This window comes from Pleurodeles waltl, chromosome 12, assembly GCF_031143425.1.
Source record: "Pleurodeles waltl isolate 20211129_DDA chromosome 12, aPleWal1.hap1.20221129, whole genome shotgun sequence".
Taxonomy (NCBI): Eukaryota; Metazoa; Chordata; class Amphibia; order Caudata; family Salamandridae; genus Pleurodeles; species Pleurodeles waltl.
The window spans coordinates 7,641,662-7,702,609 of NC_090451.1; the positions used below are offsets into that span (position 1 = coordinate 7,641,662).

Here is a 60,948-nt window from a genome sequence, read left to right on the forward strand (position 1 = left end):
GTTTACAAGGCCAGCTGCTTTTGAGATATTATAATTATAGTGGTTATTCGGCGTTGGAGGTAAGAGAGTTTTTTTTAGGTCTGGCCGTTCCTTCTGCTTCAAATTACTTGAGCTCATGTCAACAAAGTAACAACAAAACATAGCCAACGGTTCGTTGCTCAAGCCTTCCCTACTGCGCCTTCCCATGTCTCTCCTGCCGACCACAGTGCAGGAAATCTGAGTTTGCATTTGCGCGAAGAGACGTACAACACAAGAAGGCGCGCTTTTGTGCGCCAGGCACCACCCGGCCTATGCATTCCTCACTGTCGTGAGATCAGTTTACTCAGCAGAGCATGACGCTGCAATTGGTTAGTAGAGCAGGCCTGACCAGAATAGTATATTTGGGGTCATGTATTTGATTGCATTTTTAAAACAGTAACAGAACTTAACTGCAATGTTTAAATAGGTCTAGACATATTTAAACAGTGTCAATTTAATAGAAGAATTGTGGACAATTCAGAGGGGAGGCACCAATGTTTTTTTTTCCCATTGGGTGGATGCGGCATTAAAGAGTTTGAAGACCACTGGTCTAAGTGGACACTAATACACCTGGATGCTCCTGAATTCCTCGCAACAGATGCCAGCAAACCTGGCTGGAGAGCTACTGTGTTGGACTGATCCTGTCGATTCAAGTGGTCTTTCCTAGAGAGACGGTGGTCATGGAAATAGATGGAGTTGATGGTAATCTTCAGGGCGTTGAAGTTTTCCCATCATCATCTGTCTCAAAAAAATGTGCTAGTAAAGACAGAGAATAAGGTAGCTGTCTTTTACATTAACCAACAGTGAAGCATGCATTCAAAATCCCTCAATGCAATAGCAGAACAATTGGGTTATTGGGCAGAGATCAACCTGTTGCAGACGTCGGCAGTACACATCAAGGGCACCGACAATGTGATGGCAGACAGCTGGAGGTTTCCAAATTTGCTGGAGTTGACGTTATCCAGGTCGTTGTTTTGAGAGATATGCCGAGAGTTTGTGAAACCCTTTCTGGATCTCTTTTCAAACAAGGACAATGCTCATCTTTGTTGATTCTGATCCAGGCTTCCGGAACAAGGAGCCTAGGTAGTGGACGTATTGGTGATAAAGTGGCTGAGAAGTCTCCTTTATACATTCCCCCACTTTTTATTGATCCAGATGGTTCTCTTCAAGTCTCAGCAGGGGCGAGGGAACTTTATTCTTGTGGGCCCTTATTGGCCAGAGATGTCATGGTTTCCTCTTCTGAACTCTGGCTCTTCTACCTCATTGGGTACTGCTCAAGTATGTCTCTCTCAGAACGTCGTCCCTGACCTTCTTGCTCCAACTCACTCTATCGCTTTGGAGGTTGAGAAGTCTGGACTGCTAGCAAAGGGTCTTTCCTCTTCCTTAGTGGAGTGAATTGAGCACTCCAGCAGGCCTTCTACTTCGAAGTCTTACTCAAAGAACTGGAAGTCTTTTGAGACGTGATGTTCTGCTCATGATCTTTTGGCACCTACCTGTAGTTTGTCTGCTATTTTGCATTTTCTTCTGAATGGGTTTCACTTGAATCTCTTTCCACTCTGAAAGCTCATTGCTTTGCGATAAAGGTTTTTAGGGACTTTTCTATACCTTCGTCGATGTTACAGTCTTTGGTGTCTAGACTGTTCTGATCTTTTGTCAATGGTAAGACCAGTTGAAAAATCCCTTTCTCCAACTCAGAATCTTCCTACTCTTTTATAGGCTTTGCAATTTTATCTCTTTGAGGATCTGGATACTGTAGACATAAAGATTGTTTCCTATAAAGTTATTTTCCTATTTCCTATCACCTTGCTGAGAACAATTGGGGAGCTGGGAGCCTTTAAATGCTGTCCTCTCTTCATTTGATACTTTGGAAGATGGGGTAACTTTAAGGCCTAGCCTTACCTTTGCTGCAAAGGTTAAGTCTATTTTTGATAGATCTTAGGAAATAATTCTTCCTTCTTTCATTCCCTCTCCTTCCTCTCTGGAGGAACATTTTCTGAATACACTTGATGTTTAAAGAGCTCTTTTCATTTATGTCACCAGGCCTCTGCAGTTCAGGAAAACCGACTCCTTGTTTGTGACTTTTGGACAGCCTGGAAAAGACAAGAAGGTGACTTTTATGACTCTGAGTAGGTGGATTAAGTTGTCAATTTTTCTGGCTTTGCAAGGCTTTTTAGAATATTTTCCAGTTCAGGGATGGTCTACGAGAGGAATGGCCACCTCCTGGGTTGAATTCCAGTGAGTAACAATCTAGGAAATTCCTAGGGTGGCTACTTTGTCCTCAGATCATACATTTGTCAAGCATTATGGCTTAATAATTTTTCTGTTTTGCATTTGAGTACCAATGTTTTGAACTCTGCATTACCCTTAGTCCATCTTGTCTTTGTCACAAACATTACATCCTGCCCACCTTCCCATCAGTCCTTTGGCAAGGGCTTGGCACCCAGGTTGGGTGCATGGGGCTAGCATTTAAGGATCCTCCTGTTATTTCTTCCTGTTGGAAGGTGACATCACCTTACTTTGTAATGACTGTCACAAGGACGCAATGGACTAAGGCTAATGAAGATTACCAATAAGTAACCAACGCATCACCATTCTTTTTGAATGTGCGTGGCTCATTCCGCAGGACTTGTTCTTTGTATGATTCCTGGATTTTCAGAAGCCCTTTGATGGCAGCACCCCCACACTGAAAATTGTTTCAGCACCACTGTACAAGGGTCAGTTGTCATGCTCATCTGCGGCGTAAATTTGCATTGAAGTAGTCTAACTCCCCAGGCCTTGTCTTTTGCTCAATTTGCCTTTGTGAGTTTTCTCTCAATTACTGTCGACTTCCTTTGATCTTTCTTTCTTCTTTTACTTCACCTTCGCCTTCGGTGTATCTTTCGGCCCTCTTAAGAGACACACCCCCTTGTAGCCACTTCTATACTTCTGTCACCTAATTATTTTCCTATCCTTTCCCCTGTAACGTTGCCGATCCTAGCTATAGCATCACTATCCAGAATCTGTTCACCTGAGTTATGTTCCTCTTATCCCCACGCATCTAATAATCAGCTCTTGGTCTCCCTCCACCTCTCACGAGACATAGTCTGAGGCAGTGTCTCCATCTTGGAGAGACAATCCCTTGCACTTGTGTTGTTCTACTGGCGCTGCCGGCTTGAGCTTTGGTCAGCAGTGGCAAAAGAAGGACTAATGGAAAGTGAACGTATACTGGAGCAACAGAGTGTATGGATTTATAAGAGCTTGATTAAATGAGAAAAAAAGAGTTTAGTTGAGAGAAAAAATGCAAACTGGCCCGTACGGGGATCGAACCCACGATCTTGGCGTTATTGGCACCATGCTCTAACCAACTGGGCTAACCCACCATTAGTACTTCAGATATTCTTTTTCCATGAAATGCAGATAGATATAAGAGTCGGTCTCACTATCGCAATTCCTTCATACTTTTCTCCTTCCGCCCCCTGTCTGGATTACAATAACAAGAGCTGTGGAGTGCTGCACGCCAGCCTCAGTGCCTCTTCTTTCACTCAATCTCACTGTGTGCTGTGATATCTTTGTAACATCGCTTGTTGCCGGAAAAAAAGGAAAGGATGGATAGTATTTTTATTCTTTTACAACAAAACCCAAAATGCATCGGCTTGCTTGGTCATTAAGTTTACAAGGCCAGCTGCTTTTGAGATATTATAATTATAGTGGTTATTCGGCGTTGGAGGTAAGAGAGTTTTTTTTAGGTCTGGCCGTTCCTTCTGCTTCAAATTACTTGAGCTCATGTCAACAAAGTAACAACAAAACATAGCCAACGGTTCGTTGCTCAAGCCTTCCCTACTGCGCCTTCCCATGTCTCTCCTGCCGACCACAGTGCAGGAAATCTGAGTTTGCATTTGCGCGAAGAGACGTACAACACAAGAAGGCGCGCTTTCGTGCGCCAGGCACCACCCGGCCTATGCATTCCTCACTGTCGTGAGATCAGTTTACTCAGCAGAGCATGACGCTGCAATTGGTTAGTAGAGCAGGCCTGACCAGAATAGTATATTTGGGGTCATGTATTTGATTGCATTTTTAAAACAGTAACAGAACTTAACTGCAATGTTTAAATAGGTCTAGACATATTTAAACAGTGTCAATTTAATAGAAGAATTGTGGACAATTCAGAGGGGAGGCACCAATGTTTTTTTTTCTCATTGGGTGGATGCGGCATTAAAGAGTTTGAAGACCACTGGTCTAAGTGGACACTAATACACCTGGATGCTCCTGAATTCCTCGCAACAGATGCCAGCAAACCTGGCTGGAGAGCTACTGTGTTGGACTGATCCTGTCGATTCAAGTGGTCTTTCCTAGAGAGACGGTGGTCATGGAAATAGATGGAGTTGATGGTAATCTTCAGGGCGTTGAAGTTTTCCCATCATCATCTGTCTCAAAAAAATGTGCTAGTAAAGACAGAGAATAAGGTAGCTGTCTTTTACATTAACCAACAGTGAAGCATGCATTCAAAATCCCTCAATGCAATAGCAGAACAATTGGGTTATTGGGCAGAGATCAACCTGTTGCACACGTCGGCAGTACACATCAAGGGCACCGACAATGTGATGGCAGACAGCTGGAGGTTTCCAAATTTGCTGGAGTTGACGTTATCCAGGTCGTTGTTTTGAGAGATATGCCGAGAGTTTGTGAAACCCTTTCTGGATCTCTTTTCAAACAAGGACAATGCTCATCTTTGTTGATTCTGATCCAGGCTTCCGGAACAAGGAGCCTAGGTAGTGGACGTATTGGTGATAAAGTGGCTGAGAAGTCTCCTTTATACATTCCCCCACTTTTTATTGATCCAGATGGTTCTCTTCAAGTCTCAGCAGGGGCGAGGGAACTTTATTCTTGTGGGCCCTTATTGGCCAGAGATGTCATGGTTTCCTCTTCTGAACTCTGGCTCTTCTACCTCATTGGGTACTGCTCAAGTATGTCTCTCTCAGAACGTCGTCCCTGACCTTCTTGCTCCAACTCACTCTATCGCTTTGGAGGTTGAGAAGTCTGGACTGCTAGCAAAGGGTCTTTCCTCTTCCTTAGTGGAGTGAATTGAGCACTCCAGCAGGCCTTCTACTTCGAAGTCTTACTCAAAGAACTGGAAGTCTTTTGAGACGTGATGTTCTGCTCATGATCTTTTGGCACCTACCTGTAGTTTGTCTGCTATTTTGCATTTTCTTCTGAATGGGTTTCACTTGAATCTCTTTCCACTCTGAAAGCTCATTGCTTTGCGATAAAGGTTTTTAGGGACTTTTCTATACCTTCGTCGATGTTACAGTCTTTGGTGTCTAGACTGTTCGGATCTTTTGTCAATTGTAAGACCAGTTGAAAAATCCCTTTCTCCAACTCAGAATCTTCCTACTCTTTTATAGGCTTTGCAATTTTATCTCTTTGAGGATCTGGATACTGTAGACATAAAGATTGTTTCCTATAAAGTTATTTTCCTATTTCCTATCACCTTGCTGAGATCAATTGGGGAGCTGGGAGCCTTAAAATGCTGTCCTCTCTTCATTTGATACTTTGGAAGATGGGGTAACTTTAAGGCCTGGCCTTACCTTTGCTGCAAAGGTTAAGTCTATTTTTGATAGATCTTAGGAAATAATTCTTCCTTCTTTCATTCCCTCTCCTTCCTCTCTGGAGGAACATTTTCTGAATACACTTGATGTTTAAAGAGCTCTTTTCATTTATGTCACCAGGCTTCTGCAGTTCAGGAAAACCGACTCCTTGTTTGTGACTTTTGGACAGCCTGGAAAAGACAAGAAGGTGACTTTTATGACTCTGAGTAGGTGGATTAAGTTGTCAATTTTTCTGGCTTTGCAAGGCTTTTTAGAATATTTTCCAGTTCAGGGATGGTCTACGAGAGGAATGGCCACCTCCTGGGTTGAATTCCAGTGAGTAACAATCTAGGAAATTCCTAGGGTGGCTACTTGGTTCTCAGAGCATACATTTGTCAAGCATTATGGCTTAATAATTTTTCTGTTTTGCATTTGAGTACCAATGTTTTGAACTCTGCATTACCCTTAGTCCATCTTGTCTTTGTCACAAACATTACATCCTGCCCACCTTCCCATCAGTACTTTGGCAAGGGCTTGGCACCCAGGTTGGGTGCATGGGGCTAGCATTTAAGGATCCTCCTGTTCTTTCTTCCTGTTGGAAGGTGACATCACCTTACTTTGTAATGACTGTCACAAGGACGCAATGGACTAAGGCTAATGAAGATTACCAATAAGAAACCAACGCATCACCATTCTTTCTGAATGTGCGTGGCTCATTCCGCAGGACTTGTTCTTTGTATGATTCCTGGATTTTCAGAAGCCCTTTGATGGCCACACGCCCACACTGAAAATTGTTTCAGCACCACTGTACAAGGGTCAGTTGTCATGCTCATCTGCGGCGTAAATTTGCATTGAAGTAGTCTAAATCCCCAGGCCTTGTCTTTTGCTCAATTTGCCTTTGTGAGTTTTCTCTCAATCACTGTCGACTTCCTTTGATCTTTCTTTCTTCTTTCACTTCACCTTCGCCTTCAGTGTATCTTTCGGCCCTCTTAAGAGACACACCCCCTTGTAGCCACTTCTATACTTCTGTCACCTAATTATTTTCCTATCCTTTGCCCTGTAACGTTACTGATCCTAGCTATAGCATCACTATCCAGAATCTGTTCACCTGAGTTATGTTCCTCTTATCCCCACGCATCTAATAATCAGCTCTTGGTCTCCCTCCACCTCTCACGAGACATAGTCTGAGGCAGTGTCTCCATCTTGGAGAGACAATCCCTTGCACTTGTGTTGTTCTACTGGCGCTGCCGGCTTGAGCTTTGGTCAGCAGTGGCAAAAGAAGGATTAATGGAAAGTGAACGTATACTGGAGCAACAGAGTGTATGGATTTATAAGAGCTTGATTAAATGAGAAAAAAAGAGTTTAGTTGAGAGAAAAAATGCAACCTGGCCCGTACGGGGATCGAACCCGCAACCTTGGTGTTATTAGCACCACGCTCTAACCAAATGAGCTAACCAGCCATGAGTTTTAAAGATATCCTTTTTCCATGTAATGCAGATAGATAGAAGAGTCGGTCTCACTATCGCAATTCCTTCATACTTTTCTCCTTCCGCCCCCTGTCTGGATTACAATAACAAGAGCTGTGGAGTGCTGCACGCCAGCCTCAGTGCCTCTTCTTTCACTCAATCTAACTGTGTGCTGTGATATCTTTGTAACATCGCTTGTTGCCGGAAAAAAAGGAAAGGATGGATAGTATTTTTATTCTTTTACAACAAAACCCAAAATGCATGGGCTTGCTTGGTCATTAAGTTTACAAGGCCAGCTGCTTTTGAGATATTATAATTATAGTGGTTATTCGGCGTTGGAGGTAAGAGAGTTATTTTTAGGTCTGGCCATTCCTTCTGCTTCAAATTACTTGAGCTCATGTCAACAAAGTAACAACAAAACATAGCCAACGGTTCGTTCCTCAAGCTTTCCCTACTGCGCCTTCCCATGTCTCTCCTGCCGACCACAGTGCAGGAAATCTGAGTTTGCATTTGCGCGAAGAGACGTACAACACAAGAAGGCGCGCTTTTGTGCGCCGGGCACCACCCGGCCTGTGCATTCCTCACTGTCGTGAGATCAGTTTACTCAGCAGAGCATGACGCTGCAATTGGTTAGTAGGGCAGGCCTGACCAGAATAGTATATTTGGGGTCATGTATTTGATTGCATTTTTAAAACAGTAACAGAACTTAACTGCAATGTTTAAATAGGTCTAGACATATTTAAACAGTGTCAATTTAATAGAAGAATTGTGGACAATTCAGAGGGGAGGCACCAATTTTTTTTTTTTTCCCATTGGGTGGATGCGGCATTAAAGAGTTTGAAGACCACTGGTCTAAGTGGACACTAATACACCTGGATGCTCCTGAATTCCTCGCAACAGATGCCACCAAACCTGGCTGGAGAGCTACTGTGTTGGACTGATCCTGTCGATTCAAGTGGTCTTTCCTAGAGAGTCGGAGGTCATGGAAATAGATGGAGTTGATGGTAATCTTCAGGGCTTTGAAGTTTTCCCATCATCATCTGTCTCAAAAAAATGTGCTAGTAAAGACAGAGAATAAGGTAGCTGTCTTTTACATTAACCAACAGTGAAGCATGCATTCAAAATCCCTCAATGCAATAGCAGAACAATTGGGTTATTGGGCAGAGATCAACCTGTTGCACACGTCGGCAGTACACATCAAGGGCACCGACAATGTGATGGCAGACAGCTGGAGGTTTCCAAATTTGCTGGAGTTGACGTTATCCAGGTTGTTGTTTTGAGAGATATGCCGAGAGTTTGTGAAACCCTTTCTGGATCTCTTTTTAAACAAGGACAATGCTCATCTTTGTTGATTCTGATCCAGGCTTCCGGAACAAGGAGCCTAGGTAGTGGACGTATTGGTGATAAAGTGGCTGAGAAGTCTCCTTTATACATTCCCCCACTTTTTATTGATCCAGATGGTTCTCTTCAAGTCTCAGCAGGGGCGAGGGAACTTTATTCTTGTGGGCCCTTATTGGCCAGAGATGTCATGGTTTCCTCTTCTGAACCCTGGCTCTTCTACCTCACTGGGTACTGCTCAAGTGTGTCTCTCTCAGAACGTCGTCCCTGACCTTCTTGCTCCAACTCACTCTATCGCTTTGGAGGTTGAGAAGTCTGGACTGCTAGCAAAGGGTCTTTCCTCTTCCTTAGTGGAGTTAATTCAGCACTCCAGCAGGCCTTCTACTTCGAAGTCTTACTCAAAGAACTGGAAGTCTTTTGAGACGTGATGTTCTGCTCATGATCTTTTGGCACCTACCTGTAGTTTGTCTACTATTTTGCATTTTCTTCTGAATGGGTTTCACTTGAATCTCTTTCCACTCTGAAAGCTCATTGCTTTGCGATAAAGGTTTTTAGGGACTTTTCTATACCTTCGTCGATGTTACAGTCTTTGGTGTCTAGACTGTTCTGATCTTTTGTCAATGGTAAGACCAGTTGAAAAATCCCTTTCTCCAACTCAGAATCTTCCTACTCTTTTATAGGCTTTGCAATTTTATCTCTTTGAGGATCTGGATACTGTAGACATAAAGATTGTTTCCTATAAAGTTATTTTCCTATTTCCTATCACCTTGCTGAGAACAATTGGGGAGCTGGGAGCCTTTAAATGCTGTCCTCTCTTCATTTGATACTTTGGAAGATGGGGTAACTTTAAGGCCTAGCCTTACCTTTGCTGCAAAGGTTAAGTCTATTTTTGATAGATCTTAGGAAATAATTCTTCCTTCTTTCATTCCCTCTCCTTCCTCTCTGGAGGAACATTTTCTGAATACACTTGATGTTTAAAGAGCTCTTTTCATTTATGTCACCAGGCCTCTGCAGTTCAGGAAAACCGACTCCTTGTTTGTGACTTTTGGACAGCCTGGAAAAGACAAGAAGGTGACTTTTATGACTCTGAGTAGGTGGATTAAGTTGTCAATTTTTCTGGCTTTGCAAGGCTTTTTAGAATATTTTCCAGTTCAGGGATGGTCTATGAGAGGAATGGCCACCTCCTGGGTTGAATTCCAGTGAGTAACAATCTAGGAAATTCCTAGGGTGGCTACTTTGTCCTCAGATCATACATTTGTCAAGCATTATGGCTTAATAATTTTTCTGTTTTGCATTTGAGTACCAATGTTTTGAACTCTGCATTACCCTTAGTCCATCTTGTCTTTGTCACAAACATTACATCCTGCCCACCTTCCCATCAGTCCTTTGGCAAGGGCTTGGCACCCAGGTTGGGTGCATGGGGCTAGCATTTAAGGATCCTCCTGTTATTTCTTCCTGTTGGAAGGTGACATCACCTTACTTTGTAATGACTGTCACAAGGACGCAATGGACTAAGGCTAATGAAGATTACCAATAAGTAACCAACGCATCACCATTCTTTTTGAATGTGCGTGGCTCATTCCGCAGGACTTGTTCTTTGTATGATTCCTGGATTTTCAGAAGCCCTTTGATGGCAGCACCCCCACACTGAAAATTGTTTCAGCACCACTGTACAAGGGTCAGTTGTCATGCTCATCTGCGGCGTAAATTTGCATTGAAGTAGTCTAACTCCCCAGGCCTTGTCTTTTGCTCAATTTGCCTTTGTGAGTTTTCTCTCAATTACTGTCGACTTCCTTTGATCTTTCTTTCTTCTTTTACTTCACCTTCGCCTTCGGTGTATCTTTCGGCCCTCTTAAGAGACACACCCCCTTGTAGCCACTTCTATACTTCTGTCACCTAATTATTTTCCTATCCTTTCCCCTGTAACGTTGCCGATCCTAGCTATAGCATCACTATCCAGAATCTGTTCACCTGAGTTATGTTCCTCTTATCCCCACGCATCTAATAATCAGCTCTTGGTCTCCCTCCACCTCTCACGAGACATAGTCTGAGGCAGTGTCTCCATCTTGGAGAGACAATCCCTTGCACTTGTGTTGTTCTACTGGCGCTGCCGGCTTGAGCTTTGGTCAGCAGTGGCAAAAGAAGGACTAATGGAAAGTGAACGTATACTGGAGCAACAGAGTGTATGGATTTATAAGAGCTTGATTAAATGAGAAAAAAAGAGTTTAGTTGAGAGAAAAAATGCAAACTGGCCCGTACGGGGATCGAACCCACGATCTTGGCGTTATTGGCACCATGCTCTAACCAACTGGGCTAACCCACCATGAGTACTTCAGATATTCTTTTTCCATGAAATGCAGATAGATATAAGAGTCGGTCTCACTATCGCAATTCCTTCATACTTTTCTCCTTCCGCCCCCTGTCTGGATTACAATAACAAGAGCTGTGGAGTGCTGCACGCCAGCCTCAGTGCCTCTTCTTTCACTCAATCTCACTGTATGCTGTGATATCTTTGTAACATCGCTTGTTGCCGGAAAAAAAGGAAAGGATGGATAGTATTTTTATTCTTTTACAACAAAACCCAAAATGCATCGGCTTGCTTGGTCATTAAGTTTACAAGGCCAGCTGCTTTTGAGATATTATAATTATAGTGGTTATTCGGCGTTGGAGGTAAGAGAGTTTTTTTTAGGTCTGGCCGTTCCTTCTGCTTCAAATTACTTGAGCTCATGTCAACAAACTAACAACAAAACATAGCCAACGGTTCGTTGCTCAAGCCTTCCCTACTGCGCCTTCCCATGTCTCTCCTGCCGACCACAGTGCAGGAAAGCTGAGTTTGCATTTGCGCGAAGAGACGTACAACACAAGAAGGCGCGCTTTCGTGCGCCAGGCACCACCCGGCCTATGCATTCCTCACTGTCGTGAGATCAGTTTACTCAGCAGAGCATGACGCTGCAATTGGTTAGTAGAGCAGGCCTGACCAGAATAGTATATTTGGGGTCATGTATTTGATTGCATTTTTAAAACAGTAACAGAACTTAACTGCAATGTTTAAATAGGTCTAGACATATTTAAACAGTGTCAATTTAATAGAAGAATTGTGGACAATTCAGAGGGGAGGCACCAATGTTTTTTTTTCCCATTGGGTGGATGCGGCATTAAAGAGTTTGAAGACCACTGGTCTAAGTGGACACTAATACACCTGGATGCTCCTGAATTCCTCGCAACAGATGCCAGCAAACCTGGCTGGAGAGCTACTGTGTTGGACTGATCCTGTCGATTCACGTGGTCTTTCCTAGAGAGACGGTGGTCATGGAAATAGATGGAGTTGATGGTAATCTTCAGGGCGTTGAAGTTTTCCCATCATCATCTGTCTCAAAAAAATGTGCTAGTAAAGACAGAGAATAAGGTAGCTGTCTTTTACATTAACCAACAGTGAAGCATGCATTCAAAATCCCTCAATGCAATAGCAGAACAATTGGGTTATTGGGCAGAGATCAACCTGTTGCACACGTCGGCAGTACACATCAAGGGCACCGACAATGTGATGGCAGACAGCTGGAGGTTTCCAAATTTGCTGGAGTTGACGTTATCCAGGTCGTTGTTTTGAGAGATATGCCGAGAGTTTGTGAAACCCTTTCTGGATCTCTTTTCAAACAAGGACAATGCTCATCTTTGTTGATTCTGATCCAGGCTTCCGGAACAAGGAGCCTAGGTAGTGGACGTATTGGTGATAAAGTGGCTGAGAAGTCTCCTTTATACATTCCCCCACTTTTTATTGATCCAGATGGTTCTCTTCAAGTCTCAGCAGGGGCGAGGGAACTTTATTCTTGTGGGCCCTTATTGGCCAGAGATGTCATGGTTTCCTCTTCTGAACTCTGGCTCTTCTACCTCATTGGGTACTGCTCAAGTATGTCTCTCTCAGAACGTCGTCCCTGACCTTCTTGCTCCAACTCACTCTATCGCTTTGGAGGTTGAGAAGTCTGGACTGCTAGCAAAGGGTCTTTCCTCTTCCTTAGTGGAGTGAATTGAGCACTCCAGCAGGCCTTCTACTTCGAAGTCTTACTCAAAGAACTGGAAGTCTTTTGAGACGTGATGTTCTGCTCATGATCTTTTGGCACCTACCTGTAGTTTGTCTGCTATTTTGCATTTTCTTCTGAATGGGTTTCACTTGAATCTCTTTCCACTCTGAAAGCTCATTGCTTTGCGATAAAGGTTTTTAGGGACTTTTCTATACCTTCGTCGATGTTACAGTCTTTGGTGTCTAGACTGTTCGGATCTTTTGTCAATTGTAAGACCAGTTGAAAAATCCCTTTCTCCAACTCAGAATCTTCCTACTCTTTTATAGGCTTTGCAATTTTATCTCTTTGAGGATCTGGATACTGTAGACATAAAGATTGTTTCCTATAAAGTTATTTTCCTATTTCCTATCACCTTGCTGAGATCAATTGGGGAGCTGGGAGCCTTAAAATGCTGTCCTCTCTTCATTTGATACTTTGGAAGATGGGGTAACTTTAAGGCCTGGCCTTACCTTTGCTGCAAAGGTTAAGTCTATTTTTGATAGATCTTAGGAAATAATTCTTCCTTCTTTCATTCCCTCTCCTTCCTCTCTGGAGGAACATTTTCTGAATACACTTGATGTTTAAAGAGCTCTTTTCATTTATGTCACCAGGTCTCTGCAGTTCAGGAAAACCGACTCCTTGTTTGTGACTTTTGGACAGCCTGGAAAAGACAAGAAGGTGACTTTTATGACTCTGAGTAGGTGGATTAAGTTGTCAATTTTTCTGGCTTTGCAAGGCTTTTTAGAATATTTTCCAGTTCAGGGATGGTCTACGAGAGGAATGGCCACCTCCTGGGTTGAATTCCAGTGAGTAACAATCTAGGAAATTCCTAGGGTGGCTACTTGGTTCTCAGAGCATACATTTGTCAAGCATTATGGCTTAATAATTTTTCTGTTTTGCATTTGAGTACCAATGTTTTGAACTCTGCATTACCCTTAGTCCATCTTGTCTTTGTCACAAACATTACATCCTGCCCACCTTCCCATCAGTACTTTGGCAAGGGCTTGGCACCCAGGTTGGGTGCATGGGGCTAGCATTTAAGGATCCTCCTGTTCTTTCTTCCTGTTGGAAGGTGACATCACCTTACTTTGTAATGACTGTCACAAGGACGCAATGGACTAAGGCTAATGAAGATTACCAATAAGAAACCAACGCATCACCATTCTTTCTGAATGTGCGTGGCTCATTCCGCAGGACTTGTTCTTTGTATGATTCCTGGATTTTCAGAAGCCCTTTGATGGCCACACGCCCACACTGAAAATTGTTTCAGCACCACTGTACAAGGGTCAGTTGTCATGCTCATCTGCGGCGTAAATTTGCATTGAAGTAGTCTAAATCCCCAGGCCTTGTCTTTTGCTCAATTTGCCTTTGTGAGTTTTCTCTCAATCACTGTCGACTTCCTTTGATCTTTCTTTCTTCTTTCACTTCACCTTCGCCTTCAGTGTATCTTTCGGCCCTCTTAAGAGACACACCCCCTTGTAGCCACTTCTATACTTCTGTCACCTAATTATTTTCCTATCCTTTGCCCTGTAACGTTACTGATCCTAGCTATAGCATCACTATCCAGAATCTGTTCACCTGAGTTATGTTCCTCTTATCCCCACGCATCTAATAATCAGCTCTTGGTCTCCCTCCACCTCTCACGAGACATAGTCTGAGGCAGTGTCTCCATCTTGGAGAGACAATCCCTTGCACTTGTGTTGTTCTACTGGCGCTGCCGGCTTGAGCTTTGGTCAGCAGTGGCAAAAGAAGGACTAATGGAAAGTGAACGTATACTGGAGCAACAGAGTGTATGGATTTATAAGAGCTTGATTAAATGAGAAAAAAAGAGTTTAGTTGAGAGAAAAAATGCAACCTGGCCCGTACGGGGATCGAACCCGCAACCTTGGTGTTATTAGCACCACGCTCTAACCAAATGAGCTAACCAGCCATGAGTTTTAAAGATATCCTTTTTCCATGTAATGCAGATAGATAGAAGAGTCGGTCTCACTATCGCAATTCCTTCATACTTTTCTCCTTCCGCCCCCTGTCTGGATTACAATAACAAGAGCTGTGGAGTGCTGCACGCCAGCCTCAGTGCCTCTTCTTTCACTCAATCTAACTGTGTGCTGTGATATCTTTGTAACATCGCTTGTTGCCGGAAAAAAAGGAAAGGATGGATAGTATTTTTATTCTTTTACAACAAAACCCAAAATGCATGGGCTTGCTTGGTCATTAAGTTTACAAGGCCAGCTGCTTTTGAGATATTATAATTATAGTGGTTATTCGGCGTTGGAGGTAAGAGAGTTATTTTTAGGTCTGGCCGTTCCTTCTGCTTCAAATTACTTGAGCTCATGTCAACAAAGTAACAACAAAACATAGCCAACGGTTCGTTCCTCAAGCTTTCCCTACTGCGCCTTCCCATGTCTCTCCTGCCGACCACAGTGCAGGAAATCTGAGTTTGCATTTGCGCGAAGAGACGTACAACACAAGAAGGCGCGCTTTTGTGCGCCGGGCACCACCCGGCCTGTGCATTCCTCACTGTCGTGAGATCAGTTTACTCAGCAGAGCATGACGCTGCAATTGGTTAGTAGGGCAGGCCTGACCAGAATAGTATATTTGGGGTCATGTATTTGATTGCATTTTTAAAACAGTAACAGAACTTAACTGCAATGTTTAAATAGGTCTAGACATATTTAAACAGTGTCAATTTAATAGAAGAATTGTGGACAATTCAGAGGGGAGGCACCAATTTTTTTTTTTTTCCCATTGGGTGGATGCGGCATTAAAGAGTTTGAAGACCACTGGTCTAAGTGGACACTAATACACCTGGATGCTCCTGAATTCCTCGCAACAGATGCCACCAAACCTGGCTGGAGAGCTACTGTGTTGGACTGATCCTGTCGATTCAAGTGGTCTTTCCTAGAGAGTCGGAGGTCATGGAAATAGATGGAGTTGATGGTAATCTTCAGGGCTTTGAAGTTTTCCCATCATCATCTGTCTCAAAAAAATGTGCTAGTAAAGACAGAGAATAAGGTAGCTGTCTTTTACATTAACCAACAGTGAAGCATGCATTCAAAATCCCTCAATGCAATAGCAGAACAATTGGGTTATTGGGCAGAGATCAACCTGTTGCACACGTCGGCAGTACACATCAAGGGCACCGACAATGTGATGGCAGACAGCTGGAGGTTTCCAAATTTGCTGGAGTTGACGTTATCCAGGTTGTTGTTTTGAGAGATATGCCGAGAGTTTGTGAAACCCTTTCTGGATCTCTTTTTAAACAAGGACAATGCTCATCTTTGTTGATTCTGATCCAGGCTTCCGGAACAAGGAGCCTAGGTAGTGGACGTATTGGTGATAAAGTGGCTGAGAAGTCTCCTTTATACATTCCCCCACTTTTTATTGATCCAGATGTTTCTCTTCAAGTCTCAGCAGGGGCGAGGGAACTTTATTCTTGTGGGCCCTTATTGGCCAGAGATGTCATGGTTTCCTCTTCTGAACCCTGGCTCTTCTACCTCATTGGGTACTGCTCAAGTGTGTCTCTCTCAGAACGTCGTCCCTGACCTTCTTGCTCCAACTCACTCTATCGCTTTGGAGGTTGAGAAGTCTGGACTGCTAGCAAAGGGTCTTTCCTCTTCCTTAGTGGAGTTAATTCAGCACTCCAGCAGGCCTTCTAATTCGAAGTCTTACTCAAAGAACTGGAAGTCTTTTGAGACGTGATGTTCTGCTCATGATCTTTTGGCACCTACCTGTAGTTTGTCTGCTATTTTGCATTTTCTTCTGAATGGGTTTCACTTGAATCTCTTTCCACTCTGAAAGCTCATTGCTTTGCGATAAAGGTTTTTAGGGACTTTTCTGTACCTTCGAAGATGTTACAATCTTTGGTGTCTAGACTGTTCTGATCTTTTGTCAATTGTAAGACCAGTTGAAAAATCCCTTTTCTCCAACTCAGAATCTTCCTACTCTTTTATAGGCTTTGCAATTTTATCTCTTTGAGGATCTGGATACTGTAGACATAAAGATTGTTTCCTATAAAGTTATTTTCCTATTTCCTATCACCTTGCTGAGAACAATTGGGGAGCTGGGAGCCTTAAAATGCTGTCCTCTCTTCATTTGATACTTTGGAAGATGGGGTAACTTTAAGGCCTAGCCTTACCTTTGCTGCAAAGGTTAAGTCTATTTTTGATAGATCTTAGGAAATAATTTTATTACAAGCACGGAGGCTCCTATTATGCTATCTTCTCTTGCTTTATTTTGAAATAGCAGCCAAGATAAACTACAAGTCCCAGCAGCCCAGCTGGGAAAAACTACAAAATATGTCATACAGTAAGTAACCAATCAGCATCGTAGGTAAGTATAAACATATTGGCTGAGAGCAACAAGTCCTCTTTTCTTGCTGCTCGCAGTCAAGATAAGTACTATCTTTCTACTCTGTGTTCATATGCTTTTATTGTGCTTGTTTAATACTTTCTTCTTATATACTGTTGATATATATGTTATTGTGTGCCTTTTTTTCCTTATCAGTTTATTTTTCATGTCCTTGGTTCTGAGAAACGCCGTTTTCTTCGTTTGTTAGCTTTTGCCTATCGCGCCCCAATGTTCTAAAGTGAACGCCTGGGGCGCGCGCTGTGCTCGGCAGCGTCTTTCCTTTCAGACGCGAGCCGGCACAGCTTCTGACAGCGAGTCAGAACAGCTGACTCTCCTTTTTCCCTGACTTCGCGGCTTGCTGTCACGCTTTATTTAGCGCGACCGCTCTGAAACAACAACATTCTTCCACCTAATTTATCTTTAGACGGCAGGGCACGCTTCAATTAGCGCAACCATTTTCGGGGTTCTGGAGCCCCTAAAACAGACAGTAAACCGTTTTTTCTCGTTTTTCTCGTTTATTTAGCATTGTAGTTAATTTTTAATTCAATTTAATTTAATTTAATTGACATACAGTCTTTTATATTAGTTAATTCCATTGGAATTACTTAAACCCTTCCTTTATCATGGAACATTATTCTGAAGATGACGACGCTCAACAATTTAAAGAGGATTTGGATTCCTTTATTCAGGACTCAGTCCAGAAAGCGGTTTCCTCCTCTATTTCGGATTTTTCTAAAACATTTGAAGCTTCTATCAAACGTTTAATATCCTCGGCTACCCCTACCAAAAGGAAAAGAAAGGCTGATAAGGCAGATGTTAACCCTGACTCTCCGTCAAAAAACGTCCCTAATTTACCGTCTACCTCCACTATTTCCTTTCCCATACAGGTCACTAATTTGGGAGATACAGATGAGGATATGGGCGATTCTGAATCTGACAACGACACGGATAAGGATGATGCAGACACAATGATCTGGTCAGGGCCTGTGGAGAAGAGGCGTAAAACTTCTCTTAATGAATTGGGAGAGTCTTCTAAAGCTAAACCAAAAAGTTCCTTACTGGATTTTGCAGGTCAACCGATGTTTGACCCGTCCCTTATACGTCATCCCAATTCCACTGAATGGACTCCCTGTGACCATGTTTCTGATTATGTTCTCAAAAATCTTCGTCAACCCTTAGACAAATTGGTACGCAATAGACTCAAATCCGAATGCCCTAGACCTTCCCTTCCCAACAACATTACTAATACTCCTGTCATTGATCCGAATATGATAATGTTCTTCACAAAATTTGGAAAAGACCCCAAGAAAGGTGTTGACAGGGCATGGACCAACTGCCAGGACAGGTTGCTTGACCTCTCGGGCCCGCTCACCAGGATTCTAGATTTGGCAGAAGAAGCCAGAATGGAAGGAAAGAAAGTTGACCCAGTCATCCTTTCTAATTGGGCCCAACGGGCGATTTGTCTTCTCGGCAATACAAATGCCTCAATGGCGCAAGAAAGACGCAAAAGTTTGCTTCTAAAAATCGATCCCAAACTTAATACTCTCGCCGCCAAGGAGACGGGTCCAGAAGCCAACGGTTTGCTCTTTGGAGATTCTTTTATCAAAGAGCTCAGTAAATATGTGCAAACTTTTACCTCTATAGACAAGGCGCAGTCTTCTATGCAAAAGATTTTTCATTCCCGTGTTTTTGGGAGAGCCGAAAAAGGCAGGAGCCGCTTTGCCGGCCGATACACCCAGAGAGGTGCGGTCAACCAGACCAGAGGCTCCACTTCCTACCAACAAGAGTACAAACCACAGTTCTACCCTCAAAGGTATCGTTCCTTTAGACGAGGCTTCAGATCCAGAGGTTCGCAGAATTCAGGTAAGCGCTCCTCTTTGTGGTCCATTGTTGGTGGGAGGCCGGACGGCACTATTCATAACAAACTGGCAGTCTTTAACAGCAGATCCATGGGTCCTTCAGACAGTCACAGGCTATCATATAGAACTCTACTCTCCTCCTTTACAACATCATCCTCCAAAACCTCTACATTTTTCCAAACAACAAGACACTCTTCTTTCTCAAGAATCCATTCTCTAAGTCTCAAGCATGCGATAGAGCCATGTTCCCCTCATCCTTCAGGCTTCACCAGTACCCTTTTTTTGGTCCAAAAAAAGAACAAAAAATTTCGTCCGGTTATAAACCTCAAGTTTTTCAACAAATTTGTGGTTTATCACCATTTCAAGATGGAGACTATTCTCCATCTTCGAGATTCGTTATTAACAAACGATTGGATGGTTCGTTTAGACTTACAAGATGCTTACCTCTCCATTCCAGTTCATCATTCCTTCAGGAAATTTCTACAATTTCAGTGGAAGGACCAATTTTACCGCTTTACGTGTCTTCCTTTTGGCCTCTCTTCTGCTCCTTGGTGCTTCACCAAGGTATTAAAGCCAGTGATAACTCACCTAAGAGCACAAGGGGTTCGGATTATTGTTTACTTAGACGACTTTTTAATTCTTTACCAAGACAGATCTCTACTCACACAACAATTAGATATGTTGGTGTCCCTCCTTCAAAACTTAGGTTTTCTGATAAACAAGGACAAATCCAACCTCATTCCATCCCATCACATGGAATTTTTGGGTTTTCTCATAGACTCTACCAAGGCTACACTTCATCTTCCGGCTCAAAAGATTTCCCACATAAAGAAGGAAATACTTTCGGTTCTCCACAAATCTCAGCTTACAATCAAAGGTCTTGCTCGCATAATCGGCCTTTTAGCATCATCTATTCAAGCCATATTTCCAGGTCCCCTTCACTATCGAGCGCTGCAGCGCCTAAAAATCCGCCATCTCCGCGAAGGTTTCACATACGAGGACCTAATCCGGCTAGATCACGAATCCCGGACCGAACTCCAATGGTGGCTCGACCACCTAGACGCATGGAATGGCCGGGCAATATTCTCTACAGCTCCAGATCTTGTCTTAGAATCCGACGCAAGTCGGACTGGTTGGGGCGCGAGATGTGCTCAGTTCTCGACTGGAGGTTTATGGTCAAAAGAGGAGTCATCTCTGCATATAAACTGTTTAGAGATTCTTGCAGGTTCCTTTGCGATCCAAACCTTTGCCAAAGACAGGGCAAGTTGTTCTATTCTCCTCCGGATGGACAACCTTTCAGCAGTTCGATATATAAACCACCTTGGAGGTACTCGGTCAAAACCCCTCGCCGAACTAGCAAAAAGTCTTTGGGAATTTTGCCTTCAGAACCAGATTTCCCTACGAGCAGAATACCTTCCGGGAAACATGAATACGATCGCAGATTGGTGTTCCAGATACCTTCAGGACTCCAGCGATTGGCGTCTTCACCCTTCCATCTTCAACAAGCTTTCTTCCAGATTCGGTCCCTTCTCCGTCGACCTTTTTGCCTTGCGTTTAAACTCTCAACTCCCTCACTTCTACAGTTGGCTGCCAGATCCTTTGGCTTTGGCCACCAATGCTTTTCAACAGGACTGGTCCAATCAAACCAATTATGAGTTTCCTCCCTTCATAATGATTCCCAGAGTTTTGGCACAAGCCCGTCGTCAAGTCACCAAAGTTCTTTTGGTTACCCCCCTCTGGCAGGGTCAGCCTTGGTTTCCCTCAGCTCTCGAACTACTTGTAGATTTCCCGGTTCTTCTTCCAATTTTTCCCTCTCTTTTGATCAATCCACAGGGACAACCTCACGATTTGATACTCAATCACACTCTTCAGCTAGTCGCATGGATGGTTTCAGGTCTGCCTGGAGAACCCCAGGAATTTCGCAGGAAGCTGCAAGCTTCATACGTCAAGCCTGGGCTCCCGGCACTACCAAAGCTTACAAGTCAGCCTGGTCAATCTGGAATAATTGGTGTCTGGTCAGGGGTGCCGATCCCGTTTCAGCAGATGTAGTCCTGGTTGTTAACTTTTTAGCTTCCCTGGCAGCCCAGGGCAAGGCGTATAGAACAATCAACATGTACAGATCCGCAATTTCCGCGGAACATGACAGAGTCAATAATAAACCGATTGGCGAGCATCCTCTAATTTGTCGACTTTTGAAAGGGATACGCTTTACCAAACCCCCTTTACCGAAATACAATTCCATGTGGGATGTTATTCTTATCTTACAATTCCTTTTATCACTTCCCTCTAATTCCATTTTGTCGCTAAAGTTTCTTTCTGCTAAACTAACTATTCTCCTCTGTCTAGTATCTCTCAAACGTATTTCTGATGTTAGAGCCTTAGATGTAACCTCTGTACAGTATACTCCTCAAGGTGTTTTCTTTCAGGTTAGACGAAGAACAAAAACTAATTTAATGTCTGTTTTTTATCCTTATTTCCCAGATCAGCCTAATTTATGTGTAGGAACATGTTTGAAAGAATATATTTCAAGAACTAGAGATTTGAGAAGGTCCTCCGAAACTCACCTCCTTATCTCATTCAAATCCCCTCATAATCCTGTCACCTCCACTACTTTAGCTCGCTGGGTCAAATGGCTGATGGACCTAGCCGGGATTAACATATCCCTTTTTGGGGCCCATTCCACCAGAGGAGCTATGGCTTCCAAGGCCTATTGGGCAGGATTGAGTTTGGGCGACATTCTCAAATCAGCTGATTGGTCAAATGTCTCAACCTTTAGAACCTTTTATTGTAAGCCTGTTTCCCATGTAGCTAACGCTGTTATTTCTATGCTTTGAACTAGCATAATAGGAGCCTCCGTGCTTGTAATAAAATTGAGATTTTCTTAGCTTTAGTGAAGGAAAGTCTTGATTTTATTAAAACACGGAGGTGAGTATTATCCCACCGCTATTGTTCTTCTGTTTAAACCCTCCCTTTATTCTCAGCAGGTACAGCTACCGCAAATAACCAAACATCCTAAGGCGCTTTCTCCTACCCATCAGCATACCTCGATGGACTTACCTGCCTTGACACATGAGAGAACACTACTTCAAGATCTTCTCATTCCGGATCTGGATCAAAAGACTATTCATATAATATATCGGTTTGAAGCTTTGTTTTCAATTCTATTGGCATGTGCTATTTTATTCCTGATTGTTCCTTTATTCAAAATGGCTTAACTGCTCTCCAAGAAAAGAGGACTTGTTGCTCTCAGCCAATATGTTTATACTTACCTACGATGCTGATTGGTTACTTACTGTATGACATATTTTGTAGTTTTTCCCAGCTGGGCTGCTGGGACTTGTAGTTTATCTTGGCTGCTATTTCAAAATAAAGCAAGAGAAGATAGCATAATAGGAGCCTCCGTGTTTTAATAAAATCAAGACTTTCCTTCACTAAAGCTAAGAAAATCTCCATTCTTCCTTCTTTCATTCCCTCTCCTTCCTCTCTGGAGGAACATTTGCTGAATACACTTGATGTTTAAAGAGCTCTTTTCATTTATGTCACCAGGCCTCTGCAGTTCAGGAAAACCGACTCCTTGTTTGTGACTTTTGGACAGCCTGGAAAAGACAAGAAGGTGACTTTTATGACTCTGAGTAGGTGGATTAAGTTGTCAATTTTTCTGGCTTTGCAAGGCTTTTTAGAATATCTTCCAGTTCAGGGATGGTCTACGAGAGGAATGGCCACCTCCTGGGTTGAATTCCAGTGAGTAACAATCTAGGAAATTCCTAGGGTGGCTACTTGGTCCTCAGAGCATACATTTGTCAAGCATTATGGCTTAATAATTTTTCTGTTTTGCATTTGAGTACCAATGTTTTGAACTCTGCATTACCCTTAGTCCATCTTGTCTTTGTCACAAACATGACATCCTGCCCACCTTCCCATCAGTCCTTTGGCAAGAGCTTGGCACCCAGGTTGGGTGCATGGGGCTAGCATTTAAGGATCCTCCTGTTCTTTCTTCCTGTTGGAAGGTGACATCACCTTACTTTGTAATGACTGTCACAAGGACGCAATGGACTAAGGCTAATGAAGATTACCAATAAGTAACCAACGCATCACCACTCTTTCTGAATGTGCGTGGCTCATTCCGCAGGACTAGTTCTTTGTATAATTCCTGGATTTTCAGAAGCCCTTTCATGGCAGCACCTCCACACTGAAAATTGTTTCAGCACCACTGTACAAGGGTCAGTTGTCATGCTCATCTGCGGCGTAAATTTGCATTGAAGTAGTCTAACTCCCCAGGCCTTGTCTTTTGCTCAATTTGCCTTTGTGAGTTTTCTCTCAATCACTGTCGACTTCCTTTAATCTTTCTTTCTTCTTTCACTTCACCTTCGCCTTCAGTGTATCTTCCGGCCCTCTTAAGAGACACACCCCCTTGTAGCCACTTCTATACTTCTGTCACCTAATTATTTTCCTATCCTTTCCCCTGTAACGTTGCTGATCCTAGCTATAGCATCACTATCCAGAATCTGTTCACCTTAGTTATGTTCCTCTTATCCCCACGCATCTAATAATCAGCTCTTGGTCTCCCTCCACCTCTCACGAGACATAGTCTGAGGCAGTGTCTCCATCTTGGAGAGACGATCCCTTGCACTTGTGTTGTTCTACTGGCGCTGCCAGCTTGAGCTTTGGTCAGCAGTGGCAAAAGAAGGACTAATGGAAAGTGAACGTATAATGGAGCAACAGAGTGTATGGATTTATAAGAGCTTGATTAAATGAGAAAAAAGAGTTTAGTTGAGAGAAAAAATGCAACCTGGCCCGTACGGGGATCGAACCTGCAACCTTGGCGTTATTAGCACCACGCTCTAGCCAACTGAGCTAACCGGCCATGAGCAATAGAGATATCCTTTTTCCATGAATTGCAGATAGATAGCAGAGTTGGTCTTACTATCGCAATTACTTCATACTTTTCTCCTTCCGCCCCCTTTCTGGATTACAATAACAAGAGCTGTGGAGTGCTGCACGCCAGCCTCAGTGCCTCTTCTTTCACTCAATCTCACTGTGTGCTGTGATATCTTTGTAACATCGCTTGTTGCCGGAAAAAAAGGAAAGGATGGATAGTATTTTTATTCTTTTACAACAAAACCCAAAATGCATCGGCTTGCTTGCTCATTAAGTTTACAAGGCCAGCTGCTTTTGAGATATTATAATTATAGTGGTTATTCGGCGTTGGAGGTAAGAGAGTTTTTTTTAGGTCTGGCCGTTCCTTCTGCTTCAAATTACTTGAGCTCATGTCAACAAAGTAACAACAAAACATAGCCAACGGTTCGTTGCTCAAGCCTTCCCTACTGCGCCTTCCCATGTCTTTCCTGCCGACCACAGTGCAGGAAATCTGAGTTTGCATTTGCGCGAAGAGACGTACAACACAAGAAGGCGCGCTTTCGTGCACCGGGCACCACCCGGCCTGTGCATTCCTCACTGTCGTGAGATCAGTTTACTCAGCAGAGCATGACGCTGCAATTGGTTAGTAGGGCAGGCCTGACCAAAATAGTATATTTGGGGTCATGTATTTGATTGCATTTTCAAAACAGTAACAGAACTTAACTGCAATGTTTAAATAGGTCTAGACATATTTAAACAGTGTCAATTTAATAGAAGAATTGTGGACAATTCAGAGGGGAGGCACCAATGTTTTTTTTTCCCATTGGGTGGATGCGGCATTAAAGAGTTTGAAGACCACTGGTCTAAGTGGACACTAATACACCTGGATGCTCCTGAATTCCTCGCAACAGATGCCAGCAAACCTGGCTGGAGAGCTACTGTGTTGGACTGATCCTGTCGATTCAAGTGGTCTTTCCTAGAGAGTCGGAGGTCATGGAAATAGATGGAGTTGATGGTAATCTTCAAGGCTTTGAAGTTTTCCCATCATCATCTGTCTCAAAAAATGTGCTAGTAAAGACAGAGAATAAGGTAGCTGTCTTTTACATTAACCAACAGTGAAGCATGAATTCAAAATCCCTCAATGCAATAGCAGAACAATTGGGTTATTGGGCAGAGATCAACCTGTTGCACACGTCGGCAGTACACATCAAGGGCACCGACAATGTGATGGCAGACAGCTGGAGGTTTCCAAATTTGCTGTAGTTGACGTTATCCAGGTCGTTGTTTTGAGAGATATGCCGAGAGTTTGTGAAACCCTTTCTGGATCTCTTTTTAAACAAGGACAATGCTCATCTTTGTCGATTCTGATCCAGGCTTCCGGAACAAGGAGCCTAGGTAGTGGACGTATTGGTGATAAAGTGGCTGAGAAGTCTCCTTTATACATTCCCCCACTTTTTATTGATCCAGATGGTTCTCTTCAAGTCTCAGCAGGGGGGAGGGAACTTTATTCTTGAGGGCCCTTATTGGCCAGAGATGTCATGGTTTCCTCTTCTGAACCCCTGGCTCTTCTACCTCCTTGGGTACTGCTCAAGTGTGTCTCTCTCAGAACGTCGTCCCTGACCTTCTTGCTCCAACTCACTCTATCGCTTTGGAGGTTGAGAAGTCTGGACTGCTAGCAAAGGGTCTTTCCTCTTCCTTAGTGGAGTTAATTCAGCACTCCAGCAGGCCTTCTACTTAGAAGTCTTACTCAAAGAACTGGAAGTCTTTTGAGACGTGATGTTCTGCTCATGATCTTTTGGCTCCTACCTGTAGTTTGTCTGCTATTTTGCATTTTCTTCTGAATGGGTTTCACTTGAATCTCTTTCCACTCTGAAAGCTCATTGCTTTGCGATAAAGGTTTTTAGGGACTTTTCTGTACCTTCGTCGATGTTACAGTCTTTGGTGTCTAGACTGTTGTGATCTTTTGTCAATTGTAAGACCAGTTGAAAAATCCCTTTCTCCAACTCAGAATCTTCCTACTCTTTTATAGGCTTTGCAATTTTATCTCTTTGAGCATCTGGATACTGTAGACATAAAGATTGTTTCCTATAAAGTTATTTTCCTATTTCCTATCACCTTGCTGAGAACAATTGGGGAGCTGGGAGCCTCAAAATGCTGTCCTCTCTTCATTTGATACTTTGGAAGATGGGGTAACTTTAAGGCCTAGCCTTACCTTTGCTGCAAAGGTTAAGTCTATTTTTGATAGATCTTAGGAAATAATTCTTCCTTCTTTCATTCCCTCTCCTTCCTCTCCGGAGGAACATTTTCTGAATACACTTGATGTTTAAAGAGCTCTTTTCATTTATGTCACCAGGCCTCTGCAGTTCAGGAAAACCGACTCCTTGTTTGTGACTTTTGGACAGCCTGGAAAAGACAAGAAGGTGACTTTTATGACTCTGAGTAGGTGGATTAAGTTGTCAATTTTTCTGGCTTTGCAAGGCTTTTTAGAATATCTTCCAGTTCAGGGATGGTCTACGAGAGGAATGGCCACCTCCTGGGTTGAATTCCAGTGAGTAACAATCTAGGAAATTCCTAGGGTGGCTACTTGGTCCTCAGAGCATACATTTGTCAAGCATTATGGCTTAATAATTTTTCTGTTTTGAATTTGAGTACCAATGTTTTGAACTCTGCATTACCCTTAGTCCATCTTGTCTTTGTCACAAACATTACATCCTGCCCACCTTCTCATCAGTCCTTTGGCAAGGGCTTGGCACCCAGGTTGGGTGCATGGGGCTAGAATTTAAGGATCCTCCTGTTCTTTATTCCTGTTGGAAGGTGACATCACCTTACTTTGTAATGACTGTCACAAGGACGCAATGGACTAAGGCTAATGAAGATTACCAATAAGTAACCAACTCATCACCACTCTTTCTGAATGTGCGTGGCTCATTCCGCAGGACTTGTTCTTTGTATAATTCCTGGATTTTCAGAAGCCCTTTGATGGCAGCACCCCCACACTGAAAATTGTTTCAGCACCACTGTACAAGGGTCAGTTGTCATGCTCATCTGTGGCGTAAATTTGCATTGAAGTAGTCTAACTCCCCAGGCCTTGTCTTTTGCTCAATTTGCCTTTGTGAGTTTTCTCTCAATCACTGTCGACTTCCTTTGATCTTTCTTTCTTTCTTCTTTCACTTCACCTTCGCCTTCAGTGTATCTTTCGGCCCTCTTGAGAGACACACCCCCTTGTAGCCACTTCTATACTTCTGTCACCTAATTATTTTCCTATCCTTTCCCCTGTAACGTTGCTGATCCTAGCTATAGCATCACTATCCAGAATCTGTTCACCTGACTTATGTTCCTCTTATCCCCACGCATCTAATAATCAGCTCTTGGTCTCCCTCCACCTCTCACGAGACATAGTCTGAGGCAGTGTCTCCATCTTGGAGAGACAATCCCTTGCACTTGTGTTGTTCTACTGGCGCTGCCGGCTTGAGCTTTGGTCAGCAGTGGCAAAAGAAGGACTAATGGAAAGTGAACGTATACTGGAGCAACAGAGTGTATGGATTTATAAGAGCTTGATTAAATGAGAAAAAAAGAGTTTAGTTGAGAGAAAAAATGCAACCTGGCCCATACGGGGATCAAACCCGTGACCTTGGCGTTATTAACACCACGCTCTAACCAACTGAGCTAACCAGCCATGAGTACTACAGATATCCTTTTTCCATGAAATGCAGATAGATAGAAGAGTTGGTCTTACTATCGCAATTCCTTCAAACTTTTCTCCTTCCGCCCCCTGTCTGGATTACAATAACAAGAGCTGTGGAGTGCTGCACGCCAGCCTCAGTGCCTCTTCTTTCACTCAATCTCACTGTGTGCTGTGATATCTTTGTAACATCGCTTGTTGCCGGAAAAAAAGGAAAGGATGGATAGTATTTTTATTCTTTTACAACAAAACCCAAAATGCATTGGCTTGCTTGGTCATTAAGTTTACAAGGCCAGCTGCTTTTGAGATATTATAATTATAGTGGTTATTCGGCGTTGGAGGTAAGAGAGTTTTTTTTAGGTCTGGCCGTTCCTTCTGCTTCAAATTACTTGAGCTCTTGTCAACAAAGTAACAACAAAACATAGCCAACGGTTCGTTGCTCAAGCCTTCCCTACTGCGCCTTCCCATGTCTCTCCTGCCGACCACAGTGCAGGAAATCTGAGTTTGCATTTGCGCAAAGAGACGTACAACACAAGAAGACGCGCTTTCGTGCGCCGGGCACCACCCGGCCTCTGCATTCCTCACTGTCGTGAGATCAGTTTACTCAGCAGAGCATGACGCTGCAATTGGTTAGTAGGGCAGGCCTGACCAGAATAGTATATTTGGGGTCATGTATTTGATTGCATTTTTAAAACAGTAACAGAACTTAACTGCAATGTTTAAATAGGTCTAGACATATTTAAACAGTGTCAATTTAATAGAAGAATTGTGGACAATTCAGAGGGGAGGCACCAATGTTTTTTTTTCCCATTGGGTGGATGCGACATTAAAGAGTTTGAAGACCTCTGGTCTAAGTGGACACTAATACACCTGGATGCTCCTGAATTCCTCGCAACAGATGCCAGCAAACCTGGCTGGAGAGCTACTGTGTTGGACTGATCCTGTCGATTCAAGTGGTCTTTCCTAGAGAGTCGGAGGTCATGGAAATAGATGGAGTTGATGGTAATCTTCAGGGCTTTGAAGTTTTCCCATCATCATCTGTCTCAAAAAAATGTGCTAGTAAAGACAGAGAATAAGGTAGCTGTCTTTTACATTAACCAACAGTGAAGCATGCATTCAAAATTCCTCAATGCAATAGCAGAACAATTGGGTTATTGGGCAGAGATCAACCTGTTGCACACGTCGGCAGTACACATCAAGGGCACCGACAATGTGATGGCATACAGCTGGAGGTTTCCAAATTTGCTGGAGTTGACGTTATCCAGGTCTTTGTTTTGAGAGATATGCCGAGAGTTTGTGAAACCCTTTCTGGATCTCTTTTCAAACAAGGACAATGCTCATCTTTGTCGATTCTGATCCAGGCTTCCGGAACAAGGAGCCTAGGTAGTGGACGTATTGGTGATAAAGTGGCTGAGAAGTCTCCTTTATACATTCCCCCACTTTTTATTGATCCAGATGGTTCTCTTCAAGTCTCAGCAGGGGGGAGGGAACTTTATTCTTGTGGGCCCTTATTGGCCAGAGATGTCATGGTTTCCTCTTCTGAACCTCTGGCTCTTCTACCTCCTTGGGTACTGCTCAAGTGTGTTTCTCTCAGAACGTCGTCCCTGACCTTCTTGCTCCAACTCACTCTATTGCTTTGGAGGTTGAGAAGTCTGGACTGCTAGCAAAGGGTCTTTCCTCTTCCTTAGTGGAGTTAATTCAGCACTCCAGCAGGCCTTCTACTTCGAAGTCTTACTCAAAGAACTGGAAGTCTTTTGAGACGTGATGTTCTGCTCATGATCTTTTGGCACCTACCTGTAGTTTGTCTGCTATTGTGCATTTTCTTCTGAATGGGTTTCACTTGAATCTCTTTCCACTCTGAAAGCTCATTGCTTTGCTTTAAAGGTTTTTAGGGACTTTTCTGTACCTTCGAAGATGTTACAATCTTTGGTGTCTAGACTGTTCTGATCGTTTGTCAATTGTAAGACCAGTTGAAAAATCCCATTTCTCCAACTCAGAATCTTCCTACTCTTTTATAGGCTTTGCAATTTTATCTCTTTTAGGATCTGGATACTGTAGACATAAAGATTGTTTCCTATAAAGTTATTTTCCTATTTCCTATCACCTTGCTGAGAACAATTGGGGACCTGGGAGCCTTAAAATGCTGTCCTCTCTTCATTTGATACTTTGGAAGATGGGGTAACTTTAAGGCCTAGCCTTACCTTTGCTGCAAAGGTTAAGTCTATTTTTGATAGATCTTAGGAAATAATTCTTCCTTCTTTCATTCTCTCTCCTTCCTCTCCGGAGGAACATTTTCTGAATACACTTGATGTTTAAAGAGCTCTTTTCATTCATGTCACCAGGCCTCTGCAGTTCAGGAAAACCGACTCCTTGTTTGTGACTTTTGGACAGCCTGGAAAAGACAAGAAGGTGACTTTTATGACTCTGAGTAGGTGGATTAAGTTGTAAATTTTTCTGGCTTTGCAAGGCTTTTTAGAATATCTTCCAGTTCAGGGATGGTCTACGAGAGGAATGGCCACCTCCTGGGTTGAATTCCAGTGAGTAACAATCTAGGAAATTCCTAGGGTGGCTACTTGGTCTTCAGAGCATACATTTGTCAAGCATTATGGCTTAATAATTTTTCTGTTTTGCATTTGAGTACCAATGTTTTGAACTCTGCATTACCCTTAGTCCATCTTGTCTTTGTCACAAACATTACATCCTGCCCACCTTCCCATCAGTCCTTTGGCAAGGGCTTGGCACCCAGGTTGGGTGCATGGGGCTAGCATTTAAGGATCCTCCTGTTCTTTCTTCCTGTTGGAAGGTGACATCACCCTACTTTGTAATGACTGTCACAAGGACGCAATGGACTAAGGCTAATGAAGATTACCAATAAGTAACCAACGCATCACCACTCTTTCTGAATGTGCGTGGCTCATTCCGCAGGACTTGTTCTTTGTATAATTCCTGGATTTTCAGGAGCCCTTTGATGGCAGCACCCCCACACTGAAAATTGTTTCAGCACCACTGTACAAGGGTCAGTTGTCATGCTCATCTGCGGCGTAAATTTGCATTGAAGTAGTCTAACTCCCCAGGCCTTGTCTTTTGCTCAATTTGCCTTTGTGAGTTTTCTCTCCATCACTGTCGACTTCCTTTGATCTTTCTTTCTTCTTTCACTTCACCTTCGCCTTCAGTGTATCTTTCGGCCCTCTTAAGAGACACACCCCCTTGTAGCCACTTCTATACTTCTGTCACCTAATTATTTTCCTATCCTTTCCCCTGTAACGTTGCTAATCCTAGCTATAGCATCACTATCCAGAATCTGTTCACCTGAGTTATGTTCCTCTTATCGCCACGCATCTAATAATCAGCTCTTGGTCTCCCTTCACCTCTCACGAGACATAGTCTGAGGCAGTGTCTCCATCTTGGAGAGACAATCCCTTGCACTTATGTTGTTCTACTGGCGCTGCCGGCTTGAGCTTTGGTCAGCAGTGGCAAAAGAAGGACTAATGGAAAGTGAACGTATACTGGAGCAACAGAGTGTATGGATTTATAAGAGCTTGATTAAATGAGAAAAAAAGAGTTTAGTTGAGAGAAAAAATGCAACCTGGCCGGTACGGGGATCGAAACCCATGACCTTGGTGTTATTAGCACCACGCTCTAACCAACTGAGCTAACCGGCCATGAGTACTAAAGATATCCTTTTTCCATGTTATGAAGATAGATAGAAGAGTTGGTCTCACTATCGCAATTCCTTCATACTTTTCTCCTTCCGCCCCCTGTCTGGATTACAATAACAAGAGCTGTGGAGTGCTGCACGCCAGCCTCAGTGCCTCTTCTTTCACTCAATCTCACTGTGTGCTGTGATATCTTTGTAACATCGCTTGTTGCCGGAAAAAAAGGAAAGGATGGATAGTATTTTTATTCTTTTACAACAAAACCCAAAATGCATCGGCTTGCTTGGTCATTAAGTTTACAAGGCCAGCTGCTTTTGAGATATTATAATTATAGTGGTTATTCGGCGTTGGAGGTAAGAGAGTTTTTTGTAGGTCTGGCCGTTCCTTCTGCTTCAAATTACTTGAGCTCATGTCAACAAAGTAACAACAAAACATAGCCAACGGTTCGTTGCTCAAGCCTTCCCTACTGCGCCTTCCCATGTCTCTCCTGCCGACCACAGTGCAGGAAATCTGAGTTTGCATTTGCGCGAAGAGACGTACAACACAAGAAGGCGCGCTTTTGTGCGCCGGGCACCACCCGGCCTGTGCATTCCTCACTGTCGTGAGATCAGTTTACTCAGCAGAGCATGACGCTGCAATTGGTTAGTAGGGCAGGCCTGACCAGAATAGTATATTTGGGGTCATGTATTTGATTGCATTTTTAAAACAGTAACAGAACTTAACTGCAATGTTTAAATAGGTCTAGACATATTTCAACAGTGTCAATTTAATAGAAGAATTGTGTACAATTCAGAGGGGAGGCACCACTGTTGTTTTTTCCCATTGGGTGGATGCGGCATTAAAGAGTTTGAAGACCACTGGTCTAAGTGGACACTAATACACCTGGATGCTCCTGAATTCCTCGCAACAGATGCAGCAAACCTGGCTGGAGAGCTACTGTGTTGGACTGATCCTGTTGATTCAAGTGGTCTTTCCTAGAGAGTCAGAGGTCATGGAAATAGATGGAGTTGATGGTAATCTTCAGGGCTTTGAAGTTTTCCCATCATCATCTGTCTCAAAAAAATGTGCTAGTAAAGACAGAGAATAAGGTAGCTGTCTTTTACATTAACCAACAGTGAAGCATGCATTCAAAATCCCTCAATGCAATAGCAGAACAATTGGGTTATTGGGCAGAGATCAACCTGTTGCACACGTCGGCAGTACACATCAAGGGCACCGACAATGTGATGGCAGACAGCTGGAGGTTTCCAAATTTGCTGGAGTTGACGTTATCCAGGTCGTTGTTTTGAGAGATATGCCGAGAGTTTGTGAAACCCTTTCTGGATCTCTTTTCAAACAAGGACCATGCTCATCTTTGTCGATTCTGATCCAGGCTTCCGGAACAAGGAGCCTAGGTAGTGGACGTATTGGTGATAAAGTGGCTGAGAAGTCTCCTTTATACATTCCCCCACTTTTTATTGATCCAGATGGTTCTCTTCAAGTCTCAGCAGGGGCGAGGGAACTTTATTCTTGTGGGCCCTTATTGGCCAGAGATGTCATGGTTTCCTCTTCTGAACCCCTGGCTCTTCTACCTCCTTGGGTACTGCTCAAGTGTGTCTCTCTCAGAACGTCGTCCCTGACCTTCTTGCTCCAACTCACTCTATCGCTTTGGAGGTTGAGAAGTCTGGACTGCTAGCAAAGGGTCTTTCCTCTTCCTTAGTGGAGTTAATTCAGCACTCCAGCAGGCCTTCTACTTCGAAGTCTTACTCAAAGAACTGGAAGTCTTTTGAGACCTGATGTTCTGCTCATGATCTTTTGGCACCTACCTGTAGTTTGTCTGCTATTTTGCATTTTCTTCTGAATGGGTTTCACTTGAATCTCTTTCCACACTGAAAGCTCATTGCTTTGCGATAAAGGTTTTTAGGGACTTTTCTGTACCTTCGAAGATGTTACAATCTTTGGTGTCTAGACTGTTCTGATCTTTTGTCAATTGTAAGAACAGTTGAAACATCCCTTTTCTCCAACTCAGAATCTTCCTACTCTTTTATAGGCTTTGCAATTTTATCTCTTTGAGGATCTGGATACTGTAGACATAAAGATTGTTTCCTATAAAGTTATTTTCCTATTTCCTATCACCTTGCTGAGAACAATTGGGGAGCTGGGAGCCTTAAAATGCTGTCCTCTCTTCATTTGATACTTTGGAAGATGGGGTAACTTTAAGGCCTAGCCTTACCTTTGCTGCAAAGGTTAAGTCTATTTTTGATAGATCTTAGGAAATAATTCTTCCTTCTTTCATTCCCTCTCCTTCCTCTCCGGAGGAATATTTTCTGAATACACTTGATGTTTAAAGAGCTCTTTTCATTTATGTCACCAGGCCTCTGCAGTTCAGGAAAACCGACTCCTTGTTTGTGACTTTTGGACAGCCTGGAAAAGACAAGAAGGTGACTTTTATGACTCTGAGTAGGTGGATTAAGTTGTCAATTTTTCTGGCTTTGCAAGGCTTTTAAGAATATCTTCCAGTTCAGGGATGGTCTACGAGAGGAATGGCCACCTCCTGGGTTGAATTCCAGTGAGTAACAATCTAGGAAATTCCTAGGGTGGCTACTTGGTCCTCAGAGCATACATTTGTCAAGCATTATGGCTTAATAATTTTTCGGTTTTGCATTTGAGTACCAATGTTTTGAACTCTGCATTACCCTTAGTCCATCTTGTCTTTGTCACAAACATTACATCCTGCCCACCTTCCCATCAGTCCTTTGGCAAGGGCTTGGCACCCAGGTTGGGTGCATGGGGCTAGCATTTAAGGATCCTCCTCTTCTTTCTTCCTGTTGGAAGGTGACATCACCTTACTTTGTAATGACTGTCACAAGGACGCAATGGACTAAGGCTAATGAAGATTACCAATAAGTAACCAACGCATCACCACTCTTTCTGAATGTGCGTGGCTCATTCCGCAGGACTAGTTCTTTGTATGATTCCTGGATTTTCAGAAGCCCTTTGATGGCAGCACCCCCACACTGAAAATTGTTTCAGCACCACTGTACAAGGGTCAGTTGTCATGCTCATCTGCGGCGTAAATTTGAATTGAAGTAGTCTAACTCCTCAGGCCTTGTCTTTTGCTCAATTTGCCTTTGTGAGTTTTCTCTCAATCACTGTCGACTTCCTTTGATCTTTCTTTCTTCTTTCACTTCACCTTCGCCTTCAGTGTATCTTTCGGCCCTCTTAAGAGACACACCCCCTTGTAGCCACTTCTATACTTCTGTCACCTAATTATTTTCCTATCCTTTCCCCTGTAACGTTGCTTATCCTAGCTATAGCATCACTATCCAGAATCTGTTCACCTGAGTTATGTTCCTCTTATCCCCACGCATCTAATAATCAGCTCTTGGTCTCCCTCCACCTCTCACGAGACATAGTCTGAGGCAGTGTCTCCATCTTGGAGAAACAATCCCTTGCACTTGTGTTGTTCTACTGGCGCTGCCGGCTTGAGCTTTGGTCAGCAGTGGCAAAAGAAGGACTAATGGAAAGTGAACGTATACTGGAGCAACAGAGTGTATGGATTTATAAGAGCTTGATTAAATGAGAAAAAATGAGTTTAGTTGAGAGAAAAAATGCAACCTGGCCCGTACGGGGATCGAACCCACGACCTTGGCGTTATTAGCACCACGCTCTAACCAACTGAGCTAACCAGCCAAGAGTACTAAAGATATCCTTTTTCCATGTAATGCAGATAGATAGAAGAGGTGGTCTCACTATCGCAATTCCTTCATACTTTTCTCCTTCCGACCCTGTCTGGATTACAATAACAAGAGCTATGGAGTGCTGCACGCCAGCCTCAGTGCCTCGTCTTTCACTCAATCTCACTGTGTGCTGTGATATCTTTGTAACATCGCTTGTTGCCGGAAAAAAAGGAAAGGAGGGATAGTATTTTTATTCTTTTGCAACAAAACCCAAAATGCATCGGCTTGCTTGCTCATTAAGTTTACAAGGCCAGCTGCTTTTGAGATATTATAATTATAGTGGTTATTCGGCGTTGGAGGTAAGAGAGTTTTTTTTAGGTCTGGCCGTTCCTTCTGCTTCAAATTACTTGAGCTCATGTCAACAAAGTAACAACAAAACAGCCAACGGTTCGTTGCTCAAGCCTTCCCTACTGCGCCTTCCCATGTCTCTCCTGCCGTCCACAGTGCAGGAAATCTGAGTTTGCATTTGCGCGAAGAGACGTACAACACAAGAAGGCGCGCTTTTGCGCGCTGGGCACCACCCGGCCTGTGCATTCCTCACTGTCGTGAGATCAGTTTACTCAGCAGAGCATGACACTGCAATTGGTTAGTAGGGCAGGCCTGACCAGAATAGTATATTTGGGGTCATGTATTTGATTGCATTTTTAAAACAGTAACAGAACTTAACTGCAATGTTTAAATAGGTCTATGTTGTAATCAGAGTCAGTAGCCCAGATGATTAACGTAGGTTTATTGGTAAACTCCTTGCATTACACCTTCACAGTTCACTGCTTATCACCCTCTCTCAAGCTTCCACCAACTCTCTTCATCCAACATTCTAAGGTGCACTCCAGATTGTACCATTCGTCAACATTCTATAGGAATGGTTGGAATGCACCAATTCACTAGTATAATTACACTGTAGATTACACAGATTTAGTAAATAGGAAATAAGATTATTAGAATAATAATAATAGTGTACCTAACTTAGGAAAATAACTATGTTACATATATTGGGTTAATTGAACAACACATTACAACACTTCCCCTTCCCCACCAAGAAGGATTAGAGTTGTGGCTAAGATACAATTGTTAAAAGTAGAATATCATTCCTTATGAAATATCAATAACATTTCTACAGGGGAAAAGTGAACTTGAACACTTCCAAGATCACTGCTGCTCCTCACCAAACCCTTCTCCAGACTTCCTTGGATCGATCTGGATGGCAGACAAGCGGTCCATACTCCACACACGGCCATCCTCCATAGTTACAACATTCTTATGTACCTTAGATATTCTCAAAGGTCTGGAGAACCGACTACCTTCTCTTCGAGTGGAACCCGGAAGCTTTATCCTGACCCATTGTCCTACCACCCATTGTTTGCTCTTAGTACCAAATTTGTTATTGTACCATTCCTGGTACTTCCTCTGATTCTCTTCCACTTTTGTCATTACTTCCTTGCGATGGACTATGACAGGCTCCCCTCCTTTCAACCAATTCGAGTTTAACTTAGTTCCTGGTTGCCTACCCTTGAGAGACGTGAAAGGGGATACTCCTGTGACCAAATTGGGTGTGGTATGGTAAGACCATAGCTACGTTCAATTGCACCCTCTCCTGACTCACGAGATACGCTGGCTAACTGCAAACATTCTTTGACCATTCTGTTTACCCTTTCAACGAGACCATTTGCCCTTGGGTTATATAATGCTGTTCGGTGATGTTTTATTCCACTGACTGTCAAAAATTCCAACATGGTGCTTGAAGTAAACTGCACCCCATTATCCGTTACTAATGTGCTAGGAATCCCTTCACGGGAAAAGGACTCCCTAAGGAATTGTATTACATCCAGTGTGGTTACATTATGCACAGCTTTGGTCATGACCCAGTGTGTGTGATAATCAACTAATACTAAGATAAACCTAGCTCTTGATCCAGGGCACGTTAGGGGTCCTACTATGTCCAACCCTAGCTTGTCCCAAGGTTTAGTGGGGACCTCAACTGGGGATAGGGGCGCCTTACGTGTACTTCTGGTCTTGTCACTTAGTGAACAATGGGTGCAATCACGTACGATATCCTCTACTAACCTATCCATAGTGGGGAACCAGTAGGAGGCTCGTAGTCTGCTCTTGGTCAAAGTTCTTCCCAAGTGTCCCTCATGTGCTAAATCTATAAGTTTCCTCCAGAGTGCCTCAGGGGGAACTATTCTCTCTCCTCTCATTACAAGTTCCTTAGTTAGATGAAGTTCTGAGCGTACCTCCCAATATCCCCTTACGTCTTCTTTGACCTGTTGGCATTTATCAGGCCAACCCTTCACAATCATGGTTTTCAAGGTTTGCAAGGTCGGGTCCCCTGAAGTAGCTATGACCCATTCTTCTTTAGTGATACCCGACAATTCTACATGGAGCACAGGATCAAAACTCTCAATGGTCTCCTCCTCTCCTCCCTTCCTAGGTAATCTTGAGAGACAGTCGGCTACAATATTTCTTTTTCCTGGAACATATTGCATGTCAAAGTTAAAGCCTTCCAACCCCATAATCCATTTTGCAATCCGGGGGGTAGCTTGGTCCTTACCCTTAACAGTAAATAATGAAATAAGGGGTTTGTGGTCCGTTCTAACTACAAATGGTAACCCCCACAGGAAAAATTTAAAATGATTGATTGCCCAAAAACAGGCTAAAGCCTCCCTCTCTATTGTGGAATAGTTTAGTTCTGCCTCCTTTAGTGACCTGGATGCGAATGCCACTATTCTCTCCTGTCCATTTACCCACTGAGATAGAGTGGACCCTAAACCTTTTCCACTCGCGTCTGTAGTAAGCCAAGTTTTCCTGGTGGTATAAAAATTTCCTAACATAGGGCAATGGATAATGGCTTCTTTAACTTCATCAAATGCAATTTGACAGTCTTTGTTCCAATCAAATGGTATATATTTTTTTAATAATGCCCTCATGGGAGCTGTAACTGTAGCAAAATTATACACAAATTTTGACATAAATTCAGCTAAACCCAGAAACGATCTCAACTCTTCTTTAGTGGTTGGGGCTGGAGCTTCTTTCACCGCCACTACTAGATCACATTTGGGTTCCACGCCCTCCTTGCTTATTTTGTGCCCCAGGTATTCTACTGAATCGACACCCAATTGGCACTTCTCTTTCCGGATGGTCATGCCAGCTTCATCTAGGGCTTGGAATACTTCTTTTAGTGTTAAATTATGTTCACTTTCTGTACTTCCATACACTAGTATGTCCTCCTGGAAGCACATTACTTGTTTGATTCCCTGCAAAACCTTCTGCATGATTCTTTGGAATACCGCTGCCGCTGATGCGAGACCAAATGGCATCCTGCGATATCTAAACGCCCCAAATGGAGTGATAAAAGAAGTGAGAGAATATGAAGATGGGTGCAACTCCACTTGGTGATATGCAGAAGATAAGTCAATTACACTAAAGTGTTTGGCGGAACCCAACATACTTATCATTTCATTTATTTTAGGTAGGGGGAATCTATCTACCCATATATTTGTGTTTAAGTCCCTCAAGTCCACACACAGACGAATGCCTCTGCCGTTGGATTTCTTGGTGACAACTATCGGTGCCAACCATAATGAACTTTCAATCGGTTCTATAACACCCAATTCAACTAATTTGTCCAATTCTTCTTTCAGGGGTTCCCTCATTAGATATGGTACCGTTCTAACTTTATGTACTACTGGTGTAGCCCCCTCCTTAAGTTTAATTTTGTGTTGGAAGTTTTTCAACAATCCCAACCTATTCTCGAACAACTTGGGATATTCCTCACATATGTTTTCACAGAGATTATGCAAATCCACTAGTAACACCTGTTCCTCGCCATTGGGATCCAGTTTGATTCCCAGTTCCCTCTGGTGCCTCCAACCCAGCAAGTTGGATCCCCTCTCCGTGATGTACACCATACCTGTGGTATGTCTGCCCTTGAACATGATATCTAGTTCTAGCATTCCCTTAAGAGGTATGGGATCGTTGTTGTACCCTCCTGGTCTAATATTGGCCGCATGCAGTTCATAACCTTTCTCCTGGAACTTGTCAACAAACGTTTGATAATTCAAGAATGTATACGGTGAACAAGAATCGGCGTAGACCTGTACCTCAATGTCATCCAGACTAACGTCACACACAGGATAGGTGTTATTGAAAGGTTCTTTTACCTGATTACTCTTAACCTGCAGAATGAATTTCGTGCCTGAATCAGTGACCTCTTCTACTCTATTTGTTTTTTTCTTGAAGTTTCTATTGTTTTTGCAGACCCGCGCATAGTGTCCTTTAGTCCCGCACTTCCTACACAAGCACCCACGCGCAGGGCACTCAGGACTATTTGCTAGATGTTTGGGATTCCCACATCTGAAGCATCTGCCTTTTGTTATGTCTTCATCACTATTTCTCCTTGTTTTGGTAGCTAATACTTCTGAAACTTCATCTTTAACCATTACCCCTTCATCCCTTGCCTTGCCGCCTTTTATTTCCTTCACTCCTTCCACTTCAGGTGTATTCTTAATCTCTCTCATGCATTCTACTGTATGTTCAATGCCCCTTGCCATATCCACAGCCTCTTTAAGAGTAGGATTGTAAGTAAGGAGCTTCTCTTGTACCCTTAGGTTGTTTGTGCATCTAACTAACTGATCACGGATCAATGAGTCTTCTAACTCACCAAAATCACATGTTTGAGCCAGCCCTCGCAGGGAAGCTATGTAGGTGCCAACCTTTTCATCTTTGGCTTGTACTCTACTGAATAATCTATGCCGCTCTAGGACAATATTAACTTTGTGCCCAAAATGACTCTCCAACTTGTACAATGTTTGTTGAAACACATCTGAGTTCTCACCATCCTCCTCTCCCTCTCCTTCATTAGCTGAAATGTTCTCATACACTTTTCTTCCTTGTATTCCTAAGTTATGTAGTAGAATATGTTGCTTCCTTAATGATGTGAACTTTTCTCCCCCAATAGCAATTAAATAAGATTCAAATAATTTAGACCATTCCCTCCAGGGTAGCAATGGTTCACCAATTTCGTTTAAGAATGGAGGAGGCTGGGACATCCCTGCTGCAGCCATTATGTATTTGACTACAGTAGAGTATATTATGTTATTGCTTTCAGTTCCTTACAAAAAATACACTCTATATATAAAAGAAAATTATTGCATAAAGATGTGCAGACTTCGCATTAATAACACAAACCTAATACTGCATCACAGAATAATATGCCCATATTAAAACAGTAAATTTCAGGATAATCACCAGCCTATTCAATCTGTACCCAATGCTATACTTCTAAATAATATTTACAGTACACCATTTTGCTCATATTCTGATACAACTTAGCACCGAACAAACTTTTATTTTGAAATCGTCCTTTTTCTGCCCAAGCTATCTTCCTGTTCGAGGATTCAATCTCCTTCCTCGAGCATATGATGAAGTCTTCCGAGTCAAGAGTGTCTCCACATGAAGCAGTGAGCCGTTCGCACCCCGTGTGAAACCACAGGTGACAATACTAGCTGCAACAATGCTGGCAAAAGCCTCCGCTCACTACATTATCCGTGTCGCCCCTGACATAGAAGTTCCACTCAGGTTTCTTAGTCGGCGTCCCGGAGTCCAGCGCACCGCTGAGACGCACTCACTGCGCTCAGCGCCGCGCTCAATGCGAACTTTCCCAAAGCGATCCTTACGTCCGTGTTGTGTCGTTGTGCTCTATTTAGCGCCTCACGGACTGCGCTGACCCAGAAATTCCTCTCAGGTTCCTCAGTCGTTGTCCCGGAATCTAGCGCACCGCTGAGACACAGTCACTGTGCTCAGCGCCGCGCTCAATGCGGACTTCCCAGGCGATCCTTCCGACCGTGTTATGCCGCCGTACTTAGCGCCTCACAGAGCGCGCTGGGACGCTACAGCAACCAAACCATTTTCCGTCCATCCACGAACGCCAGAATAACGGGGCTATATTACTAGAGTTGCCTTAGAAATTTCATTGTTAGCGCTATGTCACCGAAATCTTCACGATTGAACTGGCTAATCCTTACAACCGGTTCTTTTTGGTACTTTAACCTTATGACACTGTGTTTGTCGCACATCCAACCGTGTTGAATAAGGAGGCTACACTCACCGTATTGCCAGTATCCACCTCACAGCACACTCCCTTATGACGTGCTGAAGCGCTATACAGTCATACGCAGCAGAGTAAATATGAAATAGTAGCGTAAACAACCGCTACTTTGCCTGCTTACACACACAGGCGCCAATTACCTCAATGTCATAAAACTCAAGCAGGAAGCAGGTAATCCACTGTGGTGCTGAATCAATCAGGGGCAAGGAGTCTTCACTGCCCCTGCGCAGTATCCCATCCTCGTCGCCAAAAGTTCATCTGTTGTAATCAGAGTCAGTAGCCCAGATGATTAACGTAGGTTTATTGGTAAACTCCTTGCATTACACCTTCACAGTTCACTGCTTATCACCCTCTCTCAAGCTTCCACCAACTCTCTTCATCCAACATTCTAAGGTGCACTCCAGATTGTACCATTCGTCAACATTCTATAGGAATGGTTGGAATGCACCAATTCACTAGTATAATTACACTGTAGATTACACAGATTTAGTAAATAGGAAATAAGATTATTAGAATAATAATAATAGTGTACCTAATTTAGGAAAAGAAGTATGTTAGATATATTGGGTTAATTGAACAACACATTACAACAGTCTAGACATATTTAAACAGTGTCAATTTAATAGAAGAATTGTGGACAATTCAGAGGGGAGGCACCAATGTTTTTTTTCCCATTGGGTGGATGCGGCATTAAAGAGTTTGAAGACCACAGGTCTAAGTGGACACTAATATACCTGGATGCTCCTGAATCCTAGCAACAGATGCCAGCAAACCTGGCTGGAGAGCTACTGTGTTGGACTGATCCTGTCAATTCAAGTGGTCTTTCCTAGAGAGTCGGAGGTCATGGAAATAGATGGAGTTGATGGTAATCTACAGGGCTTTGAAGTTTTCCCATCATCATCTGTCTCAAAAAAATGTGCTAGTAAAGACAGAGAATAAGGTAGCTGTCTTTTACATTAACCAACAGTGAAGCATGCATTCAAAATCCTTCAATGCAATAGCAGAACAATTGGGTTATTGGGCAGAGATCAACCTGTTGCACACGTCGGCAGTACACATCAAGGGCACCGACAATGTGATGGCAGACAGCTGGAGGTTTCCAAATTTGCTGGAGTTGACGTTATCCAGGTCGTTGTTTTGAGAGATATGCCGAGAGTTTGTGAAACCCTTTCTGGATCACTTTTCAAACAAGGACAATGCTCATCTTTGTCGATTCTGATCCAGGCTTCCGGAACAAGGAGCCTAGGTAGTGGACGTATTGGTGATAAAGTGGCTGAGAAGTCTCCTTTATACATTCCCCCACTTTTTATTGATCCAGATGGTTCTCTTCAAGTCTCAGCAGGGGGGAGGGAACTTTATTCTTGTGGGCCCTTATTGGCCAGAGATGTCATGGTTTCCTCTTCTGAACCCCTGGCTCTTCTACCTCCTTGAGTACTGCTCAAGTGTGTCTCTCTCAGAACGTCGTCCCTGACCTTCTTGCTCCAACTCACTCTATCGCTTTGGAGGTTGAGAAGTCTGGACTGCTAGCAAAGGGTCTTTCCTCTTCCTTAGTGGAGTTAATTCAGCACTCCAGCAGGCCTTCTACTTCGAAGTCTTACTCAAAGAACTGGAAGTCTTTTGAGACGTGATGTTCTGCTCATGATCTTTTGGCACCTACCTGTAGTTTGTCTGCTATTTTGCATTTTCTTCTGAATGGGTTTCACTTGAATCTCTTTCCACTCTGAAAGCTCATTGCTTTGCGATAAAGGTTTTTAGGGACTTTTCTGTACCTTCGTCGATGTTACAATCTTTGGTGTCTAGACTGTTCTGATCTTTTGTCAATTGTAAGACCAGTTGAAAAATCCCTTTTCTCCAACTCAGAATCTTCCTACTCTTTTATAGGCTTTGCAATTTTATCTCTTTGAGGATCTGGATACTGTAGACATAAAGATTGTTTCCTATAAAGTTATTTTCCTATTTCCTATCACCTTGCTGAGAACAATTGGGGAGCTGGGAGCCTTAAAATGCTGTCCTCTCTTCATTTGATACTTTGGAAGATGGGGTAACTTTAAGGCCTAGCCTTACCTTTGCTGCAAAGGTTAAGTCTATTTTTGATAGATCTTAGGAAATAATTCTTCCTTCTTTCATTCCCTCTCCTTCCTCTCCGGAGGAACATTTGCTGAATACACTTGATGTTTAAAGAGCTCTTTTCATTCATGTCACCAGGCCTCTGCAGTTCAGGAAAACCGACTCCTTGTTTGTGACTTTTGGACAGCCTGGAAAAGACAAGAAGGTGACTTTTATGACTCTGAGTAGGTGGATTAAGTTGTACATTTTTCTGGCTTTGCAAGGCTTTTTAGAATATCTTCCAGTTCAGGGATGGTCTACGAGAGGAATGGCCACCTCCTGGGTTGAATTCCAGTGAGTAACAATCTAGGAAATTCCTAGGGTGGCTACTTGGTCCTCAGAGCATACATTTGTCAAGCATTATGGCTTAATAATTTTTCGGTTTTGCATTTGAGTACCAATGTTTTGAACTCTGCATTACCCTTAGTCCATCTTGTCTTTGTCACAAACATTACATCCTGCCCACCTTCCCATCAGTCCTTTGGCAAGGGCTTGGCACCCAGGTTGGGTGCATGGGGCTAGCATTTAAGGATCCTCCTGTTCTTTCTTCCTGTTGGAAGGTGACATCACCTTACTTTGTAATGACTGTCACAAGGACGCAATGGACTAAGGCTAATGAAGATTACCAATAAGTAACCAACGCATCACCACTCTTTCTGAATGTGCGTGGCTCATTCCGCAGGACTAGTTCTTTGTATGATTCCTGGATTTTCAGAAGCCCTTTGATGGCAGCACCCCCACACTAAAAAATTGTTTCAGCACCACTGTACAAGGGTCAGTTGTCATGCTCATCTGCGGCGTAAATTTGCATTGAAGTAGTCTAACTCCCCAGGCCTTATCTTTTGCTCAATTTGCCTTTGTGAGTTTTCTCTCAATCACTGTCGACTTCCTTTGATCTTTCTTTCTTCTTTCACTTCACCTTCGCCTTCAGTGTATCTTTCGGCCCTCTTAAGAGACACACCCCCTTGTAGCCACTTCTATACTTCTGTCACCTAATTATTTTCCTATCCTTTCCCCTGTAACGTTGCTGATCCTAGGTATAGCATCACTATCCATAATCTGTTCACCTGAGTTATGTTCCTCTTATCCCCACGCATCTAATAATCAGCTCTTGGTCTCCCTCCACCTCTCACGAGACATAGTCTGAGGCAGTGTCTCCATCTTGGAGAGACAATCCCTTGCACTTGTGTTGTTCTACTGGCGCTGACGGTTTGAGCTTTGGTCAGCAGTGGCAAAAGAAGGACTAATGGAAAGTGAACGTATACTGGAGCAACAGAGTTTATGGATTTATAAGAGCTTGATTAAATGAGAAAAAAAAAGTTTAGTTGAGAGAAAAAATGCAACCTGGCCAGTACAGGGATCGAACCCACGACCTTGGCGTTATTAGCACCACGCTCTAACCAACTGATCTAACCAGCCATGAGTACTAAAGATATCCTTTTTCCATGTAATGCAGATAGATAGAAGAGTTGGTCTCACTATCGCAATTCCTTCTTACTTTTCTCCTTCCGCCCCCTGTCTGGATTACAATAACAAGAGCTGTGGAGTGCTGCACGCCAGCCTCAGTGCCTCTTCTTTCACTCAATCTCACTGTGTGCTGTGATATCTTTCTTACATCGCTTGTTGCCGGAAAAAAAGGAAAGGAGGGATAGTATTTTTATTCTTTTACAACAAAACCCAAAATGCATCGGCTTGCTTGGTCATTAAGTTTACAAGGCCAGCTGCTTTTGAGATATTATAATTATAGTGGTTATTCGGCGTTGGAGGTAAGAGAGTTTTTTTTAGGTCTGGCCATTCCTTCTGCTTCAAATTACTTGAGCTCATGTCAACAAAGTAACAACAAAACGTAGCCAACGGTTCGTTGCTCAAGCCTTCCCTACTGCGCCTTCCCATGTCTCTCCTGCCGACCACAGTGCAGGAAATCTGAGTTTGCATTTGCGCGAAGAGACGTACAACACAAGAAGGCGTGCTTTTGTGCGCCGGGCACCACCCGGCCTGTGCATTCCTCACTCTCGTGAGATCAGTTTACTCAGCAGAGCATGACGCTGCAATTGGTTAGTAGGGCAGGCCTGACCAGAATAGTATATTTGGGGTCATGTATTTGATTGCATTTTTAAAACAGTAACAGAACTTAACTGCAATGTTTAAATAGGTCTAGACATATTTAAACAGTGTCAATTTAATAGAAGAATTGTGGACAATTCAGAGGGGAGGCACCAATGTTTTTTTTCCCCATTGGGTGGATGCGGCATTAAAGAGTTTGAAGACCACTGGTCTAAGTGGACACTAATATACCTGGATGCTCCTGAATCCTAGCACCAGATGCCAGCAAACCTGGCTGGAGAGCTACTGTGTTGGACTGATCCTGTCAATTCAAGTGGTCTTTCCTAGAGAGTCGGAGGTCATGGAAATAGATGGAGTTGATGGTAATCTACAGGGCTTTGAAGTTTTCCCATCATCATCTGTCTCAAAAAAATGTGCTAGTAAAGACAGAGAATAAGGTAGCTGTCTTTTACATTAACCAACAGTGAAGCATGCATTCAAAATCCTTCAATGCAATAGCAGAACAATTGGGTTATTGGGCAGAGATCAACCTGTTGCACACGTCGGCAGTACACATCAAGGGCACTGACAATGTGATGGCAGACAGCTGGAGGTTTCCAAATTTGCTGGAGTTGACGTTATCCAGGTCGTTGTTTTGAGAGACATGCCGAGAGTTTGTGAAACCCTTTCTGGATCTCTTTTCAAACAAGGACAATGCTCATCTTTGTCGATTCTGATCCAGGCTTCCGGAACAAGGAGCCTAGGTAGTGGACGTATTGGTGATAAAGTGGCTGAGAAGTCTCCTTTATACATTCCCCCACTTTTTATTGATCCAGATGGTTCTCTTCAAGTCTCAGCCGGGGGAGGGAACTTTATTCTTGTGGGCCCTTATTGGCCAGAGATGTCATGGTTTCCTCTTCTGAACCCCTGGCTCTTCTACCTCCTTGAGTACTGCTCAAGTGTGTCTCTGTCAGAACGTCGTCCCTGACCTTCTTGCTCCAACTCACTCTATCGCTTTGGAGGTTGAGAAGTCTGGACTGCTAGCAAAGGGTCTTTCCTCTTCCTTAGTGGAGTTAATTCAGCACTCCAGCAGGCCTTCTACTTCGAAGTCTTACTCAAAGAACTGGAAGTCTTTTGAGACGTGATGTTCTGCTCATGATCTTTTGGCACCTACCTGTAGTTTGTCTGCTATTTTGCATTTTCTTCTGAATGGGTTTCACTTGAATCTCTTTCCACTCTGAAAGCTCATTGCTTTGCGATAAAAGTTTTTAGGGACTTTTCTGTACCTTCGTCGATGTTACAATCTTTGGTGTCTAGACTGTTCTGATCTTTTGTCAATTGTAAGACCAGTTGAAAAATCCCTTTTCTCCAACTCAGAATCTTCCTACTCTTTTATAGGCTTTGCAATTTTATCTCTTTGAGGATCTGGATACTGTAGACATAAAGATTGTTTCCTATAAAGTTATTTTCCTATTTCCTATCACCTTGCTGAGAACAATTGGGGAGCTGGGAGCCTTAAAATGCTGTCCTCTCTTCATTTGATACTTTGGAAGATGGGGTAACTTTAAGGCCTAGCCTTACCTTTGCTGCAAAGGTTAAGTCTATTTTTGATAGATCTTAGGAAATAATTCTTCCTTCTTTCATTCCCTCTCCTTCCTCTCCGGAGGAACATTTGCTGAATACACTTGATGTTTAAAGAGCTCTTTTCATTCAGGTCACCAGGCCTCTGCAGTTCAGGAAAACCGACTCCTTGTTTGTGACTTTTGGACAGCCTGGAAAAGACAAGAAGGTGACTTTTATGACTCTGAGTAGGTGGATTAAGTTGTCAATTTTTCTGGCTTTGCAAGGCTTTTTAGAATATCTTCCAGTTCAGGGATGGTGTACGAGAGGAATGGCCACCTCCTGGGTTGAATTCCAGTGAGTAACAATCTAGGAAATTCCTAGGGTGGCTACTTGGTCCTCAGAGCATACATTTGTCAAGCATTATGGCTTAATAATTTTTCTGTTTTGCATTTGAGTACCAATGTTTTGAACTCTGCATTACCCTTAGTCCATCTTGTCTTTGTCACAAACATTACATCCTGCCCACCTTCCCATCAGTCCTTTGGCAAGGGCTTGGCACCCAGGTTGGGTGCATGGGGCTAGCATTTAAGGATCCTCCTGTTCTTTCTTCCTGTTGGAAGGTGACATCACCTTACTTTGTAATGACTGTCACAAGGACGCAATGGACTAAGGCTAATGAAGATTACCAATAAGTAACCAACGCATCACCACTCTTTCTGAATGTGCGTGGCTCATTCCGCAGGACTAGTTCTTTGTATGATTCCTGGATTTTCAGAAGCCCTTTGATGGCAGCACCCCCACACTGAAAATTGTTTCAGCACCACTGTACAAGGGTCAGTTGTCATGCTCATCTGCGGCGTAAATTTGCATTGAAGTAGTCTAACTCCCCAGGCCTTGTCTTTTGCTCAATTTGCCTTTGTGAGTTTTCTCTCAATCACTGTCGACTTCCTTTGATCTTTCTTTCTTCTTTCACTTCACATTCGCCTTCAGTGTATCTTTCGGCCCTCTTAAGAGACACACCCCCTTGTAGCCACTTCTATACTTCTGTCACCTAATTATTTTCCTATCCTTTCCCCTGTAACGTTGCTGATCCTAGCTATAGCATCTCTATCCAGAATCTGTTCACCTGAGTTATGTTCCTCTTATCCCCACGCATCTAATAATCAGCTCTTGGTCTCCCTCCACCTCTCACGAGACATAGTCTGAGGCAGTGTCTCCATCTTGGAGAGACAATCCCTTGCACTTGTGTTGTTCTACTGGCGCTGCCGGCTTGAGCTTTGGTCAGCAGTGGCAAAAGAAGGACTAATGGAAAGTGAACGTATACTAGAGCAACAGAGTGTATGGATTTATAAGAGCTTGATTAAATGAGAAAAAAATAGTTTAGTTGAGAGAAAAAATGCAACCTGGCCCGTACGGGGATCAAACCCACGACCTTGGCGTTATTAGCACCATGCTCGAACCAACTGAGCTAACCGGCCATGAGTACTAAAAATATCCTTTTTCCATGTAATGCAGATAGATAGAAGAGTTGGTCTCACTATCGCAATTCCTTCATACTTTTCTCCTTCCGCCCCCTGTCTGGATTACAATAACAAGAGCTGTGGAGTGCTGCACGCCAGCCTCAGTGCCTCTTCTTTCACTCAATCTCACTGTGTGCTGTGATATCTTTGTAACATCGCTTGTTGCCGGAAAAAAAGGAAAGGAGGAATAGTATTTTTATTCTTTTACAACAAAACCCAAAATGCATCGGCTTGCTTGGTCATTAAGTTTACAAGGCCAGCTGCTTTTGAGATATTATAATTATAGTGGTTATTCGGCGTTGGAGGTAAGAGAGTTTTTTTTAGGTCTGGCCGTTCCTTCTGCTTAAATTACTTGAGCTCATGTCACCAAAGTAACAACAAAACATAGCCAACGGTTCGTTGCTCAAGCCTTCCCTACTGCGCCTTTCCATGTCTCTCCTGCCGACCACAGTGCAGGAAATCTGAGTTCGCATTTGCGCGAAGAGACGTACAACACAAGAAGGCGCAATTTTGTGCGCCGGGCACCACCCGGCCTGTGCATTCCTCACTGTCATGAGATCAGTTTACTCAGCAGAGCATGACGCTGCAATTGGTTAGTAGGGCAGGCCTGACCAGAATAGTATATTTGGGGTCATGTATTTGATTGCATTTTTAAAACAGTAACAGAACTTAACTGCAATGTTTAAATAGGTCTAGACATATTTAAACAGTGTCAATTTAATAGAAGAATTCTGGACAATTCAGAGGGGAGGCACCAATGTTTTTTTTTCCCATTGGGTGGATGCGGCATTAAAGAGTTTGAAGACCACTGGTCTAAGTGGACACTAATACACCTGGATGCTCCTGAATTCCTCGCAACAGATGCCAGCAAACCTGGCTGGAGAGCTACTGTGTTGGACTGATGCTGTTGATTCAAGTGGTCTTTCCTAGAGAGTCAGAGGTCATGGAAATAGATGGAGTTGATGGTAATCTTCAGGGCTTTGAAGTTTCCCATCATCATCTGTCTCAAAAAAATGTGCTAGTAAAGACAGAGAATAAGGTAGCTGTCTTTTACATTAACCAACAGTGAAGCATGCATTCAAAATCCCTCAATGCAATAGCAGAACAATTGGGTTATTGGGCAGAGATCAACCTGTTGCATACGTCGGCAGTACACATCAAGGGCACCGACAATGTGATGGCAGACAGCTGGAGGTTTCCAAATTTGCTGGAGTTGATGTTATCCAGGTTGTTGTTTTGAGAGATATGCCGAGAGTTTGTGAAACCCTTTCTGGATCTCTCTTCAAACAAGGACAATGCTCATCTTTGTCGATTCTGATCCAGGTTTCTGGAACAAGGAGCCTAGGTAGTGGACGTATTGGTGATAAAGTGGCTGAGAAGTCTCCTTTATACATTCCCCCACTTTTTATTGATCCAGATGGTTCTCTTCAAGTCTCAGCAGGGGCGAGGGAACTTTATTCTTGTGGGCCCTTATTGGCCAGAGATGTCATGGTTTCCTCTTCTGATCCCCTCGCTCTTCTACCTCCTTGGGTACTGCTCAAGTGTGTCTCTCTCAGAACGTCATCCCTGACCTTCTTGCTCCAACTCACTCTATCGCTTTGGAGGTTGAGAAGTCTGGACTGCTAGCAAAGGGTCTTTCCTCTTCCTTAGTGGAGTTAATTCAGCACTCCAGCAGGCCTTCTACTTCGAAGTCTTACTCAGAGAACTGGAAGTCTTTTGAGACGTGATGTTCTGCTCATGATCTTTTGGCACCTACCTGTAGTTTGTCTGCTATTTTGCATTTTCTTCTGAATGGGTTTCACTTGAATCTCTTTCCACGCTGAAAGCTCATTGCTTTGCGATAAAGGTTTTTAGGGACTTTTCTGTACCTTCGAAGATGTTACAATCTTTGGTGTCTAGACTGTTCTGATCTTTTGTCAATTGTAAGAACAGTTGAAAAATCCCTTTTCTCCAACTCAGAATCTTCCTACTCTTTTATAGGCTTTGCAATTTTATCTCTTTGAGGATCTGGATACTGTAGACATAAAGATTGTTTCCTATAAAGTTATTTTCCTATTTCCTATCACCTTGCTGAGAACAATTGGGGAGCTTGGAGCCTTAAAATGCTGTTCTCTCTTCATTTGATACTTTGTAAGATGGGGTAACTTTAAGGCCTAGCCTTACCTTTGCTGCAAAGGTTAAGTCTATTTTTGATAGATCTTAGGAAATAATTCTTCCTTCTTTCATTCCCTCTCCTTCCTCTCCGGAGGAATATTTTCTGAATACACTTGATGTTTAAAGAGCTCTTTTCATTTATGTCACCAGGCCTCTGCAGTTCAGGAAAACCGACTCCTTGTTTGTGACTTTTGGACAGCCTAGAAAAGACAAGAAGGTGACTTTTATGACTCTGAGTAGGTGGATTAAGTTGTCAATTTTTCTGGCTTTGCAAGGCTTTTTAGAATATCTTCCAGTTCAGGGATGGTCTACGAGAGGAATGGCCACCTCCTGGGTTGAATTCCAGTGAGTAACAATCTAGGAAATTCCTAGGGTGGCTACTTGGTCCTCAGAGCATACATTTGTCAAGCATTATGGCTTAATAATTTTTCTGTTTTGCATTTGAGTACCAATGTTTTGATCTCTGCATTACCCTTAGTCCATCTTGTCTTTGTCACAAACATTACATCCTGCCCACCTTCCCATCAGTCCTTTGGCAAGGGCTTGGCACCCAGGTTGGGTGCATGGGGCTAGCATTTAAGGATCCTCCTGTTCTTTCTTCCTGTTGGAAGGTGACATCACCTTACTTTGTAATGACTGTCACAAGGACGCAATGGACTAAGGCTAATGAAGATTACCAATAAGTAACCAACGCATCACCTCTCTTTCTGAATGTGCGTGGCTCATTCCGCAGGACTAGTTCTTTGTATGATTCCTGGATTTTCAGAAGCCCTTTGATGGCAGCACCCCCACACTGAAAATTGTTTCAGCACCACTGTACAAGTGTCAGTTGTCATGCTCATCTGCGGCGTAAATTTGCATTGAAGTAGTCTAACTCCCCAGGCCTTGTCTTTTGCTCAATTTGCCTTTGTGAGTTTTCTCTCAATCACTGTCGACTTCCTTTGATCTTTCTTTCTTCTTTCACTTCACCTTCGCCTTCAGTGTATCTTTCGGCCCTCTTAAGAGACACACCCCCTTGTAGCCACTTCTATACTTCTGTCACCTAATTATTTTCCTATCCTTTCCCCTGTAACGTTGCTGATCCTAGCTATAGCATCACTATCCAGAATCTGTTCACCTGAGTTATGTTCCTCTTATCCCCACGCATCTAATAATCAGCTCTTGGTCTCCCTCCACCTCTCACGAGACATAGTCTGAGGCAGTGTCTCCATCTTGGAGAGACAATCCCTTGCACTTGTGTTGTTCTACTGGCGCTGCCGGCTTGAGCTTTGGTCAGCAGTGGCAAAAGAAGGACTAATGGAAAGTGAACGTATACTGGAGCAACAGAGTGTATGGATTTATAAGAGCTTGATTAAATGAGAAAAAAAGAGTTTAGTTGAGAGAAAAAATGCAACCTGGCCCGTACGGGGATTGAACCCACGACTTTGGCGTTATTAGCACCACGCTCTAACCAACTGAGCTAACCAGCCATGAGTACTAACGATATCCTTTTTCCATGTAATGCAGATAGATAGAAGAGGTGGTCTCACTATCGCAATTCCTTCATACTTTTCTCCTTCCGCCCCCTGTCTGGATTACAATAACAAGAGCTGTGGAGTGCTGCACGCCAGCCTCAGTGCCTCTTCTTTCACTCAATCTCACTGTGTGCTGTGATATCTTTGTAACATCGCTTGTTGACGGAAAAAAAGGAAAGGAGGGATAGTATTTTTATTCTTTTACAACAAAACCCAAAATGCATCGGCTTGCTTGGTTATTAAGTTTACAAGGCCAGCTGCTTTTGAGATATTATAATTATAGTGGTTATTCGGCGTTGGAGGTAAGAGAGTTTTTTTTAGGTCTGGCCGTTCCTTCTGCTTCAAATTACTTGAGCTCATGTCAACAAAGTAACAACAAAACATAGCCAACGGTTCGTTGCTCAAGCCTTTCCTACTGCGCCTTCCCATGTCTCTCCTGCCGACCACAGTGCAGGAAATCTGAGTTTGCATTTGCGCGAAGAGACGTACAACACAAGAAGGTGCGCTTTTGTGCGCCGGGCACCACCCGGCCTGTGCATTCCTCACTGTCGTGAGATCAGTTTACTCAGCAGAGCATGACGCTGCAATTGGTTAGTAGGGCAGGCCTGACCAGAATAGTATATTTGGGGTCATGTATTTGATTGCATTTTTAAAACAGTAACAGAACTTAACTGCAATGTTTAAATAGGTCTAGACATATTTAAACAGTGTCAATTTAATAGAAGAATTGTGGACAATTCAGAGGGGAGGCACCAATGTTTTTTTTCCCCATTGGGTGGATGCGGCATTAAAGAGTTTGAAGACCACTGATCTAAGTGGACACTAATATACCTGGATGCTCCTGAATCCTAGCAACAGATGCCAGCAAACCTGGCTGGAGAGCTACTGTGTTGGACTGATCCTGTCAATTCAAGTGGTCTTTCCTAGAGAGTCGGAGGTCATGGAAATAGATGGAGTTGATGGTAATCTACAGGGCTTTGAAGTTTTCCCATCATCATCTGTCTCAAAAAAATGTGCTAGTAAAGACAGAGAATAAGGTAGCTGTCTTTTACATTAACCAACAGTGAAGCATGCATTCAAAATCCTTCAATGCAATAGCAGAACAATTGGGTTATTGGGCAGAGATCAACCTGTTGCACACATCGGCAGTACACATCAAGGGCACCGACAATGTGATGGCAGACAGCTGGAGGTTTCCAAATTTGCTGGAGTTGACGTTATCCAGGTCGTTGTTTTGAGAGATATGCCGAGAGTTTGTGAAACCCTTTCTGGATCTCTTTTCAAACAAGGACAATGCTCATCTTTGTCGATTCTGATCCAGGCTTCCGGAACAAGGAGCCTAGGTAGTGGACGTATTGGTGATAAAGTGGCTGAGAAGTCTCCTTTATACATTCCCCCACTTTTTATTGATCCAGATGGTTCTCTTCAAGTCTCAGCAGGGGGGAGGGAACTTTATTCTTGTGGGCCCTTATTGGCCAGAGATGTCATGGTTTCCTCTTCTGAACCCCTGGCTCTTCTACCTCCTTGAGTACTGCTCAAGTGTGTCTCTGTCAGAACGTCGTCCCTGATCTTCTTGCTCCAACTCACTCTATCGCTTTGGAGGTTGAGAAGTCTGGACTGCTAGCAAAGGGTCTTTCCTCTTCCTTAGTGGAGTTAATTCAGCACTCCAGCAGGCCTTCTACTTCGAAGTCTTACTCAAAGAACTGGAAGTCTTTTGAGACGTGATGTTCTGCTCATGATCTTTTGGCACCTACCTGTAGTTTGTCTGCTATTTTGCATTTTGTTCTGAATGGGTTTCACTTGAATCTCTTTCCACTCTGAAAGCTCATTGCTTTGCGATAAAGGTTTTTAGGGACTTTTCTGTACCTTCGTCGATGTTACAAACTTTGGTGTCTAGACTGTTCTGATCTTTTGTCAATTGTAAGACCAGTTGAAAAATCCCTTTTCTCCAACTCAGAATCTTCCTACTCTTTTATAGGCTTTGCAATTTTATCTCTTTGAGGATCTGGATACTGTAGACATAAAGATTGTTTCCTATAAAGTTATTTTCCTATTTCCTATCACCTTGCTGAGTACAATTGGGGAGCTGGGAGCCTTAAAATGCTGTCCTCTCTTCATTTGATACTTTGGAAGATGGGGTAACTTTAGGGCCTAGCCTTACCTTTGCTGCAAAGGTTAAGTCTATTTTTGATAGATCTTAGGAAATGATTCTTCCTTCTTTCATTCCCTCTCCTTCCTCTCCGGAGGAACATTTGCTGAATACACTTGATGTTTAAAGAGCTCTTTTCATTCATGTCACCAGGCCTCTGCAGTTCAGGAAAACCGACTCCTTGTTTGTGACTTTTGGACAGCCTGGAAAAGACAAGAAGGTGACTTTTATGACTCTGAGTAGGTGCATTAAGTTGTCAATTTTTCTGGCTTTGCAAGGCTTTTTAGAATATCTTCCAGTTCAGGGATGGTGTACGAGAGGAATGGCCACCTCCTGGGTTGAATTCCAGTGAGTAACAATCTAGGAAATTCCTAGGGTGGCTACTTGGTCCTCAGAGCATACATTTGTCAAGCATTATGGCTTAATAATTTTTCGGTTTTGCATTTGAGTACCAATGTTTTGAACTCTGCATTACCCTTAGTCCATCTTGTCTTTGTCACAAACATTACATCCTGCCCACCTTCCCATCAGTCCTTTGGCAAGGGCTTGGCACCCAGGTTGGGTGCATGGGGCTAGCATTTAAGGATCCTCCTCTTCTTTCTTCCTGTTGGAAGGTGACATCACCTTACTTTGTAATGACTGTCACAAGGACGCAATGGACTAAGGCTAATGAAGATTACCAATAAGTAACCAACGCATAACCACTCTTTCTGAATGTGCGTGGCTCATTCCGCAGGACTAGTTCTTTGTATGATTCCTGGATTTTCAGAAGCCCTTTGATGGCAGCACCCCCACACTGAAAATTGTTTCAGCACCACTGTACAAGGGTCAGTTGTCATGCTCATCTGCGGCGTAAATTTGCATTGAAGTAGTCTAACTCCCCAGGCCTTGTCTTTTGCTCAATTTGGCTTTGTGAGTTTTCTCTCAATCACTGTCGACTTCCTTTGATCTTTCTTTCTTCTTTCACTTCACCTTCGCCTTCAGTGTATCTTTCGGCCCTCTTAAGAGACACACCCCCTTGTAGCCACTTCTATACTTCTGTCACCTAATTATTTTCCTATCCTTTCCCCTGTAACGTTGCTGATCCTAGCTATAGCATCACTATCCAGAATCTGTTCACCTGAGTTATGTTCCTCTTATCCCCACGCATCTAATAATCAGCTCTTGGTCTCCCTCCACCTCTCACGAGACATAGTCTGAGGCAGTGTCTCCATCTTGGAGAGACAATCCCTTGCACTTGTGTTGTTCTACTGGCGCTGCCGGCTTGAGCTTTGGTCAGCAGTGGCAAAAGAAGGACTAATGGAAAGTGAACGTATACTGGAGCAACAGAGTGTATGGATTTATAAGAGCTTGATTAAATGAGAAAAAAAGAGTTTAGTTGAGAGAAAAAATGCAACTTGGCCCTTACGGGGATTGAACACAGGACCTTGGCGTTATTAGCACCACGCTCTAACCAACTGAGCTAACCAGCTATGAGTACTACAGATATCCTTTTTCCATGTAATGCAGATAGATAGAAGAGTTGGTCTCACTATCGCAATTCCTTCATACTTTTCTCCTTCTGCCCCCTGTCTGAATTACAATAACAAGAGCTGTGGAGTGCTGCACGCCAGCCTCAGTGCCTCTTCTTTCACTCAATCTCACTGTGTGCTGTGATATCTTTGTAACATCTCTTGTTGCCGGAAAAAAAGGAAAGGAGGGATAGTATTTTTATTCTTTTACAACAAAACCCAAAATGCATCGGCTTGCTTGGTTATTAAGTTTACAAGGCCAGCTGCTTTTGAGATATTATAATTATAGTGGTTATTCGGCGTTGGAGGTAAGAGAGTTTTTTTTAGGTCTGGCCGTTCCTTCAGCTTCAAATTACTTGAGCTCATGTCAACAAAGTAACAACAAAACATAGCCAACGGTTCGTTGCTCAAGCCTTTCCTACTGCGCCTTCCCATGTCTCTCCTGCCGACCACAGTGCAGGAAATCTGAGTTTGCATTTGCGCGAAGAGACGTACAACACAAGAAGGCGCGCTTTTGTGCGCCGGGCACCACCCGGCCTGTGCATTCCTCACTGTCGTGAGATCAGTTTACTCAGCAGAGCATGACGCTGCAATTGGTTAGTAGGGCAGGCCTGACCAGAATAGTATATTTGGGGTCATGTATTTGATTGCATTTTTAAAACAGTAACAGAACTTAACTGCAATGTTTAAATAGGTCTAGACATATTTAAACAGTGTCAATTTAATAGAAGAATTGTGGACAATTCAGAGGGGAGGCACCAATGTTTTTTTTCCCCATTGGGTGGATGCGGCATTAAAGAGTTTGAAGACCACTGGTCTAAGTGGACACTAATATACCTGGATGCTCCTGAATCCTAGCAACAGATGCCAGCAAACCTGGCTGGAGAGCTACTGTGTTGGACTGATCCTGTCAATTCAAGTGGTCTTTCCTAGAGAGTCGGAGGTCATGGAAATAGATGGAGTTGATGGTAATCTACAGGGCTTTGAAGTTTTCCCATCATCATCTGTCTCAAAAAAATGTGCTAGTAAAGACAGAGAATAAGGTAGCTGTCTTTTACATTAACCAACAGTGAAGCATGCATTCAAAATCCTTCAATGCAATAGCAGAACAATTGGGTTATTGGGCAGAGATGAACCTGTTGCACACGTCGGCAGTACACATCAAGGGCACCGACAATGTGATGGCAGACAGCTGGAGGTTTCCAAATTTGCTGGAGTTGACGTTATCCAGGTCGTTGTTTAGAGAGATATGCCGAGAGTTTGTGAAACCCTTTCTGGATCTCTTTTCAAACAAGGACAATGCTCATCTTTGTCGATTCTGATCCAGGCTTCCGGAACAAGGAGCCGAGGTAGTGGACGTATTGGTGATAAAGTGGCTGAGAAGTCTCCTTTATACATTCCCCCACTTTTTATTGATCCAGATGGTTCTCTTCAAGTCTCAGCCGGGGGGAGGGAACTTTATTCTTGTGGGCCCTTATTGGCCAGAGATGTCATGGTTTCCTCTTCTGAACCCCTGGCTCTTCTACCTCCTTGAGTACTGCTCAAGTGTGTCTCTGTCAGAACGTCGTCCCTGACCTTCTTGCTCCAACTCACTCTATCGCTTTGGAGGTTGAGAAGTCTGGACTGCTAGCAAAGGGTCTTTCCTCTTCCTTAGTGGAGTTAATTCAGCACTCCAGCAGGCCTTCTACTTCGAAGTCTTACTCAAAGAACTGGAAGTCTTTTGAGACGTGATGTTCTGCTCATGATCTTTTGGCACCTACCTGTAGTTTGTCTGCTATTTTGCATTTTCTTCTGAATGGGTTTCACTTGAATCTCTTTCCACTCTGAAAGCTCATTGCTTTGCGATAAAGGGTTTTAGGGACTTTTCTGTACCTTCGTCGATGTTACAATCTTTGGTGTCTAGACTGTTCTGATCTTTTGTCAATTGTAAGACCAGTTGAAAAATCCCTTTTCTCCAACTCAGAATCTTCCTACTCTTTTATAGCCTTTGCAATTTTATCTCTTTGAGGATCTGGATACTGTAGACATAAAGATTGTTTCCTATAAAGTTATTTTCCTATTTCCTATCACCTTGCTGAGAACAATTGGGGAGCTGGGAGCCTTAAAATGCTGTCCTCTCTTCATTTGATACTTTGGAAGATTGGGTAACTTTAAGGCCTAGCCTTACCTTTGCTGCAAAGGTTAAGTCTATTTTTGATAGATCTTAGGAAATAATTCTTCCTTCTTTCATTCCCTCTCCTTCCTCTCCGGAGGAACATTTGCTGAATACACTTGATGTTTAAAGAGCTCTTTTCATTCATGTCACCAGGCCTCTGCAGTTCAGGAAAACCGACTCCTTGTTTGTGACTTTTGGACAGCCTGGAAAAGACAAGAAGGTGACTTTTATGACTCTGAGTAGGTGGATTAAGTTTTCAATTATTCTGGCTTTGCAAGGCTTTTTAGAATATCTTCCAGTTCAGGGATGGTCTACGAGAGGAATGGCCACCTCCTGGGTTGAATTCCAGTGAGTAACAATCTAGGAAATTCCTAGGGTGGCTACTTGGTCCTCAGAGCATACATTTGTCAAGCATTATGGCTTAATAATTTTTCTGTTTTGCATTTGAGTACCAATGTTTTGAACTCTGCATTACCCTTAGTCCATCTTGTCTTTGTCACAAACATTACATCCTGCCCACCTTCCCATCAGTCCTTTGGCAAGGGCTTGGCACCCAGGTTGGGTGCATGGGGCTAGGATTTAAGGATCCTCCTGTTCTTTCTTCCTGTTGGAAGGTGACATCACCTTACTTTGTAATGACTGTCACAAGGACGCAATGGACTAAGGCTAATGAAGATTACCAATAAGTAACCAACGCATCACCACTCTTTCTGAATGTGCGTGGCTCATTCCGCAGGACTAGTTCTTTGTATGATTCCTGGATTTTCAGAAGCCCTTTGATGGCAGCACCCCCACACTGAAAATTGTTTCAGCACCACTGTACAAGGGTCAGTTGTCATGCTCATCTGCAGCGTAAATTTGCATTGAAGTAGTCTAACTCCCCAGGCCTTGTCTTTTGCTCAATTTGCCTTTGTGAGTTTTCTCTCAATCACTGTCGACTTCCTTTGATCTTTCTTTCTTCTTTCACTTCACCTTCGCCTTCAGTGTATCTTTCGGCCCTCTTAAGAGACACACCCCCTTGTAGCCACTTCTATACTTCTGTCACCTAATTATTTTCCTATCCTTTCCCCTGTAACGTTGCTGATCCTAGCTATAGCATCACTATCCAGAATCTGTTCACCTGAGTTATGTTCCTCTTATCCCCACGCATCTAATAATCAGCTCTTGGTCTCCCTCCACCTCTCACGAGACATAGTCTGAGGCAGTGTCTCCATCTTGGAGAGACAATCCCTTGCACTTGTGTTGTTCTACTGGCGCTGCCGGCTTGAGCTTTGGTCAGCAGTGGCAAAAGAAGGACTAATGGAAAGTGAACGTATACTAGAGCAACAGAGTGTATGGATTCATAAGAGCTTGATTAAATGAGAAAAAAAGAGTTTAGTTGAGAGAAAAAATGCAACCTGGCCCATATGGGGATCAAACCCACGACCTTGGCGTTATTAGCACCATGCTCTAACCAACTGAGCTAACTGGCCATGAGTACTAAAGATATCCTTTTTCCATGTAATGCAGATAGATAGAAGAGGTGGTCTCACTATCGCAATTCCTTCATACTTTTCTCCTTCCGCCCCCTGTCTGAATTACAATAACAAGAGCTGTGGAGTGCTGCACGCCAGCCTCAGTGCCTCTTCTTTCACTCAATCTCACTGTGTGCTGTGATATCTTTGTAACATCGCTTGTTGCCGGAAAAAAAGGAAAGGAGGGATAGTATTTTTATTCTTTTACAACAAAACCCAAAATGCATCGGCTTGCTTGGTCATTAAGTTTACAAGGCCAGCTGCTTTTGAGATATTATAATTATAGTGGTTATTCGGCGTTGGAGGTAAGAGAGTTTTTTTTAGGTCTGGCCGTTCCTTCTGCTTCAAATTACTTGAGCTCATGTCAACAAAGTAACAACAAAACGTAGCCAACGGTTCGTTGCTCAAGCCTTCCCTACTGCGCCTTCCCGTGTCTCTCCTGCCGACCACAGTGCAGGAAATCTGAGTTTGCATTTGCACGAAGAGACGTACAACACAAGAAGGCGCGCTTTTGTGAGCCGGGCACCACCCGGCCTGTGCATTCCTCACTGTCGTGAGATCAGTTTACTCAGCAGAGCATGACGCTGCAATTGGTTAGTAGGGCAGGCCTGACCAGAATAGTATATTTGGGGTCATGTATTTGATTGCATTTTTAAAACAGTAACAGAACTTAACTGCAATGTTTAAATAGGTCTAGACATATTTAAACAGTGTCAATTTAATAGAAGAATTGTGGACAATTCAGAGGGGAGGCACCAATGTTTTTTTTCCCCATTGGGTGGATGCGGCATTAAAGAGTTTGAAGACCACTGGTCTAAGTGGACACTAATATACCTGGATGCTCCTGAATCCTAGCAACAGATGCCAGCAAACCTGGCTGGAGAGCTACTGTGTTGGACTGATCCTGTCAATTCAAGTGGTCTTTCCTAGAGAGTCGGAGGTCATGGAAATAGATGGAGTTGATGGTAATCTACAGGGCTTTGAAGTTTTCCCATCATCATCTGTCTCAAAAAAATGTGCTAGTAAAGACAGAGAATAAGGTAGCTGTCTTTTACATTAACCAACAGTGAAGCATGCATTCAAAATCCTTCAATGCAATAGCAGAACAATTGGGTTATTGGGCAGAGATCAACCTGTTGCACACGTCGGCAGTACACATCAAGGGCACCGACAATGTGATGGCAGACAGCTGGAGGTTTCCAAATTTGCTGGAGTTGACGTTATCCAGGTCGTTGTTTTGAGAGATATGCCGAGAGTTTGTGAAACCCTTTCTGGATCTCTTTTCAAACAAGGACAATGCTCATCTTTGTCGATTCTGATCCAGGCTTCCGGAACAAGGAGCCTAGGTAGTGGACGTATTGGTGATAAAGTGGCTGAGAAGTCTCCTTTATACATTCCCCCACTTTTTATTGATCCAGATGGTTCTCTTCAAGTCTCAGCAGGGGGGAGGGAACTTTATTCTTGTGGGCCCTTATTGGCCAGAGATGTCATGGTTTCCTCTTCTGAACCCCTGGCTCTTCTACCTCCTTGAGTACTGCTCAAGTGTGTCTCTGTCAGAACGTCGTCCCTGACCTTCTTGCTCCAACTCACTCTATCGCTTTGGAGGTTGAGAAGTCTGGACTGCTAGCAAAGGGTCTTTCCTCTTCCTTAGTGGAGTTAATTCAGCACTCCAGCAGGCCTTCTACTTCGAAGTCTTACTCAAAGAACTGGAAGTCTTTTGAGACGTGATGTTCTGCTCATGATCTTTTGGCACCTACCTGTAGTTTGTCTGCTATTTTGCATTTTGTTCTGAATGGGTTTCACTTGAATCTCTTTCCACTCTGAAAGCTCATTGCTTTGCGATAAAGGTTTTTAGGGACTTTTCTGTACCTTCGTCGATGTTACAAACTTTGGTGTCTAGACTGTTCTGATCTTTTGTCAATTGTAAGACCAGTTGAAAAATCCCTTTTCTCCAACTCAGAATCTTCCTACTCTTTTATAGGCTTTGCAATTTTATCTCTTTGAGGATCTGGATACTGTAGACATAAAGATTGTTTCCTATAAAGT

The 60,948-nt window shown here is 43.2% G+C and overlaps 5 non-coding genes across 5 annotated transcripts; all 5 read right to left on the bottom strand.

Moving 5' to 3' along the window:
• Nucleotides 1-27,112: 27,112 nt before the first annotated feature.
• Nucleotides 27,113-27,186, bottom strand: TRNAI-AAU (transfer RNA isoleucine (anticodon AAU)). Its single transcript has one exon. It is a non-coding gene; the product is annotated as a tRNA-Ile (tRNA).
• Nucleotides 27,187-30,779: 3,593 nt separating this feature from the next.
• Nucleotides 30,780-30,854, bottom strand: TRNAI-AAU (transfer RNA isoleucine (anticodon AAU)). The gene has a single exon. It is a non-coding gene; the product is annotated as a tRNA-Ile (tRNA).
• A 3,592-nt stretch (nucleotides 30,855-34,446) lies between these two features.
• Nucleotides 34,447-34,520, bottom strand: TRNAI-AAU (transfer RNA isoleucine (anticodon AAU)). The gene has a single exon. It is a non-coding gene; the product is annotated as a tRNA-Ile (tRNA).
• A 16,934-nt stretch (nucleotides 34,521-51,454) lies between these two features.
• TRNAI-AAU (transfer RNA isoleucine (anticodon AAU)) lies at nucleotides 51,455-51,528 on the bottom strand. Its single transcript has one exon. It is a non-coding gene; the product is annotated as a tRNA-Ile (tRNA).
• A 7,258-nt stretch (nucleotides 51,529-58,786) lies between these two features.
• TRNAI-AAU (transfer RNA isoleucine (anticodon AAU)) lies at nucleotides 58,787-58,860 on the bottom strand. Its single transcript has one exon. It is a non-coding gene; the product is annotated as a tRNA-Ile (tRNA).
• Nucleotides 58,861-60,948: the final 2,088 nt, after the last annotated feature.